At 51.1% G+C, this 63,792-nt stretch overlaps 1 protein-coding gene across 3 annotated transcripts; it reads right to left on the reverse strand.

Moving 5' to 3' along the window:
- Nucleotides 1-24,929: 24,929 nt before the first annotated feature.
- On the reverse strand, nt 24,930-58,522 carry LOC147090036 (uncharacterized). 3 transcript variants are annotated; one of them, XM_085977215.1, is made up of 8 exons: nt 58,311-58,522; nt 48,339-48,455; nt 48,115-48,216; nt 46,549-46,677; nt 41,502-41,582; nt 28,346-28,453; nt 27,095-27,181; nt 24,930-25,101 (listed from the first exon to the last, which is right to left on the reverse strand). In XM_085977215.1, the coding sequence occupies exons 1-7, from the start codon at nt 58,432-58,434 to the stop codon at nt 27,132-27,134; spliced, it is 711 nt and encodes a 236-aa protein (XP_085833341.1). In that variant the 5' UTR covers nt 58,435-58,522; the 3' UTR covers nt 24,930-25,101; nt 27,095-27,131. The 3 variants fall into 3 exon arrangements, with proteins under 3 accessions (XP_085833341.1, XP_085833340.1, XP_085833343.1); XM_085977214.1 differs by lacking the exon at nt 27,095-27,181; XM_085977217.1 differs by lacking the exons at nt 27,095-27,181; nt 48,339-48,455.
- Nucleotides 58,523-63,792: the final 5,270 nt, after the last annotated feature.

A 63,792-nucleotide genomic window follows, 5' to 3' on the forward strand; every position in this document is an offset into this window, starting at 1 on the left:
ACAGCCGCACCCCAAGACCAGCCCCACCCCCCGGCCAAGTCCGACCGCAGGCACAGCCCCGCCCTGCCCCCACTCCCAGACCCCACCCCCCAGTCCCAGAGAGAGAGAGAGTGGGGGAGAGAGGGGGGCAGAGAGAGAGTGGGGCAAAGAGAGAGAGTGGGGCAAGGATGAGCGAGAGAGAGAGGGGGGGCAAAGAGAGAGGGAGAGTGGGGCAAAGAGAGAGAGGGAGTGGGGCAAGGATGAGCGAGAGAGAGTGGGGCAAGGAGGTGAGAGAGAGAGTGGGGCAAGGAGGAGAGAGAGAGAGTGGGGCAGAGAGAGAGAGTGAGGAAGAGAGAGGGGGCAGAGAGAGGCAGTGGGGCAAAGAGAGAGTGGGGCAAGGATGAGACAGATAGTGGGGCAGAGAGAGAGGGACGGGTCGAGGTCAGGAAGTTGGGTGGGGTGGGGAGGGGGTCAGGGAGTTGGGTGGGGTGGGGAGGGGGTCAGGAAGTTGGGTGGGGTGGGAGGGGGTCAGGAAGTTGGGCGGGGTGGGGAGGGGGTCAGGGAGTTGGGCGGGGGTGGGGAGGAGGTCAGGAAGTTGGGTGGGGTGGGGAGGAGGTCAGGGATTTGGGCGGGGTGGGGAGGGGTTCAGGAAGTTGGGTGGGGTGGGGAGGAGGTCATGAAGTTGGGTGGGGTGGGGAGGAGGTCAGGGATTTGGCGGGGTGGGGAGGGGTTCAGGAAGTTGGGTGGGGTGGGGAGGGGGTCAGGATGTTGGGTGGGGTGGGGAGGAGGTCAGGGAGTTGGGTGGGGTGGGAGGGGTTCAGGAAGTTGGGTGGGGTGGGGAGGGTTCAGGAAGTTGGGTGGGGAGGGGTCAGGGAGTTGGGTGGGGTGGGGAGGGGGTCAGGAAGTTGGGTGGGGTGGGGAGGGGGTCAGGGAGTTGGGTGGGGTGGGGAGGGGGTCAGGGAGTTGGGTGGGGTGGGGAGGGGGTCAGGGAGTTGGGTGGGGTGGGGAGGGGTTCAGGGAGTTGGGTGGGGTGGGGAGGGGTTCAGGAAGTTGGGTGGGTGGGGAGGGGGTCAGGAAGTTGGGTGGGGTGGGGAGGGGGTCAGGAAGTTGGGTGGGGTGGGGAGGGGGTCAGGAAATTGGGTGGGGTGGGGAGGGGGTCAGGGAGTTGGGTGGGTGGGGAGGGGGTCAGGAGTTGGGTGGAGTGGGGAGGGGGTCAGGGAGTTGGGTGGGGTGGGGAGGGGGTCAGGGAGTGGGTGAGGTGGGGAGGAGATCAGGAAGTTGGGTGGGGTGGGGAGGAGGTCAGGAAGTTGGGTGGGGCGGGGAGGGGGTCAGGAAGTTGGGTGGAGTGGGGAGGGGGTCAGGGAGTTGGGTGGGGCGGGAGGAGGTCAGGAAGTTGGGTGGGGTGGGGAGGAGGTCAGGAAGTTGGGTGGGGCGGGGAGGGGGTCAGGAAGTTGGGTGGGGCGGGGAGGGGGTCAGGAAGTTGGGTGGGGTGGGGAGGAGGTCAGGAAGTTGGGTGGGGTGGGAGGAGGTCAGGAAGTTGGGTGGGGCGGGGAGGGGGTCAGGAAGTTGGGTGGGGCGGGGAGGGGGTCAGGAGGTTGGGTGGGGTGGGGAGGAGGTCAGGAAGTTGGGTGGGGTGAGGAGGGGGTCAGGGAGTTGGGTGGGGCGGGGAGGAGGTCAGGAAGTTGGGTGGGGCGGGGAGGAGGTCAGGAAGTTGGGTGGGGCGGGGAGGGGGTCAGGAAGTTGGGTGGGGCGGGGAGGGGGTCAGGAAGTTGGGTGGGGTGGGGAGGAGGTCAGGAAGTTGGGTGGGGTGGGGAGGGGGTCAGGGATTTGGGCGGGGTGGGGAGGGGGTCAGGGAGTTGGGCGGGGTGGGGAGGAGGTCAGGAAGTTGGGTGGGGTGGGGAGGGGGTCAGGAAGTTGGGTGGGGTGGGGAGGGGGTCAGGAGTTGGGTGGGGTGGGGAGGGGGTCAGGAAGTTGGGTGGGGTGGGGAGGGGGTCAGGATGTTGGGTGGGGTGGGAGGGGGTCAGGAAGTTGGGTGGGGTGGGGAGGGGGGTCAGGAAGTTTGGGTGGGGTGGGGAGGGGGTCAGGATGTTGGGTGGGGTGGGGAGGGGGTCAGGGATTTGGGCGGGGTGGGGAGGGGTTCAGGAAGTTGGGTGGGGTGGGGAGGGGGTCAGGATGTTGGGTGGGGTGGGGAGGAGGTCAGGAGTTGGTGGGGTGGGGAGGGGGGTCAGGGATTTGGGCGGGGTGGGGAGGGGTTCAGGAAGTTGGGTGGGGTGGGGAGGGGTCAGGAAGTTGGGTGGGGTGGGGAGGGGGTCAGGAAGTTGGGTGGGGCGGGGAGGGGGTCAGGGAGTTGGGTGGAGTGGGGAGGAGGTCAGGAAGTTGGGTTGGGTGGGGAGGAGGTCAGGAAGTTGGGTGGGGCGGGAGGGGGTCAGGAAGTTGGGTGGGGAGGGGGTCAGGAAGTTGGGTGGGGTGGGGAGGGGTCAGGAAGTTGGGTGGGGCGGGGAGGGGTCAGGAAGTTGGGTGGGGTGGGAGGAGGTCAGGAAGTTGGGTGGGGCGGGGAGGGGGTCAGGAAGTTGGGCGGGGTGGGGAGGAGGTCAGGGAGTTGGGTGGGGTGGGGAGGGGGTCAGGATGTTGGGTGGGGTGGGGAGGGGGGTCAGGATGTTGGGTGGGGTGGGGAGGGTGTCAGGGAGTTGGGTGGGGTGGGAGGGGGTCAGGATGTTGGGTGGGGTGGGAGGGGGTCAGGGAGTTGGGTGGGGTGGGAGGGTGTCAGGGAGTTGGGTGGGGTGGGGGAGGGTGTCAGGGAGTTGGGTGGGGTGGGGAGGGGTCAGGATGTTGGGTGGGGTGGGGAGGGGGTCAGGGAGTTGGGTGGGGTGGGAGGGTGTCAGGGAGTTGGGTGGGGTGGGGAGGGGGTCAGGAAGTTGGGTGGGGTGGGGAGGGGGTCAGAGAGTGGGTGGGGTGGGGAGGGGGTCAGGATGTTGGGTGGGGTGGGGAGGGGGTCAGAGAGTTGGGTGGGGTGGGGAGGGGGTCAGGGAGTTGGGTGGGGTGGGGAGGGGGTCAGGAAGTTGGGTGGGGAGGGGGTCAGGAGGTTGGGTGGGGTGGGAGGGTCAGGAAGTTGGGTGGGGTGGGGAGGAGGTCAGGGAGTGGGTGGGGTGGGAGGAGGTCAGGAAGTTGGGTGGGGTGGGGAGGGGGTCAGGAGTTGGGTGGGGTGGGGAGGGGGTCAGGAAGTTGGGTGGGGTGGGGAGGGGGTCAGGATGTTGGGTGGGGTGGGGAGGGGGTCAGGAAGTTGGGTGGGGTGGGGAGGGGGTCAGGGAGTTGGGTGGGGTGGGGAGGGTGTCGGAAGTTGGGTGGGGTGGGGAGGGGGTCAGGATGTTGGGTGGGGTGGGGAGGGGGTCAGGAAGTTGGGTGGTGTGGGGAGGGGGTCAGGAAGTTGGGCGGGGTGGGGAGGGGGTCAGGGAGTTGGGTGGGGGTGGGGAGGGGGTCAGGATGTTGGGTGGGGTGGGGAGGGGGTCAGAAGTTGGGTGGGGTGGGGAGGGGGTCAGGGAGTTGGGTGGGGTGGGGAGGAGGTCAGGAAGTTGGGTGGGGTGGGGAGGGGGTCAGGGAGTTGGTGGGGTGGGGAGGAGGTCAGGAAGTTGGGTGGGGTGGGGAGGGGGTCAGGGAGTTGGGTGGGGTGGGGAGGGGGTCAGGGAGTTGGGTGGGTGGGGAGGGGGTCAGGGAGTTGGGTGGGGTGGGGAGGAGGTCAGGAAGTTGGGTGGGGTGGGGAGGAGGTCAGGAAGTTGGGTGGGTGGGAGGGGGGTCAGGGAGTTGGGTGGGGTGGGGAGGGGGTCAGGAGTTGGGTGGGGTGGGGAGGGGTCAGGAAGTTGGGTGGGTGGGGAGGGGGTCAGGAAGTTGGGTGGGGTGGGGAGGGGGTCAGGGAGTTGGGTGGGGTGGGTGGGAGGGGGGTCAGGATGTTGGGTGGGGTGGGGAGGAGGTCAGGGAGTTGGGTGGGGTGGGGAGGAGGTCAGGATGTTGGGTGGGGTGGGGAGGGGGTCAGGAAGTTGGGTGGGGTGGGGAGGGGGTCAGGAAGTTGGGTGGGGTGGGGAGGGGGTCAGAAGTTGGGTGGGGTGGGGAGGGGGGTCAGGAAGTTGGGTGGGGTGGGAGGAGGTCAGGAAGTTGGGTGGGGTGGGGAGGGGGTCAGGGAGTTGGGTGGGGCGGGGAGGGGGTCAGGATGTTGGGTGGGGTGGGGAGGAGGTCAGGGAGTTGGGTGGGGTGGGGAGGGGGTCCGGGAGTTGGGTGGGATGGGGAGGGGTCAGGAAGTTGGGTGGGGTGGGGAGGGGGTCAGGAAGTTGGGTGGGGAGGGGGGTCAGGGAGTTGGGTGGGGTGGGGAGGGGGTCAGGGAGTTGGGTGGGGTGGGGAGGGGGTCAGGAAGTTGGGTGGGGAGGGGGTCAGGGAGTTGGGTGGGGTGGGGAGGGGGTCAGGGAGTTGGGTGGGGTGGGGAGGGGGTCCGGGAGTTGGGTGGGATGGGGAGAGGGTCAGGAAGTTGGGTGGGGTGGGGAGGGGTCAGGGAGTTGGGTGGGGCAGGGAGGGGGTCAGGAAGTTGGGTGGGGTGGGGAGGGGGTCCGGGAGTTGGGTGGGATGGGGAGGGGGTCAGGAAGTTGGGTGGGGTGGGGAGGGGGTCAGGGAGTTGGGTGGGGCAGGGAGGGGGTCAGGAAGTTGGGTGGGGTGGGGAGGGGGTCAGGAAGTTGGGTGGGGTAGGGAGGGGTCAGGAAGTTGGGTGGGGTGGGGAGGGGGTCAGGGAGTTGGGTGGGGTGGGGAGGGGGTCAGGGAGTTGGGTGGGGCGGGGAGGGGTTCAGGATGTTGGGTGGGGTGGGGAGGGGGTCAGGAAGTTGGGTGGGGTGGGGAGGGGGTCAGGGAGTTGGGTGGGGAGGGGTCAGGATGTTGGGTGGGGTGGGGAGGAGGTCAGGGAGTTGGTGGGGTGGGGAGGGGGTCAGGAAGTTGGTGGGGTGGGGAGGGGGTCAGGAAGTTGGGTGGGGTGGGGAGGAGGTCAGGGAGTTGGGTGGGGTGGGGAGGGGGTCAGGAAGTTGGGTGGGGTGGGGAGGGGGTCAGGATGTTGGGTGGGGTGGGGAGGGGGTCAGGATGTTGGGTGGGGTGGGGAGGGGGTCAGGAAGTTGGGTGGGGTGGGAGGAGGTCAGGGAGTTGGGTGGGGTGGGGAGGGGGGTCAGGATGTTGGGTGGGGTGGGGAGGGGGTCAGAGAGTTGGGTGGGGTGGGGAGGGGGTCAGGAAGTTGGGTGGGGTGGGGAGGAGGTCAGGGAGTTGGGTGGGGGTGGGGAGGGGGGTCAGGAAGTTGGGTGGGTGGGGAGGGGGTCAGGAAGTTGGGTGGGGTGGGGAGGAGGTCAGGAAGTTGGGTGGGGTGGGGAGGGGGTCAGGATGTTGGGTGGGGTGGGGAGGGGGTCAGGGAGTTGGGTGGGGCGGGGAGGGGGTCAGGATGTTAGGTGGGGTGGGGAGGAGGTCAGGAAGTTGGGTGGGGTGGGGAGGGGGTCAGGATGTTGGGTGGGGTGGGGAGGGGGTCAGGAAGTTGGGTGGGGTGGGGAGGGGGTCAGGATGTTGGGTGGGGTGGGAGGAGGTCAGAAGTTGGGTGGGGTGGGGAGGGGGTCAGGAAGTTGGGTGGGGTGGGAGGGGGTCAGGGAGTTGGGTGGGGTGGGGAGGGGTCAGGAAGTTGGGTGGGGTGGGGAGGGGGTCAGGAAGTTGGGTGGGGTGGGGAGGGGGTCAGGAAGTTGGGTGGGGTGGGAGGGGGTCAGGAAGTTGGGCGGTGGTGGGGAGGGGGTCAGGAAGTTGGGTGGGGTGGGAGGGGGTCAGGAAGTTGGGTGGGGTGGGGAGGGGTCAGGATGTTGGGTGGGGAGGGGAGGGGTCAGGAAGTTGGGTGGGTGGGGAGGGGGTCAGGAAGTTGGGTGGGGTGGGGAGGGGGTCAGGGAGTTGGGTGGGGTGGGGAGGGGGTCAGGGATTTGGGCGGGGTGGGGAGGGGGTCAGGAAGTTGGGTGGGGTGGGGAGGGGGTCAGCAAGTTGGGTGGGGTGGGGAGGGGGTCAGGGATTTGGGTGGGGTGGGGAGGGGGTCAGGGATTTGGGCGGGGTGGGGAGGGGGTCAGGAAGTTGGGTGGGGTGGGGAAGGGGTCAGCAAGTTGGGTGGGGTGGGGAGGGGGTCAGCAAGTTGGGTGGGGTGGGGAGGGGGTCAGGGATTTGGGTGGGGTGGGGAGGGGGTCAGGGATTTGGGCGGGGTGGGGAGGGGGTCAGGAAGTTGGGTGGGGTGGGGAGGGGGTCAGGATGTTGGGTGGGGTGGGGAGGTGGTCAGGAAGTTGGGCGGGATGGGGAGGAGGTCAGGGATTTGGGCGGGGTGGGGAGGGGGTCAGGAAGTTGGGTGGGGAGGAGGTCAGGGATTTGGGCGGGGTGGGGAGGGGGTCCGGAGGTTGGGATGGGGAGGGGGTCAGGGATTTGGGCGGGGTGGGGAGGGGGTCAGGAAGCTGGTTGGGGTGGGGAGGAGGTCAGGAAGTTGGGTGGGATGGGGAGGAGGTCAGGAAGTTGGGTGGGGAGGAGGTCAGGGATTTGGGCGGGGTGGGGAGGGGGTCTGGAGGTAAGACACTCATCGTAGAATACCCAGCCTCTGACCTGCTCTTGTTGCCACAGTATTTATGTGGTTGGTCCAGTTAAGTTTCTGGTTAATGGTTACCCCCAGAATAGTGGGGGATTCGGCAATGGTAATGACAGTGAATGTCAAGGGGCGCTGGTTAGATGCTCGCTTTTTGGAGATAGTCACTGCCTGGCACTTCTGTTGCACGAATGTTACCTGCCACTTATCAGCCCAAGCCTGAATGTCTTGTAAGTCTTGCTGCATGTGGGCATAGACTGCTTCATTGTCTGAGGAGTTGCGAATGGCACTGAACAATGTGCCGTCATCAGCGAACATTTCCACTTCTGACCTTACGATGGAGGGAAAGTCATTGATGAAGCTGCTGAAGATGGTTGGGCCTAGGACACTGCCCTGAGCAACTCCTGCAGTGATGTCCTGGGGCTGTGATGATTGACCTCCAATCACCACAACCATCTTCCTTTGTGCTGGGTATGACTCCAGCCAGTGGAGAGGTTTCCCCCTGATTCCCATTGACTTCAGTTTTACCAGGGCTCCTTGATGCCACACTTGGTCAAATGCTGCCTTGATGTCAAGGGCAGTCACTCTCACCTCACCTCTGGAATTCAGCTCCTTTGTCCATGTTTGGACCAAGGCTGTAATGAGGTCGGGAGCCAAGTGGTCTTGGCGGAACCCAAAGTGGGCATCAGTGAGCAGGTTATTGGTGAGTAAGTGCTGCTTGATAACACTGTCGACGACACCTTGCATCACTTTACTGATGATTGAGAGTAGACTGATGGGGCAGTAATTGTGGGATTGGATTTGTCCTGCTTTTTGTGGACAGGACATACCTGGGCAGTTTTCCACATAGTCGGGTAGATGCCAGTGTTGTAGCTGTATTGGAACAGCTTGGCTAGCGGCACGGCTAGTTCTGGAGCACAAGTCTTCAGCACGATAGTCGAGATGTTGTCGGGGCCCATAGCCATTTCTGTATCCAGTGCACACAGCCGTTTCTTGATATCACGTGGAGTGAATCGAATTGGCTGAAGACTGGCTTTTGTGATGGTGGGGACCTCAGGAGGAGGCCCATATGGAGCATCCACTCGGCACTTCTGGCTGAAGATGGTTGCAAACGCATCAGCTTTGTCTTTTGCACTCACATGCTAGGCTCCAGCATCACTGAGGATGGGGATATTCATGCAGCCTCCTCCTCTGTTAGTTGTTTAATGGTCCACCACCATTCACGACTGGATGTGGCAAGACTGCAGAGCTTTGATCTGATCCGATGATCGTGGGATCGCTTAGCCCTGTCTATAGCATGCTGCTTCTGCTTTTAGCATGGATGCAGCTCTCCCAGGTTGACATCGCATTTTTAGGTATGCCTGGTGCTGCTCCTGGCATGCTCTTCTACACTCCTTATTGAACCAGGGTTGGTCCCCTGGCCAGATGGTATTGGTAGAGTGAGGGATATGCCGGGCCATAAGGTTACAGATTGTGGTGGAATACAATTCTGTTGCTGCTGATGGCCAACAGCTACTCATGGATGCCCAGTTTTGAGCTACTAGATCTGTTCTGAATCTATCCCATTTAGAACGGTGGTAGTGCTACACAACACGATGGAGGGTGTCCTCAGTGTGAAGACAGCACTTTGTCTCCACAATGACTGTGTGGTGGTCACTGCTACCAATGGACAGATGCATCTGTGACAGATAGATTTGTGAGGACGATGTCAAGTAGGTTTTTCCCTTGTTTTGGTTCTCTCACCACCTATCGCAGGCCCAGACTGGCATCTATGTCCTTCAGGACTTGGCCAGCTTGGTCAGTAGTAGTGCTACCGAACCACCCTTGGTGATGGACAGTGAAGTCCCCCACCCAGAGTACATTCTGTGCCCTTGCTACTCTCAGTGCTTCTTCCAAGTGGTGTTCAACATGGAGGAGTACTGATTCATCAGCTGAGGGAGGGCGGTAGGTGGTAATCAGCAGGAGGTTTCCTTGCCCATGCTTGGCCTGAAGACATCAGACTTCATGGGATCCAGGGTCAATGTTGAGGACTCCCAGGACCTCTCCTCCCAACTGTATACCACTGTGCCACCACCCCTGGTGGGTCTGTCCTGCCGGTGGGATGTGACGGAGTTCGGGACATTGGCTGAAAGGTATGATTCTGTGAGTATGGCTATGTCAGGCTGTTGCTTGATTAGTCAACCACATTGCTGTGGGTCTGGAGTCACATATAGGCCAGACCAGGTAAGGAGGGTAGATTTCCATCCCGAAAGGTCATTAGGGAACCAGATGGGTTTTTACAACAATTCAATAGTTTAATGGTCGCCATTACTGATACTAGCTTTTTATTCCAGATTTATTTAATTAACTGAATTTAAATTCCACAGCTGCCGTGGTGGGATTTGAACTCACGTGTCCGGATCATTAGTCCAGGCCTCTGGATTACTGATCCAGTTACGTAACCACTATGCTACCATTGCTGAACACATGGTCAGTTTGCCGTGATTATCAGAGGGGGCAAAATGGAGTGGCAACGTTGAAATTGGCAGATATTGCATCAAATCAACGTTTACAATCATTGACGTCACGATCTGCCTCATCTAAATATCTGGAGCGAGCGCAGGCAACGGCAGCACTACCGCCCTTCCCAAAATGGTGGTGGCCGCAGGACGCAGCGGAAGCCATTATTTCAGCATAAACCGGCCTTAACGGCTGGTGCTAGACCTCTGGATTTGGGTGCCACAGTGTTCAATACTTTCCTCAGTTGGCAGGGGGAGGAATTCTAGTGAGGGATTTAACTCAGACAGGTTCTGGTGTGAGAATGCTGCCTCAGCTGGGGGCAGGGGGTAGTGTAGGAGTGCTTGAGCTCCTAACGAAAGTACTGAGACTGAAACTAGCAGTTAACCAAACGTGGTTTAATGCACTAGTAAAAGTTACAAACAAAAACGCAGGAGAAACTCGATACAGGTCTGTACACCAACTGGTACCACGAGGACAGAGAGGGAACGCCCCTCCCCTCTGACGTCATGACGTCATCGCGTTTCCCGCCGTTGGGAACGTCACGTGACCTGCATGATGACGTCGTCGCGCTGGATCGCCATTTTACCGAACCCGCGCTGTTTATACAGAGCAAACACTTAAAGGTAACAAGCCCCTGTTAAAGGCAATTATATACATTACTGCAAGAGTCTCTTGGTGGCTTTGCCACATACGCCCCCCCCAGAGTTGTCTTTAATAAGGAAAGTCAATCACAGAGGAGGTCGGACAAGCCTGTTTGAACGACTCCTAAATTCCTGGAATCGCCGATCGCCATCGTGGCCGCGGGGCCCGCCCCGGAGTCGGTGTTCTTGACGCGCAGTTGCTTGTTTGGTGTTTTGGGCACGAAACTGCAAGGCGGGCGGCAGCTTCTGGCCTTCACGCCAAGCCGAGCGTGGTAATAACAGAAACCGGTTGTTGGAGGCGTCGAGGCAGGGCCCTTTGGGGCGGGGCGTCTCGCGACGGCGCAGTATGGTTGTCGGACCGCGTATATTTTATCCGCCTCTTCGGCGAGCGCTATGCAACCCCCGGTGTCCGATCTGGCGAGGGCCGCCTGCACCTGTTCGGGCAGTTGACTGAGGAACAGTTCGCGGAACAGGAAACATTGCGGTTCAGACCCCAGGAGTGTGAGCATCTGGCTCATCAACTCCGAAGGTTTGGAGTCACCCAACCCGGGCAGCGTGAGTAGGCGGCGGGCGCGCTCTGCCTTCGTAAGGCCATATACCTGCATTAGCCGTACCTTAATGGCGACATACTTGTCGGTGGCCGGGGGGTTCTCCAGTAGGCTGATGATCCTCGACGCCATCGAGCTGTCGAGTGCGGAGACCATGTAAAGATAACGGGTCTGATCCTGCACGACGTTGCGGAGCTCGAACTGCGCCTCCGCTTGTACGAACCAGGAGGCCGCCTGTTGCTCCCAAAATTGGGGGAGCTTCAAAGCCGCTGCGTTGGCTTCCATCATGGCCCTGTGTTCCGTTTCCACCGCGAAGAACGTCCGCGAGGATTCGGGGTCACCAATGTAGGAGTGCTTGAACTCCTAACGAAAGTACTGAGACTGAAACTAGCAGTTAACCAAACGTGGTTTAATGCACTAGTAAAAGTTACAAACAAAAACGCAGGAGAAACTCTATACAGGTCTGTACACCAACTGGTACCACGAGGACAGAGAGGGAACGCCCCTCCCCTCTGACGTCATGACGTCATCGCGTTTCCCGCCGTTGGGAACGTCACGTGACCTGCATGATGACGTCGTCGCACTGGATCGCCATTTTACCGAAACCGCGCTGTTTATACAGAGCAAACACTTAAAGGTAACAAGCCCCTGTTAAAGGCAATTATATACATTACTGCAAGAGTCTCTTGGTGGCTTTGTCACAGTAGCAGTGATTTAATATAAAGTTGTGGGGGGGAGGTGCGGTGGGGAGACTGATTTGCCCTCAGCGGGGTGAAAGGATTTTTCTCTGTGTGGAGAGTGTGATTTTTCTCTCAGCACTGACACTGTCAGTTGTGGGGAAGGTGCTGTGAACTTTGATACACCTTTGGTCTCAGTGGGGTGAATTGCAATGATTTCCTCTGTGGTGGTGTTTGGTGGGTTTCAGTCAGATTGAGTCATGTTTGCTTTCTCACTTCCTGATGGTGGTGAGTCATGTTCGGGTAGTTCCGTGGCTGCTGCCAGCCCTACAATAAACACACCCAGTAATCCAATCTTCAATTGTGAACATTTCCATGTGTTGACAGACTAGTTGAACACAAGAGGCTTCACAGCAAAGACTAATTCTGTCTTCACTCGCTGTCTACTTACCAGTAGGACTCACCGAGTAGCAACCAGGAAAGGGAACCTTGGATAATTTGTAGGAAATAATTTCCAATAAGTCCTGAACTTTATTAATTTTATAAAATAAGGAACTCGATAACGACAGTAGTCACTCACCGCCCATGAATACCCACTGACAGCCTCTGCTTCTTCATTTGATACTACTCCTTCATAGGGTCCAAAGTGAACGCCTTTGGGAATAACCTGCGCTTCATTCCATACACCAAGACCAGCTTCTCGAATTTTTGAAGTCGCTATGCTGAGGCCCTCCGGAAGGGTTAAACGTTCCCTGTCTGGCTGACTGAATTCGACCACCGTGTCCTTTATGAACACTGGAGGACCATGCACAGGGCATTCTTCAATAAAAAATGTCGGGCAGTCTTCACAAACTAACACATAAAATCCAAATTAAAGATGGATCAGGATCTCAGTTCATTATTCGGTGATCATGAAGGTGAAGGGGGGTTTGAGAAAGGTAGATTACCTATCATAGCTTTGATCTTCCTCATTGTTTGATTGTAATTCAGTCTGCACATACAAGTACAATCAGCTGGGGGAAACACTTGGGGCACCGTCACTTTATGAAAATTACACCCAGTGCCAGTAAGACTTCCCCCACTCTGTTGTGTACAAGAGCTTGTTCTGGGCGACATGTTTGGTTCTTTACTCCAAAGAGTTCTGACCTCAATGCTACAACTGGCAAAAGTATCTCCAAGCCATGGCACACCAGGTAAGATTAAGAGTGGGCAGGAAGGGAATTTTGCCAGTTTTGAATTTCAAAGAATGGCGAAGATCATACATATAATAGACAATTGGACTTTGCTTCCTATAGGTGAAAGCTTCCTCATTCTTTGAATGAAGTTCAACCGGCATATCCAGTTAGAAAAGTCCCTCTAAACCATCAGGCAATTCACTCTTGCGGACAATGCCACTTCTCAACTTTGCCCTTTCAGTTACGCCATCATCTTCTCCCCACACCCCTTCCCAAACCATGCTGATTCCTAACTTAATTCTGGCTGGATCGTCGATTCTTTGGAGATGGTCATTGTTTGCCATTCATAATTTTGAACGCTAGCTGCCGCTTGCCAGCCCAAGCCTGGATGTTGTCCAGGTCCTGCTGTAGGCTGGCATAGGATGCTTCAATATATTAGACAAGGAGCTATTCACTATAATCAGGGCCATTAGTTTATGATTAGTGAAAGTCCTATTCTATTTTATTACAAAATTCCAGAATTATTATCAATAGTTTGGGGATCAAATTTGTAATTGTTTTTCCTTAATGCAAAAGAACAATTGGTGCCTATTTGTGGGCAAACACAGGCCTGCAACTCCTGTCCCACCACTCTGACATGCTGCATTGCTCCACCAATCCCCTGGCCTACCAAGGCCCCTGTGTCATCACACCAAAATACCCAATAAATTATTCCTGCCCTGAGGAAATGGATAGATTACTTTGCACATACACAGGTAATCATCGTCACAAAGTTCCCTTTCTTCAGTGTAAACTTTTCCCTCTCTGTTTCTCAAACCGTATCTTCTGCTTTCAGTCTCTTTCGTTGTTTCTTCATTTGCTGACTCCAAGATCTTTCCAGGGGAGACAACTGTGGAATAAATCGAAAAGATCATGAACAAAACTAGAACCAATTAATTGTAATTACCGAATCATACCTTATAACCAATGTCCCAGACATCACCATCCCTGGGTATGTCCTGTCCCACCGGCAGGACAGACCCACCAGAGGTGGTGGCACCGTGGTATACAGTCGGGAGGGAGTAGCCCTGGGAGTCCTCAACATTGACTCAGGACCCCATGGGGTCTCATGGCATCAAGTCAAACATGGGCAAGGAAACCTCTTGCTAATTACCACCTACTGCCCTCCCTCAGCTGATGAATCAGTACTCCTTCATGTTGAACACCAATTGGAAGAAGCACTGAGAGTAGCAAGGGCACAAAATGTCCTCTGGGTGGGGGACTTCAATGTCCATCACCAAGAGTGGCTCGGTAGCACCACAACTGACCGAGCTGGCCGAGTCCTAAAGGACATAGCTGCCAGACTGGGTCTGCGACAGGTGGTGAGGGAACCAACAAGAGGGAAAAACCTACTTGATCTCGTCCTCACCAATCTACCTGTTGCAGATGCATCTGTCCATGACAGCATTGGTGGAAGTGACCACCGCACAGTCCTTGTGGAGACGAAGTCCCGTCTTCATGTTGAGGATACTCTCCACCGTGTTGTGTGGCACTACCACCGTTCTAAATGGGACAGATTTTGAACAGATCTGGCAACTCAAAACTGGGCATCCATGAGGCGCTGTGGGCCATCAGCAGCAGCAGAATTGTATTCAACCACAATCTGTAACCTCATGGCCCGGCATATCCCTCACTCTACCATTACCATCAAGCCGGAAGATCAACCCTGGTTTAACGAAGAGTGCAGGAGAGCATGCCGGGAACAGCACCAGGCATACCGAAAAATGAGGTGTCAACCTGGTGAGGCTACAACACAGGACTACTTGCATGCCAAACAATGGAAGCAACATGCAATAGACAGAGCTAAGCGATCTCACAACCATCAGATCAAATCAAAGCTCTGCAGTCCTGCCACATCCAGTCGTGAGTGGTGGTGGACAATTAAACAGTTAACAGGAGGAGGAGGCTCCAAAAATATCCCCATCCTCAATGATGGTGGAGCCCAGCACGTGAGTGCAAAAGACAAGGCTGAAGCATTTGCAACTATCTTCAGCCAGAAGTGCCGAGTGGATGATCCATCTCGGCCTCCTCCTGAGGTCCCCAGCATCACAGATGCCAGTCTTCAGCCCATTCAATTCACTCCACGTGATGTCAAGAAACGGCTGAAGACACTGGATACTGCAAAGGCTATGGGCCCTGACAACATTCCGGCAATAGTACTGAAGACTTGTGCTCCAGAACTAGCTGCGCCCCTAGCCAAGCTGTTCCAGTACAGCTACAACACTGGCATCTACCTGGCAATGTGGAAAATTGCCCAAGTATGCCCTGTCTACAAAAAGCAGGACAAATCCGACCCGGCCAATTACCGTCCCATCAGTCTACTCTCAATCATCAGCAAAGTGATGGAAGGTGTCGTCAACAGTGCTATCAAGCGGCACTTACTCAGCAATAACCTGCTAACTGACGCCCAGTTTGGGTTCCGCCAGGGCCACTCAGCTACTGACCTCATTACAGCCTTGGTCCAAACATGGACAAAAGAGCTGAACTCAAGAGGTGAGGTGAGAGTGACTGGCCTTGACATCAAGGCAGCATTTAAGAACATAAGAAATAGGAGCAGGAGTAGGCCATACGGCCCCTCGGGCCTGCTCCGCCATTCAATAGGATCATCGCTGATCTGAATCTAGACTCACGTCCACTTCCCTGCCCTCTCCCCGTAACCCCTAATTCCCTTATCTGCTAGGAAAATGTCTATCTCCATTTTAAATTTATTTAATGTTGCAGCTTCCGCAGCTCTCTGGGGTAGCAAATTCCATAGATTTACTACCCTGAGTGAAGAAGTTTCTCCTCATCTCAGTTTTGAAAGAGCAGCCCCTTATTCTAAGATTATGCCCCCTAGTTCTAGTCTCACCCATCAGTGGAAACATCCTCACCACATCCACCCGATCAAGCCCCCTCACAATCTTATATGTTTCAATAAGATCGCCTCTCATTCTTCTGAATTCCAATGAGTAGAGGCCCAACCTACTCAACCTTTCCTCATAAGTCAACCCCCTCATCTCTGGAATCAACCGAGTGAACCTTCTCTGAACCACCTCGAGAGCAAGTATATCTTTTCTTAAATATGGAAACCAAAACTGTACGCAGTATTCCAGGTGTGGCCTCACCAGTACCCTGTATAACTGCAGCAAAACTTCCCTGTTTTTATACTCCATCCCCCTTGCAATAAAAGCCAAGATTCCATTGGCCTTCCCGATCACCTGCTGTACCTGCATACTAACTTTTTGTGTTTCATGCACCAGGACCCCCAGATCGAGTGTGGCATCAAGGAGCCCTAGCAAAACTGAAGTCAATGGGAATCAAGGGGAAAACTCTCCATTGGTTGGAATCATACCTAGCACAAAGGAAGTTGGCTGTGGTTGTTGGAGGTCATTCATCTCAATCACATGACATCACTGCAGGAGTTCCTCAGGGCAGTGTCCTAGGCCCAACCATCTTCAGCTGTTTCATCAATGACCTTCCCGCCATCATAACGTCAGAAGTGGGGATGTTCGCTGATGATTGCACACTGTTCAGCACCATTCGAGACTCGTCAGATACTGACGCAGTCCATGTCCATATGCAGCAAGACCTGGACAACATTCAGACTTGGGCTGACAAGTGGCAAGTAACATTCGCACCGCACAAGTGCCAGGCAATGACCATCTCCAACAAGCGAGACTCTAACCATCTCCCCTTGACATTCAATGGCATTACCATTGCTGAATCCCCCACTATCAACATCCTGGGGGTTACCATTGATCAGAAACTGAACTGGACCAGCCATATAAATACTGTGGCTACAAGAGCAGGCCAGAGGCTGGGAATTCTGCGGCGAGTGTCTCACCTCCTGACTCCCCAAAGCCTTTCCACCATCTACAAGACACAAGTCAGGAGTGTGATGGAATACTCTCCCCTTGCCTGGATGAGTGCAGCACCAACAACACTCAAGAAGCTCGACACCATTCAGGATAAAGCAGCCCACTTGATTGGCACTCCATCCACCACCTTCAACATTCACTCCCTCCACCACCGGCGCACTGTGGCTGCAGTGTGTACCATCTACAAGATGCACTGCAGCAACTCGCCAAAGCTCCTTCAACAGCACCTTCCAAACCCGCGACCTCTACCACTTAGAAGGACAAGGGCAGCAGACGCATGGGAGCATCACCACCTACAAGTTCCCCTCCAAGCCACACACCATCCTGACTTGGACCTGTATCGCCATTCCTTCACTGTCGCTGGGCCAAAATCCTGGAACTCCCTTCCTAACAGCATTGTGGGTGTACCTACACCATATGGACTGCAGCGGTTCAAGAAGGCGGCTCACCACCATCTTCTCAAGGGCAATTAGGGATGGGCACTAAATGCAGGCCTAGCCAGCCAGCGACGCCCACATCCCTGTAATGATCAGTAACCTGTCATTCTGGAATGGTACACTAGGTGGTGCTGTATGTATATAAGAGTGAGCTACCCAGGATGCATTAGGCTACCCACAAGGCAGCAGTCAAGATGGAGGCCTCTACAGATACTGTACCTAGTCCACATGTGCTCAATAAAGTGTCTAGCAAAAGCTAGCTGTTCTTAATAAAAATGACTAGTTATTAATGAACATAACATGGTACCAGGATTAGTAAGATCTGCTGAATATTGTGCAACGCAACATGGAGAATTTGAAGCCACCAGAGCGTTTGAAACTCACAGGAAATGTCGACTACAATTGGCAGATTTTTAAACAATAATTCGAACTCTACATTGCTGCCATCGGGTATGGTACGAAGCCAGAGGCAAGGAAAATAGCGTTGCTGCTCACGGTTGCAGGCCCACAGGCGATAGAGGTATTTAATACATTTGTATTTAATCCAGAGGAGAACAGAGACAAATTAGAAGATGTGCTAAAGAAATTTGATACACATTGTTCTCCCAAAAAGAATGAAACCTATGAAAGATACGTGTTCCGTTCGAGGACACAGCGACAAAATGAGACTTTTGATAGCTTTGTGACCGATCTGAAACTGAAAGCACAGACATGTAATTTCTCTGAACTGAAAGCATCCATGATTCGTGACCAGATTGTGTTTGGTATTTATGATAAAAAAGTCAGGGAACGTCTGTTGAGAGAAACCGAACTAACATTGGAAATTGCTGTGAATATATGCCAAGCCAGTGAGCTAGCTCGACAGCACGCGAAGACTTTCAGTGAAATCAATAATGATGCGATTGTAGTAAGTGCTGCTGTCGGTGCTGGGTTCTACAAGGGGAAGCAACATGGGCAGAACAGAAATGAAAAGCAAATCGGAGGAAGGAATTTTTAATTGTAAACGCTGTGGTTACAAACACCAGTTAAAACAATGCCCAACGTTTGGAAAAATGTGCACAAAATGTCATGGAAAGAATCACTTTGCCAAACAATGCTTTTCAAAAGTAAAAACAAAGAAAGGGCAACAAGTCCGAGTTAATGTGATTGAGGACACTGATTTAAGTGAGACATTTTTTGTAGGAATGGTGTCATGTGACAATATAGAAAAGGATACAGAAAATGTGCAGCCCTCAGGAATAAACAATGCTGAACATAATGTCAATGCAGTAAAAGAGGACAAATGGATGATCCCACTGCAGGTGAATGGAGCATTAGTTACATTGAAACTAGACACTGGGGCAAAAGCAAACTTAATCAGTATGAGTGACATAAAAAATATGAAAGAAAAGCCCAAAATACAGAAAAAGTCAGTACTACTGAAGGACTATAATGGACAGAAAATAGATAGCTTAGGTGTATGCAGACTTAAAGTGACAGTCAAAGACAAAGTGCATCATCTCATGTTTTCTGTTGTGGCTGAAGGACTTGATTCACTACTGGGTGACAAAGCTTGTGAGGACTTAGAACTGGTCAAGAGAGTATTGTGATGAAATATGTCATTCATCAGACTCTGTATTTAACTACATATATTGTATTGCCTGCTCCTGTGTTCTTACCTTGTATTGTATATAGTGCACCGCCCCCTTTCTCCCCATTGGGTGTGTCGGCTCCGCCCATACCTGGCCCTACTTAAGACAAGCCCAGGCTTGTCTTGCAGCAGAACAGCAGAATGCTAGTTGAAGACACAGGCATCTTTCTTTGCTAATAAAAGCCTAGTTTTATCCAGTTAACTTTGAGCCTTGAAGTTATTGAGGCGCATCAATTTTATTAACAAACTTTTAACGATGGATCAACTTTTGAAACCGGAACACTTGGATTTGGACCCGCATGCTTCGGATGCATCGGCACGGTTTGGACACTGGTTCCAGTGCTTGGAATTTTTTATGGCCAACTCCGAAGCCGTCACTGCCTCCAGAGCCACCGGAGATGTGAAACTCGGGATCCTGCAGAATCGGGTAAGCCACCGGGTTTTTCCACTCATCCAAGACGCCGCCACCTACCTGGATGCATGCAACACCCTAAAGGCCCACTATCAGCGGCCTACCAACGAGGTGTACGCCAGGCATCTGCTTGCTACCTGCACACAGCGACCCGGAGAGTCGCTAGAGGACTTTCTAGTCACCCTAAAAGTGCTTGGCAAAGATTGCAAATGCAAAGACGTGAAAGCCACGGTATACACAGACGAGCTTATTCGGGATGCCTTTATCACAGGCCTTAGCTCTAATTACATCCGGCAGAGACTGCTAGAGAAAACGGGCCTAGATCTGACACAGACTGTGGACACAGCGCGATCGCTGGATGTGGCTCAGAAGAACTCTGACTCCTACTCTTCAGGCCGCGCGGCCCACGCTGCCTCGTACGCACCAAGGGCACCGCCATGTTGGAAGACATCTTCCCCGCCCGGTAGCCCAACACCGTCGGGGCCCTGCTCTCCCCCCAGAAGCCCTACGACCGCCGCGACGCATCAGGGCCCCAAATGCTACTTCTGCGGGCAGCCGAAGCACACCAGGAACCTGTGCCCGGCGAAAGGCACCACCTGCTGTAAGTGCGGTAAGAAGGGGCACTTTGGGAAGGTGTGCAGAGCGAACCCCGCAGGCAAACCCGCCACCGCCGCGTGCGCGCCGTGGGAGCGGCCATCTTGGACGCCATCTTGTCCGAACTCGTGGGGTCCGCCATCTCGCGAGCAGACATCGTGGACGCCATCTTACCTGGCCTAGTGTGGCCCACCATCTTGCCCAGATCAGGGCCCTACAGTGGCGTCGATCACAGTGGACCAGTCCAGACCGCACCCACTATCCAAATCGATGGTGGACATCGAGGTAAACAGGTGCAAGGTTAAATGTTTAATTGACAGCGGGAGCACGGAACGCTTCATTCACCCTGGTCTGGTACAACGACTCTCTCTAACTATAGTCCCTACTCAGGGCATGATCTCTATGGCCGACAAAACCCAGATATCGACTATTGCGGGTTACTGCGCGGTACGATTGTCCGTTAAAGGCACTGTATATAATAATTTTAAACTGTTAATTATGAAGGATTTATGTGTGAGCGTGATCTTGGGCCTGGATTTTCAGTGCCACCACCAAAGCATCACGCTCAATTTCGGTGGGACCCAGCCGCCCCTCACAGTGTGCGGTCTGGCTACCCTGAAGGTAAAGCCGCCTTCGCTATTCACGAACCTTACCCCTAACTGCCGGCCAATAGCGACCAAAAGCAGAAGGTACAGCTGGGAGGACAGGCGGTTTATTGCGACCAAGGTAGACAGGCTCCTGAGGGAATGCATTATTGAACGCAGCAACAGCCCGTGGCGCGCACAAGTGGTGGTGGTGAGGGGTAGCGAGAAGAAGCGGATGGTGATTGACTATAGTCAAACAGTCAACATCTATACCCAACTAGACGCATACCCGCTACCCCGCATATCCGAGATGGTGAACCAAATTGCCCAATACCGGGTGTTCTCCACTATCGACCTCAAGTCAGCGTACCACCAGCTCCCTATCAGACCAGAGGACCGTTCGTACACCGCCTTCGAGGCAAACGGACGCCTCTACCAGTTCCTCAGAGTCCCCTTTGGGGTGACGAATGGGGTCTCGGTCTTTCAGAGGGAGATGGACCGCATGGTCGATGACCACCACTTGCAGGCAACCTTCCCCTATCTCGACAACGTCACCATCTGCGGCCACAACCAACAGGACCACGACTCAAACCTCGCGAGGTTTCTGAAAACCGCACAAAAACTCAACCTCACTTACAATGAGGACAAGTGCATTTTCAACACCACGCGCCTCTGCATACTAGGCAGCGTGGTGGAGAATGGGGAAATCGGACCAGACCCCGACCGATTGCGCCCCCTACGGGAGCTGCCCCTGCCCAACACTCCCAAAGCCCTGAAAAGGTGCCTGGGGTTATTCTCGTATTATGCCCAATGGGTCCCTAACTACTCCGATAAAGCCCGCCCCCTCTTGAAAGCATCCTCTTTCCCGCTCTCTGCTGAGGCCTATGCTGCCTTCAAAAGCATTAAGCAGGATATTGAGCGGGCCACGCTACAGGCAGTGGACGAGAACACTCCCTTTCAAGTGGAAAGTGATGCGTCTGACTTTGCCTTGGCGGCCACCCTCAACCAGGCGGGGCAGCCCGTAGCTTTCTTCTCGAGGACCCTCCAGGGACCCGAGATCAGACGCTCCTCCGTGGAAAAGGAGGCCCAAGCCATCGTGGAGGCAGTGCGCCACTGGCGGCACTACCTAGCCGGCAAACGCTTCACCCTACTTACCGACCAGCGGTCGGTAGCATTTATGTTCAATAATAAACAGAGGGGGAAGATTAAAAATGATAAGATTCTTAGGTGGCGGATCGAGCTCTCCACCTTCGAGTACGACATCATATACCGGCCAGGGGCCCTTAACGAATCCCCCGACGCCCTCTCACGAGGGATGTGTGCCAACGCCACCGGGGATCGGCTACAGACCCTCCACAATGACCTCTGCCACCCAGGGGTCACACGGCTGTTCCACTTCATAAAGTCCCGCAACTTACCCTACTCGATTGAGGAAGTTCGGTCTCTGACCAGGAACTTGCGCTGAGTGCAAGCCTCGGTTCTACCGCCCTGATAGAGCCCACCTAATCAAAGCTACACAGCCCTTTGAGCGGCTTAGCTTAGATTTCAAGGGCCCCCTCCCGTCCGTCGACCGCACTGTTTACTTCCTGAACATTGTGGACGAATACTCCCGTTTCCCATTCGCCTTCCCCTGCCCAGACATGACCAGCGCCACGGTCATCAAATGCCTCAACAGCCTGTTCGGTATGCCAAGCTATATCCACACGGATAGGGGGGCGTCCTTCATGAGTGAAGAGCTACGCCAGTAAATGCTGTCCAAGGGGATTGCCACGAGCCGTACCACCAGCTACAACCCCCGGGGTAACGGTCAGGTGGAGCGAGAGAACGGGACAGTATGGAGGGCAGTCACCCTAACTCTAAGGACCAAGGGCCTCCCTATCTCCCGCTGGCAGGAAGTCCTCCCAGATGTGCTCCACTCAATACGGTCACTATTGTTTACCGCCACTAATGCCACGCCTCATGAGCTAATGTTTGTGTTTCCCCGGAAATCCACCTCAGGCGTATCCATACCGTCATGGCTCTCCACCCCAGGTCCGGTACTTTTGCGGAAGCATGTGAGGGGCCACAAGATGGACCCTCTCGTGGAGCCAGTGCACCTGCTCCACGCCAACCCACAATATGCGTATGTCCGGCACGCTGACGGACAGGAGGACACTGTGTCCATAAAAGACCTCGCCCCAGCCGGTAACAACAGCAACAAAGACAACAACCACAACAACTATTACCCACCCACTCCACCCACTATTCTTTCATCACCCCCGGAAGAACACCAGCCAATGGTACCCCCACCACCTACTCCTTCAACAACCCCGGTGGCGCCCCCGGCAGAAACCCAGCCGGTCACCTGGGACGCCCAGCCGGCACCCACGGCACCGCAACCGTTACGTCGGTCACAGAGGACTATCACACCCCCGGACAGACTAAATCTGTAGAAGGGGTGAATGTGATGAAATATGTCATTCATCAGACTCTGTATTTAACTACATATATTGTATTGCCTGCTCCTGTGTTTTTACCTTGTATTGTATATAGTGCACCGCCCCCTTTCTCCCCATTGGGTGTGTCGGCTCCTCCCATACCTGGCCCTACTTAAGACAAGCCCAGGCTTGTCTTGCAGCAGAACAGCAGAATGCTAGGTGAAGACACAGGCATCTTTCTTTGCTAATAAAAGCCTAGTTTTATCCAGTTAACTTTGAGCCTTGAAGTTATTGAGGCGCATCAAGTATACCATACAAACTGTGCCATAAACAGACCAGATGACTCAGTGGATTCTGTAGTAAATAATTTCCAGGATGTGTTCAAAGGATTTGGAGTTCTACCATTCACTTACAAGATCCAGCTAAAGGAGGATGCTCAGCCAGTGGTACATGCTCCACGAAGAGTTCCAGCACCCCTGCGTGACCGGCTCAAGAATGAACTGGACAGAATGACCACACTAGGAGTCATCAGGAAAGTCGAAGAGCCAACAGACTGGGTTAACTCCATGGTATGTGTAAAGAAAAAGAACAATGATCTAAGAATATGCATGGATCCAAAGGACTTAAATGCAAACATAAAACGTGAACACTACCAGATTCCCAAGTGAGAAGAAATCACCAGTGAAATGTCAGGTGCCAGATACTTTACACAGCTCGATGCCTCACAAGGATTTTGGCAACTAAAACTGGATGAAGAGAGCACCAAATACTGTACCTTCAACACACCATTTGGCGGGTATTGTTTCCTCAGAATGCCTTTCGGGATAATATCTGCATCTGAAATCTTTCATAGAGCGATGGAACACATAATTGAAGGTCTGGAAGGAGTTCGGGTCTATGTTGATGACATCATCATCTGGGGCTCCACACTGAAAGAACACAATGAGAGACTGACTAAAGTGCTACAGAGCATACGCCGGAATGGACTGAAGCTCAACAAAGCCAAGTGTCAGTTTGGCGTCCAGGAAGTCACTTTCCTAGGAGATAATCTATCTGGTAAAGGAATAGAGCCAGATATGGAAAAAGTAAACGCCATACTCAAAATGCCCCGACCTACTGACAAAAAAGGAGTGCTATGCATCATGGGGATGATAAACTTCATTGGAAAGTTCATTCCTAACTTGTCAGCCAAGACAGCCTGTCTGCGAGACCTGCTACATAAAACAAATGAGTTCGCATGGACAGAAAGACATGAACAAGAGTGAATAAACCTCAAAACAGTGCTGACAACCACACCTGTACTCACCTTCTTTGACCCAACAAAAAGAATCAAAGTGTCAACGGATGCATCAAAAGATGGCCTAGGTGCGGTCTTGCTACAAGCAGAGGGTGAAGATTGGAAGCCTGTTTCCTGTGCCTCCAGGTCTATGACTGATACTGAGTGTCGATATGCCCAGATTGAAAAGGAATGTCTAGGCTTGGTAGTTGGACTAGAAAAGTTTCATGGCTACATATATGGACTTCCCACCTTCACAGTTGAGACAGACCACAGCCCTCTGGTTGCCATCATAAAAAAAAACCTGAATGAGATGTCTCCAAGGATTCAACGACTCATGATGAAGCTGCAAAGATATGACTTTGAACTGATCTACACACCAGGCAAATACATAGTGTTAGCAGATGCACTATCCCGAGCACCCAGAATGAGTCATGTGAGCTCTACTGAAGACGTGGATGTTCATGTGAGTATGGTCACTGCTGCGCTGCCCGTGTCAGACACAAAATCAAAGCAAATAGCAGAAGAACCATAAAAGATACAGTATTACAAACAGTAATAGAGAACATTCATCATGGTTGGCCATCTGTTCTACCCTCCTATTCCTGCACTCACTAGCACGTGGCACCGGGAGAAATCCGGCGATTGCTACCTTTGAGGTCCTGCTTTTTAATCTCTTTCCTAGCTCCCTATAGTCAACCTGCAGGACCTCATCCCTCTTTCTGCCTATGTCATTGGTACCAATATGGACAACAAACCTCCCTGGTACCAGGGAGGCAACATACCATCCTGGAGTCACATCTGCATCCACAGAAACATCTATCTGTTCCCCTAACCAATGAATCCTCGATCATGTTGAGGGGGTGAACAGTTCCTGCAAACTGAAAGCAAGATGAGCCACATTTTCCTCCAGGCAGATCCCATTAACTGCTCGAGGACCTGGAGTCACTTTTGTGAATGATATTAAATACCTGGCTGGTGTGCGGTATCGCTATAGGCTAGTTGTCTCGGAGATCCATTTGTTTCGTTCATCTTTGCGATTGCTCTGTCTTGTAGTTTGAGAGTTGAGTGGGGCTGAGACAAGGACTATTTCCTTGTGTGGAGGGAAAACACTGACACGGACTGGATGGGTCGAATGGCAGGTTTCCATGCTGTAACTTTGATGTATCAATGCCTGGTGTCCTATCTCATGGAGACCAGCGGGTGAATTAAATGAATGCGGCCAGCTTTTCATTGGTCGAAGCTGGGAATGCAATGGGTTTCATGAACTGAATGGTCTTTTTCCATTCTTGATTGTTCCTCATACAAGGATGGGAAATGAATCTTCTCGTGAGCCATGTTTAATTGTTGATCAATTCTCTTTTAAATCAGCCTGTTACCTAGAACCAGTAGTGGAGGGGAAATTGAAAATGTTTCCCTATCCAATGTGTGAGCAGTGGTGGGTGATCGGGTTACTTACTGTTTGGGGCACTCTGCTCCCACTTAATTGCCAACAGACTGATTCAGGACACTGCCCTTTGTGTGATAATAAAACTATACAAGTAAAGAATCTAAAGACATGAACATTTTATTATCTTCAGGTTATACTAGCTCAAGTATTTGAATCAATCTCTCTGTAGGTGATGCTCAGGATCTCCACAATCCCCATAGTTCCAATAAAAGATGAGCGAGAAAGCGGAGACACATACACGTGCAGGAAGGGTCCTCCCTGGTATCAATGTTTCTGTGGAAGAAAGATGTTGTAAAGCAACATGTCTCAAGCAGTTAATGCTATTAAATATTCACAAAGTTGTGACAAGCATTGCCATCACAGATTGTAAACAGGTATCAGTACAATGCATTCAACTCAATCCCACCCTGATTCTCACTTCCTCAAAGTTCAAAGTCTTTGAGCAGATCGCCGATTCATTTTTCTCTGATGATCCCTCGTGTCACTGCCACCAGTTTTCCCTTTGTTATACACACTAAGCACAAATACATTTTCTTTCCCAGCATTTCCTTGTCATGTCAGCTACATGCAATACGTTGATCTAAATTTCCACAAGATCACAGTAGTGGGCACGAGAGGAAGGGACAGGATTATTTGATACTGGTTGAATTGGAAAGTGGTGAATCTGTAAGGATGTTCTTGTGAAGGAGACGACATTGTGATCCGAGGATCATAGACTCCTGGGGACCTGCAACGTGCTTCTGATCAGAAATTCAGCTTGGTGAAGATCCACCACTTCAGCGGAGAGGCTGTGTGTGTGTATAAGAGAAAAATGAGAGACTACTGATAAAGCAAAAGCTCCAACAGATGTGTAATGTTCGAGAAAATTCAAAACGCGCATTAAACATAGTGTTTTGAATTTTGAGGCAAACAGTCTCTAATTATCTCACCTGACTAGTAACCTGTGTTATGTTGACAGTTTGAAAACAGAAACACTCCAATTACTTAAAACTGTCAGACAGAGACACACAGGCCTCAATTTTAAGCACCACCAACAGGCAGGAAATGGGTTAAAATCTGAGACGTGTACCTCCCGGCTCCAACCCGCATGTTACCGTCCTGACAGAGACTCATCGCAGCGACGAGGCTCCCACTGCAGAGAGACGAGAGCCTCATAACCTAACTGGGCAGGTAAGTGGCAAATTAACTTTAACGTAGATAAAGGTGATGCACTTTGGTCGGAAAATACACCTTAGACAATAAGGAACTGAATGGGCTGGAAGAGCAATGGGATCTCGGGATACAGGTGGCAAATCAGTAACTGAGGGTAATGTAGCATAATTTGATGATACAAAGATAGGTGGGAAAACCAATTGTGTGGAGGATGCAAAGAATCTCCAAAGGAATATAGATAGGCTAAGTGAGTAGGCAAAAATCTGGCAGATGGAGTTTAATGTGGGAACATGGAGGTTACCCACTTTGGTAGGAAAAATAAAAAAGCAAAGTATTATTTAAATGGGGAGAGATTACAAAATGTTGAGGTACAGAGGGATCTGGGGGTCCTTGTACATGAATCACAAAAAGTTAGCATGTAGGTACAGCAAGTAATTAGGAAGGTAAATGGAATGTTGGCCTTTATTGCAAAGGGAATGGAGTATAAAAGTAGGGAAGTCCTGCTACAACTGTACAGGGCGTTGGTGAGACCACACCTGGAGTACTGCGTACAGTTTTGGTCACCTTATTTAAGGAGGGATATACTTACATTGGAGGCAGTTCAGAGAAGGTTCACGAGGTTGATTCCTGAGATGAAGGGGTTGTTTTATGAAGAAAGGTTGAGCAGGTTGGGCCGATACTCATTGGGGTTTAGAAGAATGAGAGGTGATCTTATTGAAACATAAGATTCTGAGGGGGCTTGACAGGGTGGATGTATAGAGGATGTTACCCCTCGTGGGGGAATCTAGAACTAGGGGGCATAGTTTTCAGAATAAGGGGGGCACCATTTAAATCGGAAATGAGGAGGAATTTCTTCTCTCAGAGGGTCGTGAATCTTTGGAATTCTCTTCCCCGGAGAGCTGTGGAGGCGGAGTCATTGAATATATTTAAGGTGGAGAGAGACAGATTTTTGAATGATAAGGGAGTCGAGGGTTATGGGGAGCGGGCAGGGAAATGGAGCTGAGGCCAAGATCAGATCAGCCATGATCTTATTGAATGGCGGGGCAGACTCGAGGGGCCGAATGGCCGACTCCTGCTCCTCCGTCTTATGTTCTTATGTTTATTTGTATTTTACCTCACAACGGTATACAAAGATCAAACTGTAGGAACTCTCATCTTGATGCAAGTCTACTGAGTCTTCGAACTTTAGTCCATGACTTCACTATAAATAAAATACATAAGGCATTGTATTAATGTGTGAATAACCTTCACTTTTATCTGAACTACTGACCATCAGAGTCAGAGTTACTGTGACTGTGATAAAGGCTGTTTGATGAGGCACCACATCATTAGCAACTAGACGGAGTAGATTGAGTTTTAGGGATAGTTGATGTGATGGTTTCTTAAACAGGTGTTCCTATTGGAAAATTTGCCAGTGTTAGAGCGATACCCCAAAATGTTACAACATGTGCCCAATGCACAGATTACCAATTAATTCTAATTTGACTTGATCTGTTCCAGTTTGAAATGTGCACCTCGATGTAAGGAGCCCAGTAGAATGAAATGTTTTACAATTTAGGCTAACTATTGGTACACGTGTTTTCCGCTGTGATCTGTATGTGTGTAACAGTGTAGAAGTTGGAGTCTGCGAATAAGTGGCGGAGGGACAGGATCGGTGGTGGAGATGCCAGGGAGAAAGGGAGATTCGCCTGCCTCACTCGGCGTGTCCTGACTATAGGGACAGACTTGATCACCATTGCAGTGTTTGGAGAGTGTCAGTGAGGGATTCTGGGAGACTCCTGATTGAGGCAGCTTTTGTTACTTTGAACTTCCATTGTTGCTATCGAAAGTTCTCCTTGGTATTTTGTTCCAGCTATAGTGGAGTCTAGATTATCCACCAACTCATTAACTACACCTTTGATTATCTACAAGAATTATCGCTGCAATTGTCACTGGCAGAACTTTTGTGGGGAGTCCCACCTTCTTTAATGGACGGAGGTTTAATGATTGGAAGCCCAATGGATAGAGATTCAATAATCGGGGCTCAACGGGCCGGGGGTTTAACGGATGGGGGTTTATGGACCGGGGTTTAACGGACGGGGGTTTAATGGATTGACATTTGATAATGGAGGTTTAATGGATAGAGAATTCATTATGAGGGTTTAACTTTGGATGTATAATGGGTGGAGGTTTACCGATGGAAGTTTAATGGATGAGGAAGCATGTAGGCATCAAATTTGTCACAGCCAAATTTCATGTAAATTTTATATTGGGAAAAATAGGAAGAATGTACAAATTGAACAGAACTCCCAACAACAATTACAACAAAGTAATGAATATATTCAATACAATTTCTCATGATTATAGCAATGGAATCAGCACTTACTGTGCTTCACAAAGATGATAAAAAGTATCCCTACAACAAACACATAAACCACCACTGCAGCCGCGATGGTTCCGAAAATGTGCCTCATGGGAATCTGGCATTCTGTAACTGTAGGTGGAGAATGAATATTGTTTGTGAAATTCAAAAATTCACACTGTTAATTCTTCTGATAAAATTCAGTCTCAGTTTAAATAATTAAAACTATAAAAAGGAAATATATTGGGTAATTAACAAATATATTGCCCCTTAGACATGCTTCATTGTGTGCCGGTTGGTCAATACAGCCCGAATGGGTTTGCACGTAATTTACACGCTGCATGGTGTGCAGTGTGGGACTTTAACTGATGACAACTGATTATCATAGAAAGCACTCACTGTAGAAACATGATATCTTTGTATGGTTCATTCTAAAACACCAGAAGTAACAGCCTGTGCACATCAACCAGGTTAATTCTGAAAGACCAAAACATGCAGCATGATTGGAGTGTAGAGGAGCTAAGGATCCATGGGCCACATCAATGGCCATCGTCTTGTTTCCCCCAGACTCTGATGAGTAATGTGAATTACCTCCCATTGCTCCACCCAAAGTACACACAAAGGTTAATTACAGTCAAAGGAGAAAATCATTGGAGGGAGTCGAAAGTCAATCCTTGAATGATAACTAGAGGGCAGTACACACAAAGGCTACTTACAGTTTATCGCATGGCTAGTCACATGCTGGTGGGGGGTGGAACCAGGAAAGATCACGGGTTTTGGGTGGGGGGGGGGGGGGGGCGCGGTGGAATTAGCAATCGGGAGGGGAGGAGGGACTGATACCTGGGATGGCAGGAATGACGTATGCGGAGAGATTGGGTCGATTGGGCTTATACTCGCTGGAGTTTAGAAGAATGAGAGGGGATCACATTGAAACTTATAAAATTCTAACAGGACTAGACAGACTAGATGCAGGAAGGATGTTCCCGATGGCAGGGGAGTCCAGAACCAGGGGTCACAGTCTAAGGATAAGGGGTAAGCCATTTAGGACAGAGATGAGGAGGAATTTCTTCACCCAGAGAGTGGTGAACCCTGTGGAATTCTCTACCACAGAAGGCAGTTGAGGCCAATTCATTAAATATATTCAAGAAGTAGTTAGATATATTTGTTAAGGCTAAAGGGATCAAGGGATATGGGGAGAAGGCAGGAACAGGGTACTGAATTTGGATGATCAGCCATGATCTCATTGAATGGCGGAGCGGGCTCGAGGGGCCGAATGGCCTACTCCTGCTCCTATCTTCTATGTTTCTATGGGGTGAGGGGGGAGACTGGGAAAGATCACAGCCAGGTGGTGGGGGGCGGGGGGGAGGGGGGAAAACCAGCAATCGGGAGGGAGGGGGGAACCGGAAAGATCGCAGTTTGGTGATTGGGCGGGTGGGGGGAGGTTGGCTGATTGCGGCTGAAGATTTGCTTGAGGGGCTGGGGGAGGGCCAGGTGTGCGGTGGTGAGCTCTCCTGCTGCTCCTGGCCCACAAGAAGTGCCATGAAGGCACTTACCTGCTGCATCCGCTGCTCCCATCTCCCTTCAGCTGCCAGGTTTCCCCGAGCCCGGGAAACACGGCCAGCCAGCATTAAATTTAAATGGCTGCCAAAATATGTAAATAGGAATGGAGCCTCATTTCCATATTATAATGAGGGACCCGCCTCTCCAGAGCGGGTTACTCCAAACCCCCACCCCCCTACCGTTAAAACAGAAGCAGGGCAGCTCGAAGCGGGTTTCACATATTTGCCCATTTAACCCCACCCTTTCCCGTCCGTCGTGGGGGGGTTAAAATTCCCCGCACTATTTCCTCTGGTGGAGGCAGTCCAGAACATGGCGGCAGAATCTTCAAATTAAAGCCAGGCCATTTAGGAGCGATGTCAGGAAGCACTTCTTCACACAAAGGGTGGTGGAAATCTGGAACTCTCCTATAAAGCTATAGATGCTGGACAATGACTGAGATCGATCGATATTTGTTGAGTACAAGTATCGAGGGATCTGGCGCAAAGGCGAGTAAATGGATTTCAGGTACAGATCACCCATGACCTAATTGAATGGCGGAATAGGATCGAGGTGGCTGAATGGCCTCCTTCTGTTCCTACGCTTCCCCTATGACGTGGCTCATGACACCCCTCTGCAGGCTCACTACAACCTGAGCAACAGTTATAATTAAAGCCAGGGAACCACCAAGGTCATTGTTAAGCAAACCACCAGGATGTTGAAGTAGAGGTCCAACCTTGCATTACAGTGAAGTCTGCATTTGGCGAAGGCACAGCAAGAGTGTTCCTCATTGAAGGAAGACCACCTGGGGGAAGATGAGCAAGCAGCAGAAGATGGAGGGCCACCTCAATGCCTTGCAGCAGGAAATGTGAAGGGTGATCTGCTCACTTCCCCTCCCCTCAAACCTTACATGGAGTTCCTCCGCATCAACAGTCATTGCTTCTTCTTTCACCACTCCCCAGATGCAATGTTATGCAGAAAAGTGGGAAGTGATACATTTGGTAGGAAGAATGAGGAATTTCTTCACTCAGAGGGTGGTGAACCTGTGGAATTCTCTACCACAGAAGGCTGTGGAGGCCAAGTCACTGAATATATTTAAGAAGGAGATAGATAGATTTCTAGACACAAAAGGCATCAAGGGGTATGGGGAGTGAGCGGGAATATGGTATTGAGTTAGAGGATCAGCCATGATCATATTGAATGGCGGAGCAGGCTCGAACGGTCGAATGGCCTACTCCTGCTCCTATTTATCTTTGTTTCTATGAAGAGGTGTGGGGTGGTGAGCTCTCCCGCTGGGTCAAAATCCTGGAACTCCCTCCCTAACAGCACTGTGGGAGTACTTTCACCACACGGACTGCAGCGGTTCAAGAGGGCAGCTCACCACCACCTTCTCAAGGGCAACTAGGGATGGGCAATAAATGCTGGCCTTGCCAGCAACGCCCAGATAATGAAGCAGTCCATGCCCGCATGCAACAAGACCTGGACAACGTTCAGGCTTGGGCTGATAAGTGGCAGGTAACATTCGCGCCACAGAAGTGCCAGGCAATAACCATCTCCAACAAGCGAGAGTCTAACCACCGCCCCTTGACATTCAATGGCATTACCATTGCCGAATCATCCTGGGGGTCACCTCTGACCAGAAACTTAACTGGACCAGCCACATAAATACTGTGGCAACAAGAGCAGGTCAGAGGCTGGGTATTCTGCGGCGAGTGCCTAACCTCCTGACTCCCCAAAGCCTTTCCACCATCTACAAGGCACAAGTAAGGTGTGTGATGCAATACTCTCCACTTGACTGGATGAGTGCAGCTCCAACAACAGACAAGAAGCTCGACACCATCCAGGACAAAGCAACCTGTTTGATTGGCACCCCATCCACCACCTTAAACATTTTCTCCCTCCACCACCGGCGTACAGTGGGTGTAGTGTGTACCATCTACAAGACTCACTGCAGCAACTTGCCAAGGCTTCTTCGGCAGCACCTCCCAAACCCGCGACCTCTTCCACCTAGAAGGACAAGGGCAGCAGGTGCATGGGAACACCGCCACCTCCAAGTTCTCCTCCAAGTTACACACACCATCCTGACTTGGAAGTATATCGCCGATCCTTCATCGTCGCTGGGTCAAAATCCTGGAACTCCCTCCCTAACAGCACTGTGGGAGTACCTTCACCACACGGACTGCAGCGGTTCAAGAAGGTGGCTCACCACCACCTTCTCAAGGGCAACTAGGGATGGGCAATAAATGCTGGCATTGCCAGTGACGCCCACATCCCATAAATGAGTAAAACAAACTAAATGGTACAATTTTAAAGGGGTTGCAGGAACAGAGAGACCTGGGGTGGTGGTGTATGTACATAAATCTTTGTGAGTGACAGGACAAGTTGAGAAGGTGGTTAAAAAAGGCAGACAGGGTCATTGGCTTTATTAATAGAGGAATAGAGGACAAAAACAAGGAAGTTATAAAACACTGGGTCGGCCCCAGCTGGAGGATTGTGTGCAATTCTAGGCATAATATTTTAGGAAGGATGTCAAGTCCTTGTAAAGGGTGCAGAGGAGATTTATCAGAATGGCACCAGGGATGAGAGACTTCAGTTCTGTGGAGAGGCTGGAGAAGCTGGAATTGTTCTCCTTAGAGCAGAGAAGGTCAAGTGGAGATTTGATAGAGGTGTTCAAAATGATGAGGGGTTTTGATGGGGTGGAACTGTTTCCAGTGGCGGGGGGGGGGGGGGGTGCCCGGTAATAAGAGGACTCAGAGAAAAGATCATTGGAACATATCTGGGGGTAAATGGGAAAGTCTTTACACAGTGAGTTGTGATCTGAAATGCACTGCTTGAAAGTGTGGTGGAAGCAGATTCAATAGTAACTTTCAAAAAAGAATTGGATAAATACTTAAAGGGGAGAACATTGCAGGGAAAGAGCAGGGGGGTGGGACTAATTGAATAGCTCTACCAAAGAGCCAGCAAAGGCACAATGGACTGAATGACCTCCTTCTGTGTTGCATTATTCGCAGAATCATAGAAAGGTTCCAGCACGGAAGGCGGCCCTTTGGCCCATCGAGCCCGTGCTGACTCTCAGCTAGTGCCACTTCCCTGGAGCCCTGCAAATTTTTTTTCCTTCAGATAATTATCCAACTCCCTTTTAAAAGATAAGATTGAGTCTGCCCCCACCACCCTCTCAGGCGGTGCATTCCAGATCTTAACCACTCACTGCGTAAAAAGGTTTTTCCTCATGTCGCCTTTGGTTCCTCTGCCAATCACCTTAAATCTGTGTCCTCTGGTTCTCGACGTTTCTGCCAATGGGAACAGTTTCTCTCAATCTACTCTGTCCAGACCCCTCATGATTTTGAACTCTTCTATCAAATCTCATCTCAACCATCTCTGCTCCAAGGAGAGCAACCCCAGCTTCTCCAGTCTATCCACGTAACTGAAGTCCCTCATGCCTGGAATCATTCTCGTAAATCTTTTCTGCACCTTCTCTAAGGCCTTCACATCCTTCCTAAAGTGTGGTGCCCAGAATTGGACACAATACTCCAGTTGAAGCCGAACCAGTGTTTTATACAGGTTCATCATCATTTTCACACTTTTGTACTCTGTACCTCTATTTAGGAGGCCCAGGATCCCGTAAGCCTTTTTAACTGCTTTCTCAACCTGCCCTGCCACCTTCAACGATTTGTGCACACATACCCCCAGGTCTCTGTTCGTGCACCCTCTTCAGGATTGTACCCTTTCGTTTAGATGTCCTCTCCTCATTCTTTCTACCAAGATGTATCACTTCACTCTTTTCTGTGTTAAATTTCATCTGCCACGTGTCCGCCCATTCCGCCAGGCTGTCTGTGTCTTCCTGAAGTCTAGCACTCTCCTCCTCACTGTTCACTATACTTCCAAGTTTTGTCTCATCTGCAAATTTTAAAACTGTGCCCTGTACACCCACGTCCAAGTCATTAATGTATATCAAGTAAAGCAGTGGTCCTAGAACCGACCCCTGGGGAACACCACGGTATACCTTCCTCCAGTCCAGAAAACAACCGTTCACCACTACTCTCTGTTTCCTGTCACTTAGCCAATTTCATATCCATGCTGCCACTGTCCCTTTTATTCCATGGGCTTCAACTTTGCCGGCAAGCCTATTATGTGGCACTTTGTCGAACGCCTTTTGGAAATCCATGTACACTATGTCAACTGCATTACCCTCATCCACCCTAACCCTAACCTCCTCTATATTAGGATTGAAGTCCCCCAGTATCACTACTCTATCGTTCTTGCACCTCGCTGTAATTTCTCGGCAAACTTGCTCCTCCATATCTTTCCCGCTATTTGGTGGTCTATAGAATACACCTAGCAGTGTAATGGCACCTCGATTGTTTCTTAACTCTAGCCATATAGATTCTGTCCTTGACCCCTCCAGGACATCCTCCCTCTCCAGCACTAACATTCTCCTTAACCACCACCTCCTTGATATACCTATCAATTCATCCAATGAAAAGCGACGAGTTAAGAAAGTAACTATAGGTTTTTATTGGTTAAATAACAGAGCCCACCCTCGTGGGTGATCGGATCCAACAAGGAGGAATACCAGCCAGTCGACCACCTTTATACCTGGGCAGGTAGGTGGAGCCATGGGGCGGAGTCAGCAGTGGTCAGCCCAGGTATAACAGCGTGACAAGAGGCGACCTCATGTAGTGATACAACAGTGTAACAGTGATAACCATAGTGTAACGATATAACAGTGGAAAACATAGTGTAATGATAAAAGTGGTTTACCACATTCACCCCTTGTTTAGATTTGAGTCCGGCGGGGTGAAGTGTATTACCAGTTCGGGTATGTCAGTCTGTCCGGAGGCCTCGTAAGCCTTTCCGATCGTCGCAGCAGCGGCGGCGGTGTTGCAGTATTTGATGTTGTTGCTGGTGTCTGCGTGGTCGGCGAAGGCTCGTGGGGTTCCGGCATGCCCTCTACCTGGGCTGGATTAGGGGGGGTGGTGGGGGGGGGGGGGTAGCGGTGGTGTCTCAGGAATGCCCGAGGGTGCGAGGTCTCGTAAAGAGACTGTGTCCTCCCGCCCGTCTGGGTACGCCACATAGGCGTACTGGGGGTTGGCGTGCAGGAGGTCCACCCTCTCGACCAGGGGGTCCGTTTTATGGGCCCTCACGTGCTTTCGCAGCAAGACGGGCCCCGGAGGTCAGCCAGATTGGTAGCGTGGTTCCCGTAGTCGACTTCCTGGGGAAGACAAACATTCGTTCATGGGGGGTGGCGTTAATGGCAGTGCAAAGCAGTGACCGGATGGAATGCAGCGCTGCCGGGAGGACTTCCTGCCAGCGAGAGGTTGGGAGGCCCTTAGACTTTAAGGCTAAGAGGACGGCCTTCCATACAGTCGCATTCTCTCTTTCCACCTGGCCGTTCCCTCGGGGGTTGTAGCTGGTGGTCCTGCTTGCAGCAATACCTCTCGCTAGTAGGAACTGGCGAAGTTCCTCGCTCATGAAGGAGGAGCCCCGGTCGCTATGTATATAGTTTGGGAACCCGAACAAGGCGAAGAGGTCGTTCAGGCATTTGATGACCGTGGTACTGGTCATGTCTGGGCAGGGGAAGGCAAAGGGGAAACGGGAGTACTCATCAATAATGTTGAGGAAGTATACATTACGGTCAGAGGACGGGAGGGGCCCCTTAAAATCGATGCTCAAGCGCTCGAAGGGGCGGGTGGCCTTGATCAGGCTTGCTCTGTCCGGCCTAAAGAAATGCGGTTTGCATTCGGCACAGGTTTGGCAGTTCCTGGTCATGGTCCTGACCTCCTCGATGGAGTAGGGCAGGTTGCGGGCCTTAATGAAGTGGTAAAGTCTGGTGACCCCGGGGTGGCAGAGGTCGTTGTGGAGGGTCTGCAGTCTATCACTTTGCACGCTGGCGCATGTACTTCGTGATAGAGCATCTGGGGGTTCGTTCAGTTTACCAGGCCGGTACAAGATATCATAATCATAGGTGGAGAGCTCGATTCTCCACCTCAAGATCTTGTCGTTCTTGATTTTGCCCCTCAGCTTGTTATTAAACATAAAAGCGACCGAACGCTGGTCGGTGAGGAGGGTAAATCGTTTGCCTGCCAGGTAATGCCTCCAGCGTCGTACTGCCTCCACGATCGCCTGGGCCTCCTTCACGACCGAAGAGTGTCGGATCTCGGGGCCCTGGAGGGTCCTTGAGAAGAAGGCCACTGGTCTCCCCTCCTGGTTAAGGGTTGCGGCCAGGGCGAAGTCGGATGCATCGCTCTCCACTTGGAAAGGGATAGACTCATCCACCGCGTGCATTGTGGCCTTAGCAATGTCTCCCTTAATGAGGGAGAAGGCTGCGCACGCTTCTGCCGTCGGGGGGAAGGAGGTGGACTTCATGAGGGGTCTGGCTTTGTCCGCATAATTGGGCACCCATTGGGCATAGTAGGCGAAGAGCCCCAGGGTTCTCCTCAGCGCCTTTGGACAGTGGGGGAGGGGAAGCTCCATGAGGGGGCGCATTCTTTCGGGGTCGGGGCCGATGACTCCGTTCTCTACTACGCAGCCGAGGATGGCAAGGCGCGAGGTGTTAAACACACATTTCTCCTTATTGTAGGTGAGGTTCAGCCGCTGGGCCGTACGGAGGAACCTCTCCAGATTAGCATCGTGGTCCTGCTGGTCGCGGCCGCAGATGGTGACGTTATCTAGATAGGGGAACGTGGCTTGCAGCCCGTTCTGGTCAACCATCCGGTCCATCTCCCTTTGGAAGACAGAAACCCCGTTGGTGACGCCGAAGGGAACCCTCAGGAAGTGGTAGAGGCGGCCATTCGCCTCGAAGGCGGTATACTGGCGGTCCTCAGGGCGGATAGGGAGTTGGTGATAGGCCAACTTAAGGTCGATGGTAGAGAATACGCGGTACTGTGCAATCTGGTTGACCATATCAGATATGCGGGGAAGGGGGTATGCGTCCAGCTGGGTGTACCGGTTTATGGTTTGGCTGTAGTCGATGACTAGGCGGTTTTTATCGCCGGTCTTGACGACTACGACCTGAGCGCGCCAGGGGCTGTTGCTCCTCTCGATGATGCCCTCCTTCAGGAGGCGCTGCACTTCAGAGCTAATAAAAGCTCTGTCCCCGGCGCTGTACCGCCTGCTCTTGGTGGCGACGGGTTTACAGTCGCGGGTGAGGCTGGCGAACAGGGAGGGAGGCGGGACCCTGAGGGTGGATAGGCCGCAGGTGGTACGCGGTGGGCGGTTTAAAGGCTGCTGGTTGTCGACTGTGAGTGGGGGGAGGGGTCCACCGTATGCTAGAGTGACACTTTGAAGGTGGGATTGGAAATCCAGCCCTAGTAGGACGGCAGCGTAGAGTTGGGGCAGGACGAGAAGTTTAAAATTTTTATACTCCGTGCCCCTAACCGACAGGGTCACAACACAGTAGCCGCTGATGTCTGTAGAGTGGGACCTAGACGCCATCGAGACCCGGTTGCGCGTTGGCCGGACAGTGAGGGAGTAGTGGCTCACCGTGTCTGGATGGATGAAGCTCTCCGTGCTTCCGCTGTCGAACAGGCAGGTCGTGGCGTGGCCGTTTACTTCGATGTCCATCATGGACTTGGACAGGTGATGCGGGCGAGCTTGGTCCAGTGTGACGGAGGCTAGTGTATGGCTGAGCGAGCTGCTGTAGTCTGCGGGTGAGGCGGTGGTCGGGTCTGGAGGCGAGGTGGCGGTCGAGTGTGGTGGGTAAAATGGCGGCGCCCACGGGGTGGAGTGAAATGGCGGAGAAGATGGCTGCCCCCACAACTCACATGTGGCACTGCTGGTGTCGGTGGCCTTGATCAAAGATGGCCGCCCCCACGACTCACACGAGGGGATACTGGCATCTGTGGCCTTGATGAAAGATGGCCGCCCCCACAGCTCGCATGAGGCACTGCTGGTGTCTGTGGCTCTCCCTCTGCAGGCCTTAGCGAAGTGGCCTTTCTTCTGGCAACTGGAGCAAGTCGCGTTTCTCGCAGGGCAGCGCGTCCTCGGGTGTTTCGCCTGGCCACAGAAGAAGCAGCCGGCGGCCCGATCGCGGGGCTCCGATGTCGCAGCCGGTACCGGGGGTGGCGGTCCCGAGCGGGTCCGGGACGCCGACGCTGAGGTAGGTCCCAGGGGTGGCGCTGCGAGGGGTATTGCGGTCGGGGTCGGTCCCGAGTCCCAGGGTCGCGAATTACAGTACCTGGAGTACGCCTCGAGGTCCCGATGGGCCACTTCTAGGGAGCGAGCGAGGGCTGCAGCTGTGTTCAGGTCGAGGTCCTTTGCTTCAAGCAGTCTTTGCCGTGAGTAGTCGGACCGCAGGCCTTTCACGAAGGCATCGCGGATATTATCTTCAGTATTTTCTGCCGCCGTTACCGCTTTAAAGTCACAGTCCCTGCCGAGTGTTTGTAGCGCCCGTAAAAATTCATCTACAGACTCTCCTGGCTGTTGTGGGCGGGATCTTAGGAGATGTCTGGCATACATGGAATTTACCGGGCTCTGGTACTGTTGTTTCAGCAGGTTGATGGCGGCCTCGTATGTAGTAAGGTCCCGGATGAGTGCGAATACTTTAAGGCTCACTTGGGCGGTCAGACCTCTTAGCTTGGATCTCTGAGGCATGCCGGATTCTCCCAGGTAGGATTCGAAACAGCTCAGCCAGTGTTCGAAGTCGAGGGCTGAGTTTGCTGCCTGTGGGTTTAGATCCAGGTACGGTGGTCGGAGGGCTCGCAGCCAGGCCGGCTGCTGTGGCTGTTGTAGCTGGGCGTCTGACTGGTCGTTTGGCTGCTCCGTTGACTGGTCGTTTGGCTGCTCAAGTAACGACATTTTAAAATTTAGCCAATAAAATTGATATACCTATCAATTCATCCAATGAAAAGCGACGAGTTAAGAAAGTAACTATAGGTTTTTATTGGCTAAATAACAGAGCCCACCCTCGTGGGTGATCGGATCCAACAAGGAGGAATACCAGCCAGTCGACCACCTTTATACCTGGGCAGGTAGGTGGAGCCATGGGCGGAGTCAGCAGTGGTCAGCCCAGGTATAACAGCGTGACAAGAGGCGACCTCGTATAGTGATACAACAGTGTGAACAGTGATAACCATAGTGTAACGATATAACAGTGGAAAACATAGTGTAACGATAGTGAACGATAAAAGTGGTTTACCACAGTCCTATCTTTCCTTCCCTATCTTTCCTGAACACCTTATAACCAGGAATATTTAATACCCAATCCTGTCCTTTTTTGAGCCAGGTCTCCGTTATTGCCACACCATATTCCCATGTGGCTATTTGTGCCTGCCGCTCACTGACCTTGTTTACTACGCTTTGTGTTCACATACATACCCTGTAAACCCATCTTAGACCACCCTGTGTTCTCTTTTAGTCTGACCCCATCTAATAACTTACTATTTCTTACTTTAGTGCTCTCTGTCTCCCCCATTCCTTTGAACACTTTATTTCCCCTTTCTAATGTTACATCCTGGTGCCCACCCCCTGCCAAATTAGTTTAAACCCTCCCCAACAGCACCAGCAAACCTCCCTGCGAGGAGATTGGTTCCGGCCCTGTTGAGGTGAAACCCGTCCGGCCTGTGCAGGTCCCACCTTCCCCAGAACTGGTCCCAATGCCCCAGGAATCTGAAGCCCTCCCTCCTGCACCACCCCTCTGGCCACACATTCATCTGCTCTATCCTCCTATTTCTATACTCACTTGCACCTGGCACCGGGAGTAATCCAGAGTTTACTACCTTTGAGGTCCTGCTTTTTAACCTTTTTCATAGCTCCCTAAAATCTGCCTGCAGGACCTCATCCCTCTTTCTACCTATGTTGTTGGTACCGATATGGACCACGACCTCTGGCTGTTACCCTCCCCCCTCAGAATGTTGTGGTGTCTATGAATGAGGAAGGCGAGGTGATGAATGTAATGGGAAGAGTGTGTAATGTGAAATGAGGAAGGAGTGGGGGGCAGAGTTGGTGGCTGTGCGGCGAGGGAAAGGCATTAGTATATGGTGAGGAAAAGAGAAGAGGTGAGTATGTTTGGAATGAGAAGGACAGGTGTTGCTGTGTATGTTGAAGGATGTGATGGAGGATAGGGAATTGTTGAACGTGGTGTGGGAGGCGCTGAAATGAGTGCTTTCAGGAGCTGCTAAGAGAGCTGAAGAGATGACTGGGTGTACTCGGCCTTCCGGCTACTGTGAGCTCATTGAACCTCTTTCTACACTAAAGCCACGTCCTTTTTGTTAATTCAATCATGGGGATGTGAGCAATGCTCCCTGTAATTTCTTTTGTGTGCGTGACCCATTCACAGGTTGGTGCATGTGTAAACTTTAACACAGGAATAGCTGGTCCTGGGCTGTGCAGGGCCTGCAGAGAACTGTGCAGCTGATAGGGAACGTTGGATGTGAGCATATCGAGCAATTTATTGCTCATCCCTTGTGGCCTGTGAGGTGGCGGCGCTGGGCCTCCTTCGTGAACCACGACTGTCTGTGTGGTGAAGGTGCTCCCACAGTGCTGTTAGTTCCAATATATTGACCCAGTGACGATGAAGGAACAGCGACATATTTCCAAGTCAGGATGGTGTGTGACTTGGAGGTGATGGTGCTCCCGTGCACCTGCTGCCCTTGTCCTTCTAGGTGGTGGAGGTGGCGGGTTTGGGAGGTGCCGCCGAAGACTTGGCAAGTTGCTGCAGTGCCTCTTGTAGATGGTACACACTGCAGCGCCGGTAGTGGAAGGAGTGGATGTTTAAGGTGGTGGATGGGTTCCAATCAAGTGGGCTGGTTTGTCCTTGATGGTGTCAAGCTTCTTGAGTGTTGTTGAAACTGCATCCATCCAGGCAAGTGGAGAGTATTCCATCAGACTTGTACCTTGTCGATGGTATGATTCTGGTGTCACTGACCCCATCAGCCACCTCGGTCTATGCCGACACAACTGTGGTCCTAGGGATGCTCCTGCAGCTTGTGGGGAAAAAGACCTCCCTACTTGGCCTAACTTCCTCTATTAGGGAGGCATCTGAAAAGTGGGGGCAAAACATTCTATTCATGGTAGCAGCAAATTAATCCTCCAAAGTTGGACAGGCAAAATTCCAAGCAGGGGATGCAACCTTGCTTTAAGAGGTGTATCCCCGCTTTACATAGGCCCAGGTTGTCACACCTGAAACTGCGCACAGCAGGTGGGCGGGGCAGGTGGGTGGGTTGCCCGATTCCCAATGTGATTGGCAGGCAGCCTGTTAGTCAAATGGAAATGGGGCTCGGGAGTTAAAATGGCCCATACTTGTCGCTCACCCAGTGCATCCCCCACACCCCATCCCACACGATCTCCGTCTCAAGTTAAAATAGGAACTCAGGTGTCCAGGATTGATAGGGGGTGAGATATGAGCAGAAGTTAATTCAAAGGGTACAGTGCTGCACAGAGTGTTTTAGGCCAGTTATGCAAACTTTTTCTGAATTTCCTTTTTTTGTTCGTATTCTGATTGCTTTACCAGCTTCTGCCGCGTGTGTGCTCCCTGAACTTGTGCAACACGAACACTTGGTGCTGTTAATAGTTAAACTCAGACCAGGGAATTGAGTACAATTGGCACTTCACCATTCTGGTGGGTTTGCAGCAGTTCAGACCCATTTAGAACTGAGTTACACCAGTACACAGAAATCATTGCTTTCACTTTATCATCAATACTCACTGTTTAGTTGTCCTTGGTAAATTGGTGTGCTTGAAATGATCATAGAAAAGGCTCCGTACACCAGAAAAATATTACGATGTTCTGTCAAGGAATTAAATTTGAAGACATGCACAGGTACATGGGGAACATATGACACATACACAAGCTGAAGCCAATGACAATTAACTTGCCTATTTTAATTTAGTACCAGGACAATCCAGATTTCCTATGGATTTGACTGTTCACTTTCGCCAGCCCAGCATGGCAGTTTGCACTGGGGCTAATGAGATGGAATAACATGTTGCTGCCACTGAGCGGTGTGGGGACACAAACTGGAGCACCAACACAGGCTAGTGGGATGCCCGTCACCCCTTTTTTCCCCAGCTGGAGGTGTTTAGTAATCACCAACCATTTCCCAGCCTCAATGCAAATCCCAATAGTCGGAGTTGTTGATGAGAAACAGAAGTGTTTGGCACCAAAGGAGAGACCAAGCTACTTCAAGGGCACTATAGCAATGGAGGAGTTCCACTGGAGATCAGAGGAGATAGTCGGGCCGAGGGGGAAAGATTTCCTACCGTGTAGGCTTGCCTCATTCTTTCACACACTGGCAGACTCGAGTCAGCGTCAGGTCACATTGTGGGAAACTCAGTGACGGGACAAGCTTCCTCGAAACCTTCGGATCTCTGCGTTCCTCCTCCTAATGTGTTCTACTCTCAGGGGGTCTTGGTCACTTTGACCTCCGCAAGAACACAGCATTCAGAGGAAGGTGGCCCAGAAGAAGAGATTCTAGGGATACAATCACTGGGACACATCCCTGGAAATTCCCAGCTCGGTCATTCAGCCCATCATTATCACTCACCGACCCGGAGACATGTGGAGTGAAATAGATAGTGTCATAGAGAAATGGTCACAGGGTATCAGCTGTGGCTCAGTGGGTAACACTCTCACCTCGGAGTCAGAAGGTTGTGGGTTCAAGTCCCACTCCAGAGACTTGAGCACAAAATCCTAGGCTGACACTCCAGTGCAGTACTGAGGGAGTGCTGCACTGTCGGAGGTGCCGTCTTTCGGATAAGACGTTAAACCGAGGCCCTGTCTGCTCTCTCAGGTGGACGTAAAAGATCCCGTGGCACTATTTCGAAGAGGAGCAGGGGAGTTCTCCCCGGTGTCCAGGCCAATAATTATCCCTCAATCAACATCTAAAACAGATTATCTAGTATTATCACATTGCTGTTAGTGGGAGCTTGCTGTGCGCAAATTGGCTGCCGTGTTTCCTACATTACAACAGTAACTACACTTCAAAAAGTACTTCATTGGTTGTAAAGCACTTTGGGACGTCCGGTGGTTGTGAAAGTTGCGATATAAATGCAAGTTTTTCTTCCTTTCTTTCAGAGGATGGGGCAGTGGGAGAGGAGCCTGACATTCCCCTGGGGGAGGCTCAGGAAAAGTCAGCCCCTGGCTCTAGAGCGAATGGACGATGATCTCAGGATCCTGCCATGAAGAGAAGGATAATAGTGGAGCATCAAACACCCACAGGAGGCTCTTGAGTACTCCCTCATATCGTGTGTGACGGACGGCTGTGCAAACGTACTCCCGTAAATGGGAGGCCTCCAGGGCAGCGAGTGCCTCCAACATGGACACATATATCCATGGCCCAGCGGCATGGGAAAACTGAAAGGAAAGATTGATGACTACTGGATTCTAATTTCTCCACAGCAGCACTCTGAGTGGCTTGGAGAATATTAGGGACAGTGCGTCATGGTTTCAGGGCTCTCAGTTGATTCCATTAGGTCTGCTCTCCCACAGACCAACGGTCACCAGTGTCCTGACCCCACTTACAGTGGGATAGTAAGAGTGCGCTCCATGGAGCCTGCTCTCCCACAGACCAGCGGTCACCAGTGTCCCGACCCCACTTACAGTGGGATAGTAAGAGTGCGCTCCATGGTGCCTGCTCTCCCACAGACCAGCGGTCACCAGTGTCCCGACCCCACTTACAGTGGGATAGTAAGAGTGCGCTCCATGGAGCCTGCTCTCCCACAGACCAGCGGTCACCAGTGTCCTGACCCCACTTACAGTGGGATAGTAAGAGTGCTCCATGGAGCCTGCTCTCCCACAGACCAGCGGTCACCAGTGTCCTGACCCCACTTAGTGGGATAATAAGAGTGCTCCATGGAGCCTGCTCTCCCACAGACCAGCAGTCACCAGTGTCCTGACCCCACTTACAGTGGGATAGTAAGAGTGCGCTCCATGGAGCCTGCTCTCCCACAGACCAGCGGTCACCAGTGTCCTGACCCCACTTAGTGGGATAATAAGAGTGCTCCATGGAGCCTGCTCTCCCACAGACCAGCAGTCACCAGTGTCCTGACCCCACTTACAGTGGGATAGTAAGAGTGCGCTCCATGGAGCCTGCTCTCCCACAGACCAGCGGTCACCAGTGTCCTGACCCCACTTACAGTGGGATAGTAAGAGTGCGCTCCATGGAGCCTGCTCTCCCACAGACCAGAGGTCACCAGTGTCCTGACCCCAGTTACAGTGGGATAGTAAGAGAGTGCTCCATGGAGCCTGCTCTCCCACAGACCAGAGGTCACCAGTGTCCCGACCCCACTTACAGTGGGATAGTAAGAGTGCGCTCCATGGAGCCTGCTCTCCCACAGACCAGCAGTCACCAGTGTCCTGACCCCACTTACAGTGGGATAGTAAGAGTGCTCTCCATGGAGCCTGCTCTCCCACAGACCAGCGTCACCAGTGTCCCGACCCCACTTACAGTGGGATAGTAAGAGAGTGATCCATGGAGCCTGCTCTCCCACAGACCAACGGTCACCAGTGTCCCGACCCCACTTACAGTGGGATAGTAAGAGAGTGCTCCATGGAGCCTGCTCTCCCACAGACCAGAGGTCACCAGTGTCCCGACCCCACTTACAGTGGGATAGTAAGAGTGCGCTCCATGGAGCCTGCTCTCCCACAGACCAGCAGTCACCAGTGTCCTGACCCCACTTAGTGGGACAGTAAGAGAGTGCTCCATGGAGCCTGCTCTCCCACAGACCAGCGGTCACCAGTGTCTCGACCCCACTTAGTGGGATAGTAAGAGAGTGCTCCATGGAGCCTGCTCTCCTTCATGGCAGCAGCACAGGAGAACTCATAGGACTCAGTTGCCTTCACAAGTGGGAGTTGGTCTGTGGATCAGGCTGCTGTGCACCCAAACCTGGTGATGCAGTAAATTGGAGGTCCATCCTATCAATTAGTGCCCTGAGAGGAGGAGTACACTCACCAAGAGCAGCACTATGAGGTGCTTTTAATACTGGGTGAGCAACAAGAGGTCATGAGTGGAAATCCCACCACTGAAAGTTGTAAAACTGAACTCAATACATCTGTTAACTAGTGGGCTGGCACCAGGAAAATAACCATGAAGAGTGCTGGATTGTCGTGGGAAACCCAACTGGTTCACTGATGTCCTTCAGGGAAGGGAGTCTGCCACCTCTATCTGGGTTACATGCGACTCCAGTCCTTCACCAGGCGTATCGTATCTGCAAATAAATGGATCAATCTTACCCGTCCAATTACACTCTGATCCTCCTCCTCCCAGTCATTGGTAAAGTGATGGAATGAGTCATCAGTAGTGCCATCAAGTGACACTTGCTCACCAACAATCTGCTCACCAATGCTCAGTTTGGGTTCTGCCTGAACCACTTATCACTTGAGCCCGTCACAGTTTTGATCCAGACATGGAGGCAACGGCTGAGTGCCAAAGTAGGAGTGTAGCTGCCTTTGAGGCAGCATTTAGCTAAGTATAACACCAAGGAGCCCTCTTAAAACCAAGGTCAATTGGAGTCAAAGGGCATACCCTCCAAATGGCTGTAACCATACCTGACACAAGGAAGATGATTGTGGTCGTCAGCGGTGAAACATTACAGCCCTAGCTCAGAGAGGTGTCCTCGACCCAACCATCTTCAACTCCCTCATCAATGACCTTACCTCCACCATACGATGAGGAGTGGGGCTGTTCACTGATGATTGCACAGAACGCAGCTCCATTCACAATACCTCCGATAATGACGCAGGCCATGCCTGCACGCAGAAAGACCTGGATAACATCCAGCTTTGGGCTTCCAAGTGGCAGGCAATGACCATCTCAAACAAGAGAAAGCTCAGCCATCTGTCCCTGACCTAAAATCACACCGCCATCAAGTCCCCCCACCCTCAAGTCCTTGAGGCTCACCACTGATCAGAAGTTTAACTGCACCAGCCATATCTGTGACACGTGGCTCACCTCTTGACCCATCAAAGCTTGTCCACCACGTACACGGCTCATCAGGAGTGTGATGAAATACTCTTCACTCCAAAATAAAGCTTGAAGCACCTGAAGTGCTGTCCTGATTAAACTTTACAAAAACACCAAGCAAACAGAAATGAAAGCAGGAGGTTTGTGGTTCCTGTAATGATATCAGCAAATAGAGATGGTATTTGCCTGTTCGATTATGATGCCTTAACAGCATGTTTGCATGTATTGATTGCTTGTGCCTGACCAGCAGAGGGCATGTGACCGAGACAAGCAAGGCAGTTCAGTTTAGTTTCAGTTTCGTTCTAGATGCATCACTAGCATGATGTCTCCTGAAATGCTGTATAAAGAGTTGAACAGACTTTAGATTAAAAGACATTCTCTTTCATAAATGTCTCGTCATTGAACCCACAAAGAAATCAATACAGTTCCCCTTGAAGAACCTATTCCTGCCTGTTACCCAGTGCCTGACAAAGCCACGGGTTCCACACAGACTTTCTTTACAGGGGCTGCCTCCAGGACAGGAGCCATCATCCAGTCCAAAATTCACCATCTGCATGGCTGCACACTTTAGAGGACGGGCACTTCTCAAACCGCTCTCTACTTCAGCCGGAAATTTAATCGGCGTGTAAGCTGGGGTGGATCCATGGCCCATCCCAAATTCTGGTCTCTGGCTGGATCCGCCCTCCTCACTGGACTTTCAGGACCAGGATACTCAGGCATAACTTATGAGTTGGGGAGAGGGAGAATATCAGAACAAATAATCACAAACAAAATATTACTGTTTAAACTTACGCTTCTTTATCAAAAATGATCTTTTGAGCTGATTTTCAGGATGCAGATAAAGGAAGAGAATATAAACAATCATTGCTGAAACCAAGAGAAATCCAAAACCTTCGGTAGCTCTGTATGCTGTGGGGTAGTCTAGAACAGGACAAAATAAAGAGTGTGTGAAATGAAGAGTATTAAGCAGATTGTGTAACAGAAAATTAATGGCTACTTGTCAGAGGAAATCTTGGGCCCAGAAATTCGGGTCGGGGGCTTCCCGCGGGTGCAAGCCCCCGACCTGCACTTACCTAGCGCGCCGGCTGTTGAGCTGTGGGCCCGCGTGGGATTGCTTGCGTATCCCAGGGGCGCAGTTAGTTTGAAGCATCCCCTGGGATCACGTGGGCCATGGAGAGCCAATGGTAGCAGGGAATGCCCATTCATAAAATTGACAGGAAGAGCTGTCAAAACTATAAATACTATAAGCCCCAAAACATCACTAAAACTTCAAATGATTTTTTTTTTTTTTTAAATTTTTAAAGTAACTATAAATTACATAAAATAACTATTTTAAACAATAATTTAAATTTTTGAAAAAATTAATTACATTTTCTAACAGGGTTAAAAATAAACTTACCTTTCTTTAAAGTATTTAAAAATAATAAACCTGTGGAAAAAATGTTTTAATTTTAATTAATTCACCACTTACCTTGTTAAAAGCAGGCCTTGTGCCTGCTTTTCACATGTGTAACTCCTGGAGAAACCTGGAAAATAAACGGAAGTTCCAGGCGCACACGCTGCCTCTCCGGCGCACGCGTTCCACCTGTCAACCCCTTCCTTTAAGGCAACGGAAGTTCCGGTTACCCGCGCATGCGCAGAGCATGCATGAAACCGGCACTTGCGTTGGGCCTACGGGAGAGTACCCAGCGCGTACTCACCCGTGGAGACCCGAATTTCTGGGCCCAAGGTCTTCAAGATTAACTGTAAGCCTCGACTCATCTCAGAGTCAGAGGTTTGTGGGCTCAAGCCCCACTCTGGGACTTGAGCACCTAACCTAGGGTGACACTTCAGTGTGACACTCCCTGAATAAAGCATTGACTTTTGAATGAGATGTTAAACTGAAGCCCCATCTGCCTCTTTTGATGGACGTAAAAGATCCAATGACACTAACTGAAGAGCAGGGAAGTTCTCCTGGCCAACATTTATCCCTCAACTAGGACAACGAAAAACATTTAGGTGAGACTCCATCTATCATGTAAAAGATCCGTTGGTACTATGTGAAGAGCAAATAATTGCCCGGGCCAATGTTCTTCCCTCAAACAACATCACCAAATCAGATGACCTGGTCATTCATACATTTGCTGTTTGCTGTGGTTTGCTTAAATAGCCACAGAGACTACACCACGTGCTTTGGGATGTCCCGAGGACCTCATAAGGCGCTATATAAATGCAAGCTATTGCGTTCTTTCACAACTGCTGGGACAGCGGGAAGGTGGGTTGGAGAGACCATGGTTTCTTCCTGCCTTCAGACTTTCTGACAAACGGTATAGAAATGTGGCTGGAGTACGAATTTAAATACAAAAACAGGACACTTACCTGGATCAAGCATACAGAACAGGGCTGCTGTCAACACCGAGATAAAGGAGAGCATTTGGGAGAACACAAAAACAGCAGTGAGCTGCACATGTTGCTTGTGAACTAGAAATACAAACAAATGGAAGGGACATTAATTTCACAGAATATCAATAAGTTAAAGTCTGAGAATATTTTTAAGTGCACAAGCGTGTGATATAATAGGATGCACAGAAAGTGCAGGTTACCTCTGTAACTCTCTAGGGCACGAAAAAGTATGAAAACTGCTGCAGCAAAGGATGTGGACGTGCTAAGCAGGGCAATGACTGATGCTACGAGCGAGAACTGATGGAGTAACAGCAATCCTGAAACAGGAAACTGATATCAATCTATCACAGCACAAATCACGGAAATATACGTCACAACCCAATGTAACATCAAGCCAGCAGACACTACCCGAGCTTCTTCATTCCACTTTGCTGTTTAGAATCTTTTCCTTGCCCCTTTATTTAGTTATTTTGTTCTTGGCATGTGGTTGGAGCTTGCAAAGCCATATTTACAGATATCCTTCTGCCCTGAGGAGATGGTGTTTGTTGGTGGGCTTATGGTTCCAAGGGAAATGGACCATTTCCTACCGATGAGTAGCCACGGGAACCAGTGCACTGATTCTGCTTATTTTTATCTTCCCTCCTAACTGGGCTCTACTGTGCACCACCCACAGGCTCTTGGGGCCCAGTCTCAGTATGTTTTTTATTCGTTTATGGGATGTGGGCATCGCTGTCAAGGCCAGCATTTATTGCCCATCCCTAGTTGCCCTTGAGAAGGTGGTGGTGATCCACCTTCTTGAACCGCAGCAGTCCGTGTGGTGAAGGTGCTCCCACAGTGCTGTTAGGGAGGGAGTTCCAGGATTTTGACCCAGCGATGATGAAGGATCGGCGATATACTTCTAAGTCAGGATGGTGTGTGACTTGGAGGGGAACTTGGGAGGCGGTGGCGTTCCCATGCGCCTGCTGCCCTTGTCCTTCTAGGTGGTAGAGATCGCGGGTTTGGGAGGTGCTGCCGAAGAAGCCTTGGCGAGTTGCTGCAGTGCATCTTGTAGATGGTACACACTGCAGCCACGGTGCGCCGGTGGTGCAGGGAGTGAATGTTTAAGGTGGTAGATGGGATGCCAATCAAGCAGGCTGCTTTGTCCTGGATGGTGTCGAGCTTCCTGAGTGCTGTTGGAGCTGCACTCATCCAATACTCAAGTGGAGCGTATTCCATCACACTCCTTACTTGTGCCTTGTAGATGATAGAAAGGATTTGGTGAGTCAGGAAGTGAGACACTCGCCGCAGAATACCCAGCCTCTGACCTGCTCTTGTTGCCACAGTATTTATGTGGCTGGTCCAGTTAAGTTTCTGGTTAATGGTGACCCCCAGGATGTTGATAGTGGGGGACTCGGCGATGGTAATGCCATTGAATGTCAAGGGGTGGTGGTTAGACTCTCGCTTGTTGGAGATAGCCATTGCCTGGCACTTCTCTGGTGCGAATATTACCTGCCGCTTATCAGCCCAAGCCTCAACGTCATCCAGGTCTTGTTGCATGCGGGCATGGACTGCTTCATTATCTGAGGAGTTGTGAATGGTGCTGAACACTGTGCAGTCATCAGCGAACATCCCCATTTCTGACCTTATGTTGGAGGGAAGGTCATTGATGAAGCAGCTGAAGATGGTTAGGCCTAGGACACTGCCCTGAGGAACTCCTGCAGCGATGTCCTGGGGGCTGTGATGATTGACCTTCAACCACCACAACCATCTTCCTTTGTGCTAGGTATGACTCTAGCCAGTGGAGCATTTTCTCCCTGATTCCCATTGACTTCAGTTTTACTAGGGCTCCTTGATGCCACACTCGGTCAAATGCTGTCTTGATGTCAAGGGCAGTCACTCCCACCTCACCTCTGGAATTCAGCTCCTTTGTCGATGTTTGGACCAAGGCTGCAATGAGGTCTGGAGCCGAGTGGTCTTGGCGGAACCCAAACCGGGCATCAGCGAGCAGGTTATTGGTGAGTAAGTGCTGCTTGATAGCACTGTCGATGACACCTTCCATCACTTTACTGATGATTGAGAGTAGACTGATGGGGCAGTAATTGTGGGATTGTATTTGTCCTGCTTTTTGTGGACAGAACATACCTGGGCAGTTTTCCACATAGTCGGGTAGATGCCAGTGTTGTAGCTGTACTGGAATAGCTTGGCTAGAGGCGCAGCTAGTTCTGGAGCAGGAGTCTTCAGTACGACAGCTGGGATGTTGTCGGGGCCCACAGCCTTTGCTGTATCCAGTGCGCTCAGACGTTTCTTGATATCACGTAGAGTGAATCGAATTGGCTGAAGACTGGCTTCTGAGATGGTGGGGACCAAAGGAGGAGGCCGATATGGATCATCCACTCAGCACTTCTGGCTGAAGATGGTTGCAAATGCTTCAGCCTTGTCTTTTGCACTCATGTGCTGGGCTCCACCATCATTGAGGATGGGGATAATCACGGAGCCTCCTCCTCCCGTTAGTTCTTTAATGGTCCACCACCATTCACGACTGGATGTGGCAGGACTGCATAGCTTTGATCTGATCCGTTTATTGTGGGATTGCTTAGCCCTGTCTATAGCATGCTGCTTCTGCTTTTTAGCATGCATGTAGTCCTGTGTTGCAGCTTCCCCAGGTTGGCTCCTCATTTTTAGGTACTCCTCTTCTACACTCCTTACTGAACCACGGTTGGTCCCCTGGCTTGATGGTAATGGTAGAGTGAGGGATATGCCGGGAAATGAGGTTACAGATTGTGGTGTAATACTATTCTGCTGCTGCTGATGGCCCACAGCGCTTCATGGATGCCCAGTTTTGAGCTGCTAGATCTGTTCTGAATCTATCCCATTTAGCATGGTGGTAGTGCAACACAACACGATGGAGGGTGTTCTCAGTGTGAAGATGGGACTTCGTCTCCACAAGGACTGTGCGGTGGTCACTGCTACCAATACTGTCATGGACAGTTGTATCTACGACAGGTAGATTGGTGAGGACGAGTTCAAGTAGGTTTTCCCCTCGTGTTGGTTCTCTCACCACCTGTCACAGGCCCAGACTGGCAGTTATGTCCTTCAGGACTCGGCCAGCTCGGTCAGTAGTGGTGCTACCGAGCCACTCTTGGTGATGGACATTGAAGTCCCCCACCCAGAGTACATTCTGTGCCCTTTGCTGCTCTCAGTGCTTCTTCCAAGTGGTGTTCAACATGGCGGAGTACTGATTCATCGGCTGAGGGAGGGCGGTAGGTGGTAATCAGCAGGAGGTTTCCTTGCCCATGCTTGACCTGAAGCCATGAGACTTCATGGGGTCCGGAGTCAATGTTGAGGAGTCCCAGGGCCACTCCTTCCCGACTGTATACCACTGTGTCGCCACCCCTGGTGGGTCTGTCCTGTCTGTGGGACAGGACGTACCCAGGGATGGTGATGGAGGTGTTCGGGACATTGGCTGAAAGGTAGGATTCTGTGAGCATGACGATGTCAGGCTGTTGCTTGACTAGTCTGTGGGACAGCTCTCCCAATTTTGGCACAAGTCCCCAGATGTTGGTGAGGAGGACTTTGCAGGGTCGACTGGGCTGGGTTTGCCATTGTCGTGTCTGTAGCCAGTGCCGAGGTTGATGGCGGGTGGTCCGTTTGGTTTCATTCTTTTTATTGTTTTTTGTAGCGGTTTGTTACATCCGAGTGGTTTGCTGGGCCATTTCAGAGGGCAGTTAAGAGTCAACCACATTACTGAGGGTCTGGAGTTACATATAGGGCAGACCAAACTGATTCTACTTCTTGATTTTCAGAGCTAAGATCCTTTCCTCTACTGTCTTTATCCCATCCTTTATCAGGGCTACCCTCCTCCTTTTCCATTTGCCTGTCTCTTCTAAAATTTAAGTATCCTCAAATATTTAGTTCCCAACCTTGGCCACATTGCAACCACGTCTCCATAATGGCTATTAGATCAAACCTACTAATTTCTACCTGCACTAATAATTCATCTATTTTGTTGCGAATGCTTCGTGCATTCAGATATAGTGCATTTAGCTTGGACCTTTTTCTATTTTTCCCTGATTTCACCGTAGTCACTGATGCCTATTACCTTTGTTACTCTCTGTCCCTGATCCATTCTGTTTATTTTTACCCCAAACTCTACTCTGCTCTAGAGCCTTGACATTTCCCTCGCTGCTTTGAAATTTACTCTTTCCCGAGTCCTCCAACCCACCCATCATTAGAACAAGGCCCTGTCTACTGCCCTAGTTATTCAGTTCACCAGGACACTGGTTCCAGCCCGGTTTAAGTGGAGCCCGTCCCAATGGAACAGCTCCCTCTTTCTCCAGTACCAGTGCAAGAGCCCCATGAACTGAAACCCCTTCCACCCACACCACTCTTGGAGCCACGTATTTTAACCACGAATCTGTTTGTCCCTTTGCCAATTTTCACATGGCTCAGGTAACAATCCGGAGATTACCTTTGAGGTTCTGCTTTTTAATTTGGATCCCAGCTCCTCAAACTCCCTCAGCAGAACCTCATTGCTAGTTCAGCCTATGTCGTTGGTTCCTATGTAGACCATGACAACTGGATCCTTCCCCTCCCACTCCAAGTTCTCCTCCAGCTATGAGGAGATGTCTTTAACCCCAGCACCGGGCAGGCAACACAACCTTCGGAACTCTCGGTCGTGGCTGCAGAGAACAGTATCTATCCCCCTGACTACACTGTCCCCTACCACAACTACATTCCCTTTCACTCCTCCAACTTGAATGGCCTCCTGCACAATGATCAGCTTGCTCATCCATCCTGCAGGCTTTTCCCTTATCCACACAAGCAGCAAGAACCTCATACCTGTTGGACAAGGGCAAAGGCTGAGGCTCCTCTAACACTGCACCTGTGGACCCCTTACCTGCCTGAGTTGCAGTCACACCCTCCTGTCCCTGACCACTAACCAGACCTGTACCAGAGCAATAGTGATACCCGCCCTGCTGTATGCCGCAGAGATATAGACCGTGTACAGCAGGCACCTCAAAGCACCGAGAGGTACCACCAACGCTGCCTTTGCAAGATCCTGCAAATTCATTGGCAGGATAGGTGCACCAACATCAGTGTTCTTGCTCAGGCCAACATCCCCAGCATCGAAGTTTTGACCATGCTCAATCAGCTCCGATGGACAGGTCACATTGCCCGCATGCCCGAAACGAGACTGCCAAAACAAGCGCTCTACCTGGAGCTCCGACACGGCAAGAGAGCCCCAGGTGGGCAGAAGAAATGCTTCAAGGACACCCTCAAAGCCTCCTTGAAAAAGTGTAACATCCCCACCGACACCTGGGAATCCCTGGCCCAAGACTGCACAAAGTGGAGGAGAAGCATCCGGGAAGGTGCCGAACACCTCGAGTCTCTTCGCCGGGAGCAAGCGGAAGCCAAGCGCAGGCAGCGCAAGGCAACCCAAGCACCCCACCCACCCGCCCCTTCAACCACCATCTGCCCCACCTGTGACAGAGACTGTAGGTCCCGCATTGGACTCATCAGTCACCTGAGAACTCATTTTTAGTGTGGAAGCAAGTCATCCTCGGTTCCAAGGGACTGCCTAAGAAGACTACCTAACCTAAGAGGTGTGACTGCCTTCTGGATCAAAGTGTCCAGGTAACTCTCCCCATCCCAGATGCCCCACAATGTTGGCACCTCAGACTCTAGCACAAAATCTCTGAGCTGAAGTTCAAGATGCAGGCACTTACTGAAAACATGGTTGTCCGGGATCACAATGCTCTCCACAAACACCCACATGCTGCAGTTGCAGCACACCACCGCACTGCCATCCCTATATGACCTTGTTTTAATTAATTACATTTGTAATGAGGTAATTAATTTACAGAGTAGGTTCATGAATACAAGGGAATATTCCACTCTGTGGCCTGGGTAGCAGGGAATATTCCAGAGTGTGGGTCTGGGGAAACACAGATAGGAGCAGGAGTCGGCCATTCGGCCCCTCGAGCCTGCCCCACCATTCAATGAGATCCTGGCTGATCATCCAAATTCAGTACCCTGTCCCTGCTTTCTCCCCATACCCCTTGATCCCTTTAGCTTTAAGAAATATATCCAACTCCTTCTTGAATATATTTAATGAATTGGCCTCAACTGCCTTCTGTGGTGGAGAATTCCACAGGTTCACCACTCTCTGGGTGAAGAAATTCCTCCTCATCTCTGTCCTAAATGGCTTACCCTTTATCCCTAGACTGTGACCCCTGGTTCTGGACTCCCCCGCCATCGGGAACATCCTTCCTGCATCTAGTCTGTCTAGTCCTGTTAGAATTTTATAAGTTTCAATGAGATCCCCTCTCATTCTTCTAAACTCTAGCGAATATAAGCCTAAATGACCCAATCTTTGCTCATACGTCATTCCTGCCATCCCAGGTATCAGTCTGGTGAATCTTCGCTGCACTCCCTCCATGGCAAGAACATCCTTCCTCAGATAAGGTGACCAAAACCACACACAATACTCAAGGTGTGGTCTCACCAAGGCCCTGTACAACTGCAGCAAGACATCCTTGCTACTGTACTCGAATCCTCTCGCTATGAATGCCAACATACCATTTGCCTTCTTAACCGCCTACTGCACCTGCATGCTTACCTTCAGCGACTGGTGCACAAGGACACCCAGGTCTCGTTGCACTTCCCCTTTTCCCAATCTATTGCCATTCAACTGCCTTCCTGTTTTTGCCACCGAAGTGGATAACCTCGCATGTATCCACATTAAACTGCATCTGCCATGCATCTGCCCAATCACCCAAACTGCCCAAATCATACTGGAGTTTCTCTGTATCCTCCTCACAGCACACACGCCCACCCAGCTTTGTGTCGTCTGCAAACTTGGAGATATTACATCTAGTTCCCTCATCTAGATCATGAATATATATTGTGAATAGCTGGGGTCCTAGCATCGATCTCTGCGCTACCCCACTAGTCATGGCTTGCCACTTGGAAAAATACCCGTTTATACCAACTCTTTGGTTCCTGTCTGCCAACCATTTCTCTATCCAAGTCAGTACCTTACCCGAATCCCATGTGCTTTAACTTTGCATGCCAATCTCTTATCGAAAGCCTTCTGAAAGTCCAAATACATCACATCCACTGGTTCTCCCTTATCTATTCTACCAGTTAGATACTCAAAAAATTCCAGTAGATTAGTCAAGCACGACTTACATTTTGTAAATCCATGTTGACTTTGTCCGATCCTGTCAGTCACTGTTATCCAAGTACTCTGTTATTCCATATTTTATAATGGACTCTAGCATTTTCCCAACTTCCGACGTCAGGCTTACTGGTCAATAATTCCCCATTTTCTCTCTGCCACCTTTTTAAAATAGTGGGGTTACATCAGCTACCCTCCAAACTGTTCCAGAGTCTATAGAATTTTGGAAGATGACCAGCAATGCATCTACTATTTCTACGGCGACTTCCTTAAGTACCGTATGCTGCAGGGTACAAGGGACTATTGCACAATGTGTGGGTCTGTGTACAGGGGAATATTCCACAGTGTGTGGGTCTGTGTACAGGGGAATATTCCACAGTGTGTGGGTCTGTGTACAAGGGAATATTCCACAGTGTGTGGGTCTGTGTACAAGGGAATATTCCAGTGTGTGGGTCTGTGTACAAGGGAATATTCCAGTGTGTGGGTCTGTGTACAAGGGAATATTCCACAGTGTGTGGGTCTGTGTACAGGGGAATATTCCACAGTGTGTGGGTCTGTGTACACGGGAATATTCCACAGTGTGTGGGTCTGTGTACAAGGGAATATTCCACAGTGTGTGGGTCTGTGTACAAGGGAATATTCCACAGTGTGTGGGTCTGTGTACAAGGGAATATTCCACAGTGTGTGGGTCTGTGTACACGGGAATATTCCACAGTGTGTGGGTCTGTGTACACGGGAATATTCCACAGTGTGTGGGTCTGTGTACAAGGGAATATTCCACAGTGTGTGGGTCTGTGTACAAGGGAATATTCCACAGTGTGTGGGTCTGTGTACAAGGGAATATTCCACAGTGTGTGGGTCTGTGTACAAGGGAATATTCCACAGTGTGTGGGTCTGTGTACAGGGGAATATTCCACAGTGTGTGGGTCTGTGTACAGGGGAATATTCCACAGTGTGTGGGTCTGTGTACAAGGGAATATTCCACAGTGTGTGGGTCTGTGTACAGGGGAATATTCCACAGTGTGTGGGTCTGTGTACAAGGGAATATTCCGCAGTGTGTGATCTGTGTACAAGGGTCCAGTCTCTTAGTCTGGCTGTATGCTTGTTTCACATCATACTGTTCTTGTATCCTGCCATCCGGAAGAGGCAGGTGTCCCCAATGGAGGGCTCCATATGCGTGAGTCCTCCCTTTATCTATTGTGGACTTGGCCTGGAGGGTGTTGCATGGAGCAGTCCCGTGTAATAAAGTTTTAAGTCGGTTCACAGACTCCCAGGCCACCTGCCTTTTCTGTGGCCTGGTGGAGTCCGTGTTCCACGTATATATCGAATGTGAGAGGTTGCAGCCCCTCTTCCTCTATTTGAAGGGACTGCTCCTCGATTTTTGGCTGCACTTCAGTCCCACGCTCCTGATCTTCGGTCACCCGGTGCGGAGGGGAGCGGGCAAGTCGGAGTACCCCCCCCTCCGTAGGACTATTCCTGGGCCTGGCCAAAGTGGCCATCAACTGGTCCAGGCAGCGGGCGGTCGAGGGGGTCATTCGGCCCGACTGCCTGCCTCTCTTCCGCGGCTATGTTCACGCCCGGGTGGCCCTGGAGATGGAGCACGTGGTGTCCGCCGGTGTGCTCGAGGCCTTCCGAGACCCCTGGGTGCCGGGGACACTCGAGTGCTTCATCAACCCCAGCAACCAAATTTTAATTTAATTTGGTAAGTTTCATTTAATGTTTTAAGTTTATTTACAGTATATCTGTTTATGGGTTGCTCAAAAAGAGTACACTGGTCTTGCACTAGTTATTTGCTCAGATTTAGTGTGTACGAAAGGCTGATATTTAAAGATTTTACTAGACGAGAATCATATGTATAACTTCAAGTGCAACCATTGACCAAATAATATTACCCATAATTACTCCTGGGTAACTAAAAAGCTAAGAATTGTTCAGTGTAGCTGCAGTCAAAAGCAGTTTTGATAAGAAACAACCACAGACTACGAGTGACGGTTAAATCATTAAATAACATATTATAATGCTAAGTAGAAATTAGAATCTGCGTAACAAAACTAATTGCAACGATATTTTAAAAATAATTAGTATAAGGAGATAAAATGAGAGAGATCATGGAGATAAGGTATTTATCTGGTCGATTAAAGTGAGATAGTTTGGATACCTCGAGACTAGTGAAACGGCGCTGATATGGGCCCTTGGTATAGAAAGGCCTTGTACCAGGGAAACTAGAAATGAAAGCGATAAAGTAAATTCCAATGGGGTGAAAAACTATAAACAAGATAACACTGAACATGGCAAAGTTGGTGGAAAAGTACTGGAAAGGCGGGATGCTACCTTAGTCTGAGTGACAATGGTATTTTGACCAATAGAACCAATTAAAAAAGATGATTTTGTTAAAGACCATATAGGGACACTGGCCAAACCAACTTTTGATAAGAAAAGGGTTAAAACCTCGATACCCAAAGAACAACTTTACACAGACTTACTGCGAGAACAAAAGAACAGACTTAAGACGACATCATCTGTGTCCGAGAGGTTCCAGGGACCCAGGGCTGTGAGCTACTCGTTAAAACTATCGCCTAATATTAAGTATATTACGCTGTATGCTTAATAAATCTCGATCTATTGCTCAAACATACTGGCTGCTGCCTATTGGTGTCTTGTCCAAGAACTCAGAGATCATTATTATCTTACAAGTGTCACTGGTCACACGTCCCACTTAATCCAGAGTTCATCTTTACCAACCAATATCTACTGGAGTAATAGCAAGACCCAAAGGTTGCAGGAGAGACCCCTTGTTATATACTGGCGACTGTGATCTTTGTTTAAGGTCTGCTGGCTGTAATGTTGAGTCAAACATTAAAGCCTTGTAATACGAATGTAACCCTGTGGCAATATCAGAACATCACTTAGAACAAAATCTCTTTCCGGCCATCCCAAAATGCGACACTGCACAGCTCTTAAAATCCCCATCATGTAACACATTAATACTAAATAGGACAATTATAAAACGTACCGTCGATAACAAGCAAATGGGACTTCTCGTTCTGGCTGACCTTGTTTCTGATCACGCAAGTGTACAGCTCGCAGTTCCTAAGTAGTCTAGCGTTAACAGCCAGTGTTCTGTTGTCAAACGACATTTCGTAAGTTGCATCACTTTGAAGTGGTTTACCGTCTTTTATCCACCAGATTGAATTTGTTTCCCCATGTTTCACAACACAATTAAGATGAACAGCATTCGCTGGAGCGATGTTATCTTGAATTATCAATGGCGTTTGCAAAATGTCTGTTGAAGGAGAAAGATCACATGAAGGCAATAATTGAACTTGGTGCGTTAGTCTTTAAACACTGTTCTGTTGGTAAATTCCTTCACTGACCCTCTCTAAAGGGCATCTTACAACATTGGGAAAGCTGCAACATGACTTGCTGCCAGGTCTAAATAAAGATACCGTTAGAAGGCCGTTGTCATTATTCTGATCTATCTGTCACCTCAGGAGTACTAATAATTGTTTCATGTAATTAGGAGTGCTAATAATTAGAAAGTAACGTGACATTTTACACTGCTGCAGTTAAAGGTACTAAACAGACTTCAGAAGGAGTCAGGGGCTCAACCACAATTTATTTCCTGACGTGATTTACAATTTGTTGAGAATTCACACAATGGGACGTGGTCCTGAGGGCAAATCCAATGCATCAACAGGAAGGTGAGAGAAAGGGGAAAACACATTTGGGAACAATGACAGATGGCTCAAAAAATATCACTGGAGCACAGTCCCATCAAAAGTACTGAGGTGGCCGCTGACAGATTGAAAGCCATACAACTTTGGCAGCATGGTGGCATAGTGGTTAGCACTGTTGCCTCACAGCACCAGAGACCCGGGTTCAAATCCGGCCTCGGGTGACTGTCTGTGTGGAGTTTGCACATTCTCCCCGTGTTTGCGTGGGTTTCCTCCGGGTGCTCCGGTTTCCTCCCACAGTCCAAAGATGTGCGGGTTAGGTTGATTGGCCATGATAAAAATTGGCCCTTAGTGTTAGGGGGGATTAAATACGTGGGGTTACGGGGATAGGGCTTGGGTGGGATGGCTGTCGGTGTAGGGACCGGGTGCTAGGGTTTGGATGATCAGCCATGATCTCGTTGAACGGCGGAGCAGGCTCGAAAGGCCGAATGGCCTACTCCTGCTCCTATCTTCTATGTTTCTATACTGTAACTGATAATTCAACCCCAGAGTGTCGTTGTCAGCTACGGTTATTACTGATTGCATTGGAAGGAGAAAGTCTAAGAGTAAAATAGCTGATTAGTGCGGTGTTTAACTTGTACCTCAAGCAGCTAGCTAGCAGCAAACTGTAAAGGAGGGATAGGCTGTATAAAGTTGTATAATATCTCAGTTATTTCTGTCTGCATAAATCTATTCCAATATGGTGAGTGCAGCGATCAGTCTCCAGTACCAGTCCATGCCTGCAGATGGCCAACAATTGTAGACCTGTTGCCTCCATGCAGCTCTGCTTCATCTGTCAGGAGGTCAGCACCGTCTCTGGGGGAATCTGCAGCTGAGTGCCCAGAAGACCCACCACTGATCACTGGATCCTCCCCAGGACTGGGCTTTGTTTCAAGGCTGTTGTGCCCTAAATGGATGGATCCCGAGCGATCAGGGATATCCTCTGGATCCATAGTTGATGACATCAATGCTGCTTCTTTGCACAGTCTGAAAGGACTCGGTGAATTGATGGTGCTCAGAAAGCAGCTTTCTCTTTTAGGCAGGACCTGGACGACACTCAGCATCTAAGAGTGGACTGGAGGTGGCCTTGTGGCCGGCTCTCTCATACTCCTCTGCTGCCAGCTGGAATGACTCTTCCTCACTTGACTGTGTGTTTCACCAGGTATTCCAGGTTCGAACTCTTCCTTCAGCTGGTTGTTGAGTAGATATTTCAGGGCTGATGCTTGCTGCACATGGAGTGAAATTGTTGGGTCCCCATCTTGGCATTCTTCCTCATTCCAGGGATTTGCTCCTACAACCTATGCAGTGGGAAACTGCATTTACTCTGTTGGCGACCTCTGCCATGCTCACTGTGCACTGGTTGTTTGGAGAGTTTCATCAGTGTCATAAATGGACAGTTTGCTGCAGTCCCCCAACAGCAACCCCAGGCTTCCTCCTGTGAAGGGGCAGTCCTCACATCTCCGACTGATCTCTTCTCTGGCACAGTACTCAGGCTTTTGGCCCTTTAAGAGCTGCTGCATTCCTCTATGGCAAGTATATCCTTCCTTAGGTAAGGAGACCAAAATTGTACACAGTACTCCAGGTATGGTCTCACCAAGGCCCGATATAATTGGAGTAAGACATCTTTACTCCTGTACTCAAATCCTCTTGTAATGAAGGCCAGCATACCAGTTGCCTTCCTAATGGCTTGCTGCACCTGCACATTCACTTTCAGTGACTCATGTACAAGCACACCCGGGTCCCTTTGCACATCTGCATTCCCCAGTCTTTCACCATTTAGGAAATACTCTGCCTTTCTGTTTTTTCTACCAAAGTGGATAACTTCACATTTATCTACAGTATATTCCATCTTCCATTTTCTCGCCCACTCACTGAGCCTGTCAAGATCCCCTTGAAGCCTCTTCACATCCTCTTCACAACTGACACTGCCGCCTAGCTTTGTATCAGCAGCAAATTTGGAAATGTTACATTTAGTCCCCTCATCCAAATCATCGATATAGATTGTGAATAGCTGGGGCCCAAGCACTGATCATTGCGGTGCCCCATTAGTCACAGCCTGCCATCCTGAAAAAGACCCGTTTATCTCTACTCTGTTTTCTGTCTGTTAACCAATTCTCAATCCATGCTAGTACATTACCTCCAATTCCATGTGCCCTAATTTTGTTCACCAACCTCTTATGTGGGACCTTATCAAAGGCCTTCTGAAAATCCAGATACACATCTACCGGTTCCCCTTTGTCTACTCCACTAGTTACATCCTCAAAGAACACCAATAGGTTTGTCAAACAGGATTTCCCTTTCATTAATCCATGTCGACTCTGCCCAATTAGTTTCTAAGTGCCCTTAGGGATCTCATTGCATCCTTTATAATAGATTCCAGCATTTTCCCAACTACTGATGTGAGGCTAACAGGTCTGTAGTTCCCTGTTTTCTCTCTGCCTCCTTTCTTAAACAGCGGGGTTACATTTGCTATCCTCCAATCTGCAGGAACCGTTCCAGAATCTGTAGAATTTTGGAAGATGACAACCAATGCGTTCGCAATCCCAATGGCCACCTCTTTCAAAACCCGAGGATGCAGGTCATCCGGTCCTTGGGATTTATCGACTTTTAGTCCAATTAATTTTGCTAGTACTGTTTTTTTTTACTAATAATTTCTTTAAGTTTCTCATTCTCGTCACACCCTTGGTTTTCTCGTATTTCTGGGAGGTTTTTTGTGTCTTCCTCCGTGAAGACAGAAACAAAGTCTTTATTTAATTTCTCTGCCATTTCCTCATTCCCCATTATAAATTCTCCCGTCTCTGACTGTAACGGACCTACATTTACCTTCGCCAGTCTTTTCCTTTCCACATACCTGTAGAAGCTTTTACAATCCGCACTGAATTGGCACTTCTATGGAGTAAAATCAGTTGTTAGCAACATGGTGTTGGCAGAACCTTTAGACAAGTTAATTATTGTTGGGAACAATCTTATTCAAAGATGGTAAAAAGACAGATGTTGACCAATGAGTAAACAGGTCAGCGGGGGAAAGAGAGAGAGAGAGAGAGACAGACAGAGTGAGGATTAGGCAGGCAGACTGAAAGTGAGAATGAGCTTTTAACAAATGTCAGGCAGGGAGGGACAGAAAGCTGTTTCCCACATATGGTACAACATCTATCAGTTACCCTTACCTTGAACTACCAGGATACTATTAAAGAAACTCTTGTTTTCAGGAGACCCACCGAATGCTAAGATGGTCTCATAAATGCCACTGTCAGGCAGATCTGCATTCTTCAGCTGGATAGACCCATTCTCTGTATTGTAATTTATTCGGTGTCTGTAATACTCATGGAAATGAACATCAGCTGACCCGAGAGTATGAAGCAAAATAAGTATTTGACGGGAAGGTCGAACAATTGACCATCTGACCGAAGTTCCCAATTGAGGCGTTGGACCGCTGTATCCGGCCAGAAGAACAGTAGAATACCTGGTAGCAGCAATATGTTGTGTATTAATATGCTCTCGGCTACCATGCGTCGAATAAACTAAAAAAAAGACATAACATGAGAGAATAACAGCCAAATATTCTGTTACGTGGATAAATTAAAGAGAATAATTAAAGTGGAGCCATGCAGGGGACGGGTAGAGGAGACAGAGAAAGAAATGGCCATTGAATTTCCTCTCCAAAATTAGTGCACACTACTCCGGGACGGCAGAATCCAGTTAGACTGGCTCCCATCTTATCTATCACATGAAGCATCTGCAGAAAGTCACTAAACGTTCCCACCCCAGAATGGGCGTCACATAAAATACCCAGCTGAGAATGGGTGGTCACATAACAACATCACCCCCTCTCCATCCGCACTCCCTCCCCCTCTCTGCCCCCGCGCTCCCTCTCCCCCCTCCCTCTCTCCGCCCCCGCCCTCCTGAGCTCCCCGCTCTCCGCCCCCCGCTCTCCCTCCCTCCGCTCCCCGCCTCTCCGCCCTCCCTCTCTCCGCCCCCCCGCGCTCCCTCTCCGCCCCCCGCTCTCCCTCCCTCCGCCCCCCGCTCTCCCTCCCTCCGCTCCCCGCCTCTCCGCCCTCCCTCTCTCCGCCCCCCCGCGCTCCCTCTCCGCCCCCCGCTCTCCCTCCCTCCGCCCCCCGCTCTCCCTCCCTCCGCCCCCCGCCTCTCCGCCCTCCCTCTCTCCGCCCCCCCGCGCTCCCTCTCCGCCCCCGCTCTCCCTCCCTCCGCTCCCCGCTCTCCCTCCCTCCGCTCCCCGCCTCTCCGCCCTCCCTCTCTCCGCCCCCCCGCGCTCCCTCTCCGCCCCCCGCTCTCCCTCCCTCCGCTCCCCGCTCTCCCTCCCTCCGCTCCCCGCCTCTCCGCCCTCCGCCCCCCCGCGCTCCCTCTCCGCCCCCCGCTCTCCCTCCCTCCGCTCTCCCTCCCTCCGCTCCCCGCCTCTCCGCCCTCCCTCTCTCCGCCCCCCCGCGCTCCCTCTCCGCCCCCCGCTCTCCCTCCCTCCGCTCCCCGCCTCTCCGCCCTCCCTCTCTCCGCCCCCCCCCGCGCTCCCTCTCCGCCCCCCCGCCCTCCCTCTCTCCGCCCCCCCGCCCTCCCTCTCTCCGCCCCCCCGCCCTCCCTCTCTCCGCCCCCCCCGCCCTCCCTCTCTCCGCCCCCCCGCCCTCCCTCTCCGCCCCCCGCTCTCCCTCCCCTCTCTCACTGTGACAGACCCGGGCCCCTCTCCCCCCCCCTCACAGACCCGGGCCCCTCTCCCCCCCCTCACAGACCCGGGCCCCTCTCCCCTCTCGCACCCTCAGACCCGGGCCCCTCTCC

Source organism: Somniosus microcephalus, unplaced genomic scaffold, assembly GCF_052327205.1.
Source record: "Somniosus microcephalus isolate GS21.2 unplaced genomic scaffold, FLI_Smic_1.0 unresolved_chr4, whole genome shotgun sequence".
Classification (NCBI taxonomy): domain Eukaryota; kingdom Metazoa; phylum Chordata; class Chondrichthyes; order Squaliformes; family Somniosidae; genus Somniosus; species Somniosus microcephalus.

What these genes read in the sequence shown, in the direction of transcription:
- LOC147090036 (XM_085977214.1), bottom strand. Translation starts at nt 58,434, where the DNA reads ATGTCGTTTGACAACAGAACACTGGCTGTTAACGCTAGACTACTTAGG. An exon ending in TGCCCTAGAGAGTTACAGAG is followed by an intron (nt 48,217 to 48,338) that starts GTAACCTGCACT and finishes TTGTATTTCTAG; the next exon opens with TTCACAAGCAACATGTGCAG. An exon ending in TTACCAAGGACAACTAAACA is followed by an intron (nt 28,454 to 41,501) that starts GTGAGTATTGAT and finishes CTCCACCTACAG; the next exon opens with TTACAGAATGCCAGATTCCC.